Source organism: Strigops habroptila, chromosome 6 (genome assembly GCF_004027225.2).
Source record: "Strigops habroptila isolate Jane chromosome 6, bStrHab1.2.pri, whole genome shotgun sequence".
Lineage (NCBI taxonomy): Eukaryota > Metazoa > Chordata > Aves > Psittaciformes > Psittacidae > Strigops > Strigops habroptila.
In genome coordinates this window covers 11,774,808-11,835,755 of record NC_044282.2, presented here as the reverse complement: position 1 = coordinate 11,835,755, position 60,948 = coordinate 11,774,808, and the positions used below count along the sequence as shown (strand labels likewise).

At 39.1% G+C, this 60,948-nt stretch overlaps 4 protein-coding genes across 13 annotated transcripts; 1 reads left to right on the top strand and 3 right to left on the bottom strand.

Annotated features, from left to right (window-relative positions):
• Positions 1-1,366: 1,366 nt before the first annotated feature.
• On the bottom strand, positions 1,367-11,653 carry ZUP1 (zinc finger containing ubiquitin peptidase 1). 2 transcript variants are annotated; one of them, XM_030489092.1, is made up of 9 exons: positions 11,342-11,653; positions 10,225-10,335; positions 9,162-9,271; positions 8,230-8,398; positions 6,589-6,777; positions 6,080-6,248; positions 5,257-5,408; positions 4,691-4,911; positions 1,367-3,483 (listed from the first exon to the last, which is right to left on the bottom strand). In XM_030489092.1, exons 2-9 carry the CDS (start codon positions 10,304-10,306, stop codon positions 3,436-3,438), a joined length of 1,140 nt encoding a protein of 379 aa, XP_030344952.1. In that variant the 5' UTR covers positions 10,307-10,335; positions 11,342-11,653; the 3' UTR covers positions 1,367-3,435. The 2 variants fall into 2 exon arrangements, with proteins under 2 accessions (XP_030344952.1, XP_030344953.1); XM_030489093.1 differs by having other exon boundaries at positions 5,368-5,408.
• Positions 11,654-11,718: 65 nt separating this feature from the next.
• KPNA5 (karyopherin subunit alpha 5) lies at positions 11,719-32,874 on the top strand. Of its 9 annotated transcripts, XM_030489083.1 has the most exons (15): positions 11,737-11,857; positions 14,055-14,188; positions 16,554-16,655; positions 16,738-16,837; positions 17,644-17,738; positions 18,587-18,718; positions 19,334-19,422; positions 20,641-20,740; positions 22,044-22,207; positions 23,290-23,368; positions 24,943-25,068; positions 26,329-26,456; positions 28,075-28,253; positions 29,196-29,411; positions 31,426-32,874. In XM_030489083.1, exons 1-14 carry the CDS (start codon positions 11,854-11,856, stop codon positions 29,381-29,383), a joined length of 1,620 nt encoding a protein of 539 aa, XP_030344943.1. In that variant the 5' UTR covers positions 11,737-11,853; the 3' UTR covers positions 29,384-29,411; positions 31,426-32,874. The 9 variants fall into 9 exon arrangements, with proteins under 9 accessions (XP_030344942.1, XP_030344947.1, XP_030344949.1 ...); XM_030489082.2 differs by having other exon boundaries at positions 11,719-11,857; positions 29,196-32,874; XM_030489086.1 differs by having other exon boundaries at positions 20,641-20,735; positions 22,138-22,207; positions 29,196-32,874.
• A 93-nt stretch (positions 32,875-32,967) lies between these two features.
• FAM162B (family with sequence similarity 162 member B) lies at positions 32,968-38,173 on the bottom strand. Its single transcript, XM_030490343.1, has 4 exons — positions 37,903-38,173; positions 37,393-37,504; positions 33,689-33,797; positions 32,968-33,448 (listed from the first exon to the last, which is right to left on the bottom strand). Exons 1-4 carry the CDS (start codon positions 38,171-38,173, stop codon positions 33,350-33,352), a joined length of 591 nt encoding a protein of 196 aa, XP_030346203.1. The 3' UTR covers positions 32,968-33,349.
• A 5,667-nt stretch (positions 38,174-43,840) lies between these two features.
• On the bottom strand, positions 43,841-55,128 carry GPRC6A (G protein-coupled receptor class C group 6 member A). Its single transcript, XM_030489081.1, has 7 exons — positions 54,935-55,128; positions 52,922-53,225; positions 51,986-52,024; positions 50,297-51,124; positions 47,207-47,419; positions 46,307-46,430; positions 43,841-44,949 (listed from the first exon to the last, which is right to left on the bottom strand). Exons 1-7 carry the CDS (start codon positions 55,126-55,128, stop codon positions 43,841-43,843), a joined length of 2,811 nt encoding a protein of 936 aa, XP_030344941.1.
• Between the last annotated feature and the right edge of the window lie 5,820 nt (positions 55,129-60,948).

Below are 60,948 nucleotides of genomic sequence, written 5' to 3'. Positions count from 1 at the left end.
CATGTAGGAAGCAAGGATCAGGGTCTAAAACTCACCTTCCCCTCCACTAAAGTGCATTTGGTCACTTTCAGGGCTGGAGGGTGCAATAAAATCCACTGTCATATAGCCCAAGAGAACAATTAGCATGTGTTAAGACTGTTTCTGTGAAAAAAACCTAGGGGTCACCCAAATACACATTTTTCACTGGAACCTTCAATTAGAAACACTTATAAAGCAATGTGAATTAAACACTAGAATTACTAGAATATTACTAGCATACTAGAAGTAGATGGGTGACTTGAATAACATTCATCTTATAGTCTCTGTAAGTTAATATCATTGTATATAAAAAAAGTATTTGGACAAATTATATGTAAGGTAAATTGAATATAAATAGACAACAAAAAAAAAAAAAAGTGAAACGTTTTGTCCCCCAAATTTGAATTTACAGAGAGTTTTGACTTTGTTCCCAAGGAGAAATGAACACATTTTCAAAATCAGGGTAGAACAGTTACAGCTTCTGGCAAACTCAAGTGGCAATTATCACAATAATCACCAGAGGCTTTTCTGAGAGTTAGCAAAAGTTAGTAAAGAATAAACTGCATCAGCACTTGGTATGTAGCAGACTCAGAATGCCTTTCAGTCATCAGTTTGTGCCCTGTGCTTTGCACTGTTTTTGGAAAATGCAGCTTGCAGCTGAACACAGGCGGCTAGGAGCCCCAGCACTGACAAGTCTCTGTGATTTAACTCCCAATTACAAAAGCGTACTACTTTGCTTGCCCTGCCTGCTAGGAAGTCGATCAAAGTCCACCTTGGAATTTCAGGAACACACTGTCAGTTTCTTCACCCCTCAGTTAACCAAATATTCAGGGTCTCGGGAATAGATCCAACCAGGATCCTACTGTCTCTCTGAGGCAACTATTTGCAAAGAAAGATGATAAAAAGTTCAGCTTCTGTGAATCCAGTCTGACAATAAGAGGCAACAGTTAATGTAGTTAGCATCGAGCCAAAATGCACTCATTCTCTCTCAGTGCAAACTTTTGGTAGCAATGGAAGGTAAGTCCTGGGTCATCTTCAGGTTGTGTTGATGTTTTGTTACCCTACTGCTTTCTTTCCAGTGGTGCCCAGCTAATGTCTGAAAGTTACCTCACTACCGTGCCCCAACTGCAATGCCCTGAAAGGGCTATTACTTATACCATGATTACCTTGGGTGGTTGGACCTTTACATGGCATTCCTGGGGTCAAACTGAAACAAGTGAGACACCAGGAACTGGACCTTAATAAATGTGTAATTAGGCCTCTGTTGTCTGACACTCCCAAAGCACTTGTCAAAAAAACCAAAAACAAACCACCAAAACAAAAGAAACAAACAAAAAACACAACAAAAAAAAAAAACACAAACACAATAAAATTTATTAGGATCTTTGCATAAGGTCATGCTTACACAAGGAACCAAGTATCTCAAATACACATTGGTTGCAGTCCTGGGGGGTGCCAGGAATTGCCATTGCAATAGCCTTTGTAATGGCATCTTCAGCAGGATCAAATGAAACTCCCACTCTTATGCTCACTTACCATCTACCTGCCCTGTGATGATTACATAGGAATCAAACATAGGATTGTACAAGCCAGCACAAAGAGATTATTTCAAATTTGGCACATTACAGCATTTCATTGAAACACCAGCTTAGTCCCAATGGCAGGTTGAACACAGTGAAGAGCTGGGGCTGAGCTGCAATTCCTGCTTCTTAAGGCTTAAATATCTCGGCACAGTGTCAGATTAGTAAAGAACATGCTTGGTCTGGAATTAGCAGAGCCTTAACCAGGAACAGACTCAGCCCCAGTCACAGGGGAGGTGAAGGAACAGTGCAGAGAAGACTGAAGTTTATCATCTTCAAGATGTTAAATGATCACATGGCTGTTGAACTTCACATGGCGTAAGAACATATGCCACCCAGACCAGGGCTAATATGGCTGATGGTCCCCCAATTCCCAGAAACTCTGTTCCTAGTCTCAGCCCCTCCAGTGTCCTAAATATTTAACCCTTTCACAGGTTAAAGGCCACTTTCATATACCTACTGAAATTAATACATTTTCATAGTTTTAAATTCTTTACTTTCATGCGTGTTTCAGGATTGAGTTATGGGTTGTAATATCTTTACATGTTCGTGTGTTTCATACTTCCAAAAATGACTAGTTCTTACTGCCAGAGCATATTAAATATGAGAGAAGCAGGTTAATAGTAAGACTCCTACGCCTATATCTAGATGTCAACATGTAAGATTCTAAATGAAAAGGTAAGTATCTACAGTAAACGGATGCTATGGCATGATTCAGTTGCTTACACAAAGGCATCTTGTGCTATTTGCAACAGACTCGACCATCCCTCCCAGTCTCCAGCTGCCTTGCTGGAGTGGCATGATGCTTACATTCAGCCAAAGCAGCGTATCTTAGATACAGTAGGGTGCCTCGAATACCCAAGATACTTGTTTCAGCAGATAGACCCAGTCTCTTAAATGGCATTAACCCTACACAACAGAGACCCTACTCGCCAATTAGTTCACACATCCTTTTGAGATGCCTCTGAAACCTAAGGGATATACATTATAAAACATCAACAAAAATAGAAATTAAAAAAGGATGAAATAAAGATGAAATTAAGACTTTAAAAAGATTTTAAATTCTACGATTCTGTGACTGAAATTATATTCATTCATGGTCTGAAACCATTATTTTCTTTCCATACCCCAATGGATTGTCTCGTGCAGCCCCTAAAGCACACACACCCCAGTTTTTGAACACCGCTATCTTAGACCTCACAGCCAATGCTAACACTTATCCACCCCACAAGCATACGTTCATGTTTACATGTGATACATATATGTAGAGGAACCAGCAAACTGAAAAGAAGTTCAGTAGCAAACTAATCGCTGGTGGAACATACCATATTGTGAAATCTCTGAACTGTCTCTGTACTTGCAAATAGTTGCAGGAGAATTTGCTGAGGCATAACAGATATTTGTTGATCAAATTTGGTAAGAAATAGAGCACTGGCCACAGAGGCAGCATAAAAATATTTACAGAGGTAAACCATGACCTAGCACTACAAAAGTAGTTCCACAGTATCTATCCACTGCTTACTGGCAGTTACGTGTGGTGCATAGTTTGCTATGGAATGGTAGGTGTTGCTTGGTAATTTAAGCAACAAAGAAAATAAATAGCAAGTTTTCTTTTAAGACAAGGACTGTAATACTTCAGAGTTACAGAGTCATCAAGAAGGCAGAGTTTTGACTGAAGATCAAAACAACAGGTCTACTCCAGTGTTGTGCTTCTCCAGAGCCCCAAGCACTTATGGAGACATAGTTTAAGTCTAGAAATCAAGGAAATAGGGTCACAGTCCAGAAGTTTAATGTTTTGCATCCAGCAAATTGCAGAAAGAGGTAATAAAGGCATCCTTTAAGGAATCTTCTCTGATGTTAAGACCTGAGAAGCATGGCAGCAGGCCTAAAAAAAGGTGGGGAAAGTGGAAAGAGAATAGTTTAACGAACAGAAATACCACTTTAAAGAACATTTTCCAAATTAGTAGTTTTGTAAGCTTAACTAGTATAACAGGTTATATTTTATCATAATTAAATGGGAGCTTTCAAGACAAAATTCTAAACAACTGATATTTTAAAATATAAATCAAATCTCTGAAAAGAGGAAAAAACCAAAAACACACACACACAAATCCCATACAATACTCTTCTTTCTACTGTGTCCTGAATTTTAAAGCTTTTGCCAGTAGAAGGAAGAGAGGATGCCTGTGTTTAACTGTTATTTCTGACATGCTCAGGGCCAGAAAACACTTACTACGTCATTTCAATATACAAATGTTAAATACAGTTGAGCAGGTAACTCAGTCACCAGTTACTTCACAGTTTAAATAAAAATCCATCCTGAAGCTAGTGCTAGAACATGCTGAATAGTGCTGAGAAGATACTACAGAATTGGAACATGGGTCCTCAGTATCAATTTGTTAGTGTAAGAAAGAGAAAGCTTAAGAAACAACAATTATATCTGACATTCATCTGAAGACTTCCAAGGTCTTAAAAAACTACAATGCCCAAAGCAAAATGTGGATAAGATTTACCAAAATGCCAACAGCTTAACGTAAGTTGCTCAGAGCTGTGTTCTAAATATATAAAGATCTAAGTACTTTCAGAAAGAAGAATGCACTAGTTCTAGTGTCCAAGCTGAGGAGACATGGGATGGTTAGGCCTCAGTTTCTGTGTGCCTTGCTCTTCAACTATCAAAGGCTGACAGACACCCCATATCTTTACAAAGTCACAGTAAAAACCCCTGAACATAATTCTGGACTATGAGTACTCTGGAAGTACCTTATACATCCACAATAACTTATTTAGAAGAAAATGTGGTAAGAAAACTGAAAGAAAAAAAAGCCTAATTTACATCTGCAAACATATGCAAGCCTCATAAAAGACTTTGAAGTTGCCAGTTACATCAAGGTGGCATGCATTTACATGAAAAACAATTTTTGATTTTGATAGCCTGTGATTACTCAATTCACAAATAAGCAGAAAGTGGCAGAGAAGAACAAGTAAAGTGAAGAGATGAAAAAAATCACCATGCAACCATATACGCATATTAAAGAAGAGATGCAGATTCTTTTAAATTTTCTTAGACAGAAACTATTTTCTGAAATACTTACAGCCTTCTCTTCCAAGGAGAGTACACCATCTACAGCCACTATCTGGTATTGTTTTTCTTTTAAGCTACCCACGTATTTCCGAAGAAGTTTGAGACTAGTACCATCGCTGTTTTGTTCAAGCAGTTTCTGCATTTCTTGGGAAGGACATCCCGGGTCAAACAGTAGCAAACATAAGGTTTTATTCTTCTTCTGTTCTATTCCAACAACAGTACGACTATGACCTAATTTCAAAATATCAAGCTTCAGTATTTTGAAAACACATATTTCCCATTTATTTCTTCATAGCATACTACTTATTTTCAGATCAAAAAAGACATTACTTGAAATTTAATAAGATCATTACAAGTAAAAAGCAGATGTCAAAAAGTTGAGATCCCAATTCCATTCAGCTCTTTCACCCAATAAAAACACAAGCATTAATGTTGCTCTTACTAAATTAAAAAAAAATAGGAAATAAAGCCATGCCTTCAATTAAATGAAGAAGGAATATAAAATGCTGCTCTGAATTGCAGCACATATAAAGAAAGATAGAGAATAGGAAGAAACCAGTGTATTGTGATACTGACCTTCATGTTGCAAGTAGATGGGTGGCTTGGAAGTACACACTACCTTTGCACCACCTTCATTACCTTCAGAATAGTAATGCAAAACCCACTCAAATAAACGAGGGTGTGTACCTGTAGGGCCTGTCGGTTTGTGAAAGTCAATGATTTGACACCTACAGAACATTTAGAAGGAAAACATTTAGAAGGAAAGCAACAATAAGATTTCAAGTAGGTTGTTTGTTAAAACAATTTTTCACCTCTCAGTTCCTTCCTTCTGCACCAAGAATGTTTTCTAAACACAGCAATTCCAGGCATCGAGTGGTTGTTAACCCTTTTTTTCTTTTTAAATACAGAAGTAGGGGACACATAATTACAAAGCAATGCAATATATACTGTTCAAACCTGAAAAATTTATTCCATAACAAAGAAACACGGTTCAGTCCAACACGAACTTGTGGAGCTTGCAAAAACTAAAATGTTCAGGTTTTTTTGCATGTGATAGATGTACACTACAGAATCCAATTAACAGCTTTCAAAATTATGCATGTGAATAGCCGAAGTTCAGATTCTTCTAGAGAAATGAAGTTTTTAATCAACGTCTTATTTTATTTTATGCATGTGGCGTAAGTCTTCACCAAGTTTCAATGATCTAAGTAATTATTCAGTTTATGTACCTGCATAAGTAGTTACACAGCTTTATGCTGTGCTAAATCAGATCTGTTTATAGGTTGCTTAAATTTACAGCCATAAAGTTGGCTTTGTCATCACACAGTTGGCAATTCTGACCTTGGAGGTTATAGCACTTAAATCAGCACATAACGACGACAAAAAAAGCAATACTTACTTTATCCTCAGACTTGTTAACAGTGAATAAATTTCACATGCTCCTATCCATGCTTTGGAACCATGTAATCTATTATTGAAGTGAGATGCCCCATGAGGATCAAAACCTTCTCTCCAGGCATCTTCAATCATGGACTGAATCTTTGGTATACTAGGAATTGCTGCAGTATCTGGAACAGAAAAGGTTTTGAATGGTGGTTACAGTTACTGAAATAGTCTATTAAAAATCTTCAGCTTCTTTTATAAAAGGCAGCTGATGTTACAAAGATGCACCAAAAAAACCCCTAAAACTAAAACTTCAACCACATCATGCTTTGCCAGCATTCACCCCTCTGATTCTTTCCACAGGAAGCTGGTATAACAAGTATATAGTGGTACTGTGGTATAACAAGCATTTAATAGGTATCATTGACCTAGTAAGCCTTGCTGTGTAAATGAAACTGCAAAACATCAATCAGTAGGTTGTCATCCAGGGTAGGTGAAACAAATAGGCAGCATTTTGTTTAATACCTCTCAAGCAGTCATTATACAAGCTGTTCTGCAACAGTGAGGAAAGGAGCATTTGGAAATTCCTGTAACCGCAACCCCAGCCTCTGTCGCCCAAAGATGAGTGGAAGTGATCTACTCCCGCTGAAAGCCATACATGCCTCACATCTTTGTTTTCATTCTGATAGTACTTGCACAATGCTTCAATGATTCCTAAAAGAAGATGAAATATAAAGTGTATCTGTAAAACTAACTACAAAGTTTGCCATGAAACATTTTTCTCCAGCTTGGAACAGATACAGGTTAAGACAATTAATTTAAAAATTTCTAAGTGATCCTGCATTACATCTAGAACCCAAATCACAAAACCAGTGGACATTACACCTATTTAATTTTGATAGTCTTTATTCTGATGAATTTATGCACTATGAAGCTTTCAAAATTCAAGTTACTTTTTCACTGTTGCTACACAATGAATATTTTAAATTAAACAGCTTGGACTACATGATAAGCTGTGATATGCATAGGAACTATTACAATGAAATAGGAAAAATAATATCACCAATAAAGTATTCTTATGCCGCTGCCACCTCCAGGGCAAGCTCCCCTTAAAACCATAAAATACTTATGCATACTACGTAATCCTTATATTCCCTACAAATTATTTTTTCCTGAAGAAACTAAGGCAAGAAAATGAATGGTAGAGAATTTGAGAATTACTGCAAATATGGTTTTAAAAATCCACTTGCAGGATATTCCAAATCCTCTTGTGTCACATGAAAAAGCGCGCCTGGGAATGCTCTCTCCAATCTGTAAATGTAAATTCTCAAAGGCCCTTTATTGCCATGCTACTGTGAAGACAATCGTCCCACAGCCACGGGTTATTTTCTGAATTCCTCTCTGAAGTCTAAATCACTGCCAAGAATGAAAACTTTAAATGTATTATTTCCACTCAGTACATTTCATAGAAGGAATTTTATTTTACCTGTCAAGAACTAGATGGATATTTTGTAAGCTAGAACAACTAGCAGTATGCTAAAAGACCTTTGAAACGTGGTCTTGGCAAGTAAAGACAAGAAGGGCTTTTGAAAGGGACCAAGAAATCCATCGGCTCTGTATCTTTGTACCAATTACAAAACATTCCAAAGATGTATCAAGTAGATGTCTACTCCTCCCAGTGTTCTCTTGGACTTTGTAATCAGAGGAACACTGCGTTTACCTGGGAGTCGCTAACATGTTACTACAACTAACTGAAACAAGCTGAAAAGCTACTGTAAATTTAACAGCTACACTAAGTCAGGGACCAACGAGTACCAAGTAGAAAACAAGCATACACTCAAGGACAACCAACTTGAAATAACATTTGCATCTTTTGATACTTCTTGCATTTTGGTCCTTAACCAGATAACTTGGTTCCAAGGTTCCATAGGAAAAAGAAGAAGAAAAAAGTCTTCACGTTAGAATAAAGATTAGAAATATACTAAGCTTCAACTTCCTTATTAGTTTAGGACTAAAAGAGTATAGATTGATCTAGAAAATCAGGATTAGAACTAGGATGCAACTAATATTAAACATTCAATTATATGCTTTCTTAAACACAGGTTTGGCCGCTACAACCAAGGTCTAAAGAGTACAGTCTCAGTTGTATAATTCCAGCATTTTTACCTGAGGTCTTTGTTTTCCCATCATCTATACCAAAAGCCAAACTTTCCATCATGTCAGCTTTTCTTTTGTGATATTCAAAAGGCTGCATTCTTCCTCTATCAACTTCTCTTTCCATATTCTTTAGGAATTGCTGCTTGTAGCCTCCAGAATTATCCAACCCATACTGTCTCTGTTAGGGACAGAATGTGCATGATTAAATCACATTTTTTAAATGAGCCTTTACTGATTTAGAGAAGCTGCATGCACAATCAGTAACTTTGAAAAGTAGTGAACAGCAAGACATAAAAACTTCAGATTTATATTTTAGAGCTTAAGGCCAGGCTTTACTCCTGAATAGGAATGTGGTAATAGGAAAGAGGCACACACACCTCTCTTAGGCAGACAGCCACTGGGACAGAGGCAGTGAATGGCCAGGACGTAGCGAGAGTGGGAAATGAGCTATAAAGGCTGCCAGGTGGGAGGGAGAGGAAAGCAAGACCTAGCAGGGAGCGGTGACTGGAGCAGACGATGGTATCCAGGAAAAGGATAGCCAGTTTGCTGAGATCCTCGAGCATTCTGCCACGTAACATGCTCCAGGCTGCCCTGCAAGGCAGAGCTCAGTATGAGGCAGCCAGCATGCTGAGGCCCCCAGTGAGAGCAGTACAGCACGTCTTGTGAGCATCCAGCCCCATCCCAAGCCGGCACCACTCACAGCAGTAAAGCCAAGAAGCTCAAGGCAGGCTTGCACCCAGCACTTGTGCCAGGATCAGCATTGCTGAGAAGCTTGTATCTTCCTGTAGTCACCCCTGCACCACTACTTCAACACAGCCTGTCTGACTGCACAGGTCTGACCTGGCGTGACAATTCCTGGTCAATTCAAGCTCCAACATAGGCACATCAGCTTCTAACGGCACAACTGTTCACAAGTTTATCATTTAGAAACATGACTGTACCTGCAGCTTTTTAAATTCTTCCCTCTCTTGCTTCTCTTCTTCTGATCTCTGCTGTTTATCTTCTTCAGTTTGGAGCTGCTGAGCCAGTTCTAGATCTCTCATGTTTCCACCTAGCCAGGAATAACATTCCAAAGAGAGAGGACTTGACTGGGAGGTTAACAACGCTTTGGCGGATTTTCTTTCCTTTTTTTTTTTTTTTTTTTTTTTTTTTTTAAGATTCTTTTCTAAGCAGACATACATAAACACAAGCAGGCATTAAATCTAGATGTATCCCACATTAATTTGAGCTATTAGCAATGCACATTAAAAGCAGGACTGTCTGCATTCAGTTTACCAAGACTCAGAATCTTGACTTGGACACAGTTTATGCAGTTACAGGGGCAATTACTTGGCAAATAATGTGCGTATCTCTACTACTAAAAAAGCAGCTTTTGTTTGCTATGTTTCATTTCACTGTTAGCAAGAAGTCCCAGCTTCTTGAATATCACACCCTTATTAGCTTCTAGGATCAACCAGCAGTCTCGTAACAAAACCAAATTTAGGATCAGATAATCAGATAGGGAATCTCTAGGATTTTATCAGCTATGCTAATAAATAAAAATAATTTTGATTCCTTTATTACTACAGCTAATGAATCAGCACAAGCATTTAGAGAAAAGAATTGAGGAAAAAATACGAAGCTTTCATAAGCTACAGATTTGCAGCTCATCCCCCTGGAATGTGCCACTTTAAATTCCATGTATGTAAAACTTCTATAGAACTAGAAAAAGATATAAAATGGCTGTTTTTTAAACATTCTTCACTCTGAGTTTTAGGTTTTGCTAACATACAGTGACTTTACTTAACAAGCATGCACAGACAGGTGTTTCTTTTAGCATGTATAAGTAGGTAGGAACTTGGGCAAGTGATTTGCTATTAACTATGTTAACTTCATTACATGTGTGTCAGTTTCTTTTTAAATAAGAAAATATTTAGTTTAAATTTTGTCTGAGATTCTATACTACAACATGCAAATACTCGTAAATGCTTTCAAGTGTTACCAAGACTGCATCCTTTCACATACCTTCCAAAAAGCTGTTTTCCTCCAAGTGCAAATCCACATGTTCTTCAAGAATCTGAATGTTTGTACAGGTAAGACTGCACATCGGACATTCGTAAAGCTGTTCACCATTTCCTGCATCTCAGGAAGAAATGCAGTTTCTTGATTAATGCAATTCCTGGGGTGTTTCTGTTTGTTTGTTTTTTTCTTTTTTGAGAATCACTCCCTAATTGATATAGTCTAAGACAAATAAGCTTCTTAAATAGTTACGAGCAACTTTGGACAGTTAGAATAAGATTCTAATTACGCTTAGAATAAAACACAGTATTCAAATAACAGTTTTCCTTACTCCAACTTCATTGCCCAAAATATCCTTGTGGTCTCCAAACCAATGTTTAGTACTTCATAATACATCAGTGCTGGAGCTTTCCTAAGTCTCTACCTCAAACGAAAAGCTACCTTTCCCTAACACGTTCTGCAACCACTCTATGGGATCTACAGGAAAATTTTTCACAATGAGAACAGCCATCGGAATAATCTCCACAGAAAAGTGGTGGATTGCCCAACTCTGGACACTTTTAAGATTCAGCTGGACAGGGTGCTGGGACATCTAGTCTAGGTCATGCTTTGCCAAGAAAGGTTGGACCAAGTGATCCTTGACATCCCTTCCAAACTGGTATTCTATGATCCTGTCTCGATCCTGTCTAGAATGAGACTTCAACAGACAAGTCAAACTTTTGTGACCAAAAGTTATATGCCAAATAGGTAACAACCACCTCCCTATCACATGAAAGCATTACAGTTTACTTTAATTGATACAGATGGCGTATTTTAGGCATACAGAACACTGCAGGTTCGCCAGCATTACTGCTCTGGGGCAGATCTTTCAAGCAACGCCCGCACTGCCTTCACTCACTATCCCTTTCTAAGTGGCTTCTCTCGACGGCCCTCAGTCGGAGCCCCTAATCCGCACCCCCGAACACTCTCGGGATGCTCCAGCCACACCCTCCCGGGCGACAGCCCCGCTGCAGGAGCACTCAGGCAGCGCCCCAACACGGCGCAGCCACCCGGGCGGTCAGGCCCTGGCACAGCCCCAACCTCCGCGGGTCCCAGGCGCGACCCCCAACCCGCCGCCGCTCACCTGGGCCCAGGTCTCCCAGCAGGTGCCCGTGCCGCGCCCAGAGGTGCGCCTCCAGCTCCCGTCCCGCCGCCTCCCCGCAGAAGGGGCACTCGGGCAGCCCCTCGGGGGACGGCGGGCGGCGGGCGCCCGACGGCCCCAGCTCCGCCGTCTCGGTGTGCCGGCGGCGGCGCCGCAGAGCGGGCAGCGAGGCTGGCGGCCGGGCTGTGTCCGCCGGGGGTGGTGTTGGCGGTGGCGGGGCCGCGCCTGCCCGCCCGCTTCACACAGCAGCGCAGCGCCGCCCCGCCAACAACCACCGCGCCCCCGCCCAGCCTCGCTCCGTCACGTCCCTTCCTGCCCCGGGGCGGGTGCCCGCGCGCGCGGAGCATGCCGGGAGCGGACGGGCCCGCCCTCCCAACCAGTGCGGAGCGCGACGGGGTGGCGTCCGCCATCTTGAACTGCGATCGGGTGCCGGCGCCGAGCTGAGCGGGGTTTTGTCGCTTGGAGGGCGGTGGGTGCCGTGCGTCTCCGCTTCCATGGGTAAGAGCGCTGAGAGCCGGCGGGAAGCGGCGGGGGGGCTGTACTTCCTCCGGGGCGGGGCGCGGTGCACCCAGCGGTAAGCTCCCCGGCGCAGGACGGTCTCCCGTCGGCAGCAGCGGGGCGTTGCCGAGAGCGACAGCTCGGTCCCCGTCAGGCGGGGCTGTCGGTGCTGGGACGGGGTCTTCCCGCGCTGTTCGCCGCCGCTTTCTCAGGTAGAGAGCTGCCGCTTTCCCGCCGTGCTGCTGGCGGAGGGGGGGATGTTCACCCCCTCTTCGTGGGACGTGGGTGAAGAGCTTCGCGGGTCGCTCTTCGCGGCCGGGGTGGGTGTCCTCTCGGGTGAGCAGCCGGCGAGGGGGCTTGCGGTGTGACCCGGCCGGTGCGAAACCTGCGGGCAGTGCCCGGCCTCCCCCGGCGCTGCCAGGCGGGGAAGGGACGCTGGTACAGCGCAGCGCGGTATTTACGGAGCCTTGTGTAGGCAGGGAGGAAAGAAATGCTAGTAGGATAGGCCTTAGTCTAGGCACAACAAGTGGGCGAGATGCAGGATGTGGTGGGTGGAGGGATTTAGTGTTAAGACGAGCCTAGTTTTGCAGAGCAGAAGTGTGGACTTCCTTGGATCTAGATGCAGAAGGCGTGAAGCCTGAATACATCAGGGGCTGCTAGTCTTCTTGCCCTTGTGATGTCTGTACCGAAATCCTTGGCGGGGAATGAAGCTATAAAATCATGAGCTTTTCTTGTTGAATACAGTTCTGAAGAGAGCTTCCTCCCAGTTGAGCTTCTGTAACTTTTTATAGAGCTGGAGAACTAAACTGGGTGACTTTGAATGCATACTTATCCTATTTGTTTCATTGCTTGGCCGGACAGTTCTACTTCCACAAGTAAATTAGCAAGGTGTGAATGATTAAGGAAGTGACGATGTTCTAGGACTAGTTAAGCCAGTAGTGTTATTGGGAAAATGATCTTCTTAAATAGTACCTTAGAAGTTACACGACAAGTACCAGAAAATTGCTTTAGACAGTGGCACACTTATCTTCGTGGTCCAGAGATGGCAGTAGTTTACTAAGGTTCTTGCGAAGCAAATGTGTTTGGGTGAAACAGGCTGCCGAGTCCCCAGAGTGTCTTGTTGATATCAGCCTACATCTGCAGATTCTTTTCCTCTCACAGCTTATGTTTATTGCTCAGCAGTCCTTGGTACTGCTGATACATTAAAAAAGGGAAAAAAAAAAGTAGTCCCAGCATGGAAGTTCATAGAGAATTGTGTACATTTCAGGAGCTGTAGTTCAGATGCTTTCTTCTTGTGGAAGAATTCCAGACAAGTAAGAGTTCATGTAGAGTCTTAAATCATATTTTTGACAGTTATTTCTCAGATGAAGGTTACAATTTTAGCTTTAAAAGCTAGTACCATGCTATTAACAACCTTTTTCAGTCAGTTTGATCATTTCAGTGACAGAATCATGTTTTATCACTTTTATCTTTTCCCAGCTGATATGCGTGAAATGACAGTCAGCTTCTAATCCTCTAATCCATCAAAAGAGCTGTTAATTAGAATGAGTCAATCATTTCATTAGTTTAAAATGGGAAGGAGTATGCCTGTCTGGTGCTGCCGAGCCTTAGTTTGTTCTTCTGCATACAGTTTAGAAGGAAATTAAGCACAACCTTTAGGTTCTCTGTTATGTTTGCAAGATAGGCATAAAAAAAAAGGCAGCAATGCAGTAATATATTAAATTAAGCAGTAATTACTGCAGGTTTTCTTCTTTGATTTGTCCTTATTTTTTAATACATTTAAGGTCTCCTTTATGAGAGGAGGAAGCAAATTACTTGTGACAGAACCAAAATTAACAACATAATGTTTTTGATTTTAGTTTCTCAGTTTGCTTATAAGACCCCTAATTTCTTTTTGCAGGGGATTATGCCCTTTAATGAAAAATCTGATCTGTGAGATGAGCTGTCGTTTAATCTTCAGTTTAGAAATGCCTGTCTAGGCAAAGCTTTTTCTCTTGAGTTCTACCTTAGAGATTTTTATTGATGAACTGAGTATTGCAAGCAGCTACAGGAATATATAGCTGCTGCTGTAGATACTTTTGTATTAAAAGAGATGCCATGTTTGCCTTGCAAGGTTTGGCTTTTTGGAGTAATTTTTCTTTTTTTTTTCTTTTTTTTTTCTTTTTTTTTTTTGTTTTTTTTTTTTTGTTTTTAATAGATAACATGGCGAGCCCGGGTAAAGATAACTTCAGAATGAAGAGCTACAAGAATAATGCACTTAATCCCCAAGAAATGCGAAGACGAAGAGAGGAGGAGGGAATCCAGCTTCGGAAACAGAAAAGGGAAGAGCAGGTGAGTATCTTTGTGAGCTGTTAAATGCTTATGAAGCTGAATTCAGACACACGAAAGGACTTGAGCAGACTCCTCCTGTGGAGCAGAATCCAGAGCGCCAGATTGTCTGTTTTCTGTGCAGTCTTGAGGAGCACCAAGCACCTCTCAAAAAAGTAAACAGGAGCACTCTGAAGTCACTAGGGCACACAGAGGAGAGAGCTGTGTCTTAAGTTTAATCCTTAGTCTTGGTTTACACATGTAAGACTGGTCTGAAAAGATACTCTTTTTTTTTTTCCAGTAAGGAGTAGAAGCCTTGCATTCTCTTCCAGACTTTGGGCCAAAGTTGTATTGTTAGAAGGTTGAGGATTATTTTCATCTTTGAAGCCATACTTCAAATTGCCCAAGAGCTTTTCTACAGTAACTTAGTAAGGTGGCTACCAGTTAGTGATCTCTGAACATATATCCCTGAATATGTATAATCTGCAGTTCTCATTGAATTCTTAGTGATCGGAGCACGTGGAGCATTGTGTAATTTAACGGTTTCTCTTAATTCCTTTACCCCAAATGTTTAGTAGTTTCTTGCCAGGAAAGTAAGGAATATAGTTTGTTTTACTCTTTGGTCTAAAGTGGCTGAATTTGTCTCCCACAACCTAGAGAGTGTCCCAGGCACTGATCTACAGTCTTCTCTGTGGTGGGAATGCTTACCCTTCTCCTGGGAAAGTGGTGCTACTGCATGGAAAAGAATTTAAATTAGTTGGGCCAGAGAGGTAAGAGTAAGAAGTTGTATGATACTGGAGCATTTGCCCATGAATGGGTAACTGCGTTGCAGTTCCTGCTGAAAGTTTTGTTTGTTTATTTTGTAGTAAATACTCCTTACGTAAATTATGAAAATAATGGGTGTGTTCTCTCCCATGCTAACTGTCGTAACAATGAGAATGCTGTTATGTTCTCCTTGATCTTAATATGTTGGACTGGTGCTTTTCAACACTTCTTGAACTGGGGACAGCATGTTTATGCAGGGAGATGAGACGCTTTTGCTCCAGAAGAAATTATAACTGGTAGATAGACCACGATCCTAAACAATAACAGTTTATACATTTCAATCAAGAGTTTCTGTGTCCTTGTTGAGTGCTAGAAAGAACGACTGGAATGCTAGAAAGAATGGCTGCTCTTCCAGAAGAGGAATGTTGTTCCTTCTTCCTTTGTGGGTTTAAATGGAATTAAACCTTCAGCAGTTGTTTTGTGTCCAGGATTGTGCTCGGTCCAGAAGTGTGTTGAATAAGGGAGAGAATGCCTTGGTTTAGGTTCCTGTTTGAAATATGGATAGATGTAAACTGGAGTTGCTTCTGCAGTTTTGGGCATGTACAATAGTAGAAATCTAGGTGTCTATAGACACCTAGAGGACAAAACCTTCAGGATTTAGTAGGAGGTTTCTTTATTCTGCTTACAGTGAAAGCTTGGTAATGAGGACTGAGATTCTAACATTTATTTTTAAAGATATCAATGTAAATATAATAAAGATATAAATGTTAATACAGTAGTTGTAAGTGTAGTACTGGATTAAGCGTAAAAATGTAGCTTTGGTGTCTGGAAGAAAACAGGCTAGTGTGAATGCTTTGTTTGTATGCCAGAAAATGAAGAGGCATTCATAAAACATAGCTGCATAAATACTACAGTGCAGGTATGTATTTTGAGTGTAGGCAGTGCACGCAGCCAATGGATTTTCAGCTTCATGCACTGTAATTTTTGGACATAGGGAGTGTTTAATGTTACATAGCTTGAAAGTTCACCTTGAAGCTATGCTGTTTTTTCTCCAACTATATTAAAATAGTGTTTCTGTTTTAATCTTTCTGCAGTTGTACCTGAAATATAGGTGCTGTTTAATTGTCATGCAAAGAAAGTAATAGATCTTTGACCTTTTGTTGAAGGGAGGAATGCAGTGTGCTGAAATATAAACATTGGCTCTGTGTTGATGATTTTAACCTATAAACTAAAAAAGGAGAAAGTGGGTTGTAGGATACTGTTTCCTGCTTAAAAATAAATGCTAATTACGAGGGATAAAAGACTAAAAGCACAAATATCTGTATCTTCTTTTTCTTACGTGTGGAAAAAAATTATGGATCTTTGCTAATTAAAAAGAATCTCAGTTTTTAAGTGTCTCTCTGAAGTGTTGCGGTGTGGTTTATCAAGATACAGATATAGTAGTGTTTTTCTCTTTTATGTTCCTTAAACTTTCATGTAGAATTCCATTTGCGTGGATGAGTGGGAAGGTGAGTAGTCGAAATACTTTTGACTAGTATTGGTGAAAGCATTTCTTCAAGTGTATGTCATCAGTACCCACTCTATGGTAAGTTCTAATGACTCCCAAAATTTCTTCTTTGTTTAGCTGTTTAAACGCAGAAATGTTTCTCTACCGGGAAATGAAGAATCTATGGTAGAAAGTCCAATTCAGGATCCTGATGTCAGCTCCACTGTACCTATTCCAGAGGTAATACTTTAGAGTGTGTTTAAGAACGTTATCTGTTAATGTGCATAGTACTAGATGTAAGAAATCCTCCTTTAATTTTTAGGAAGAAGTTATTACAGTAGATATGGTGCAGATGATTTTCTCGGATGATCCTGATCAGCAACTCACAGCAACTCAGAAATTCAGAAAATTGCTATCTAAAGGTATGTAAACACTGCCCAATTTTTTTTTTTTTTTTTGTGCCTTTTGTGTTATTTTAGTCATAGTTAACCTTTAGTTTTGTTTTACTTTAAAATAGAGCTTGCTGAAGCTTCTAGTTCTGTTTGTAGAGAAACTCTGCCAAATCTCTTCCGACCTAATGGCTAAATACAGAAAGCTTCATTATTCTAATGTTAAGTCTTTCAGACAAAGTAACAAAAGCAAGGATATTTTGATTGAAGTGTCCAGGACAGTAACTAACTACAAACTAACATTACTTGCAGTACTTGTTGCAGTGATTCAGTTTCTGATTCTCATTCTGTAATTAAGGGGAGAAGAATTATATGGTGCCAAAGAACAGTTGCAACTTGTTTTTGTTGAGACTGTCAGACATGCAGTCTGAAATTAATGCTAGTATTTGTATAGCATGATGGGTAAAGGTATGCTTGGTCATTTAAAATAGTATCTAATCATAACTGCTCTTCCACTGACCTGAGGTGCTGATTGAAGGAACAGTGTTTTGTAATGTGTTACTAGTGTGCCAATGGATAATAGCATATGTTATTATTATACATAATAGGGTGTTTATGGAGATGATCCTGCAGTCTTCTGAAGTCAAAAGTTTAGCTCTTTCATTTGAGATTAAAATGATTAAATGCTAAAAATTATGATGAGAACTGAGAATTATATTCATGTTTTGTGTCATACTGAAAAAGTAATTTATTTGGTCTTTTTTTTGGGGGTGGGGGGTGGGGTGGGGGTTTTTTTTTTTGTTAGACTTAACACAAATATGTTTGTTTTTATTCCCTAGAGCCTAATCCACCTATAGATGAAGTTATACAAAAACCAGGAGTAGTACAGAGATTTGTGAAATTTCTAGAGAGGAATGAGAATTACACTCTGCAGGTGAGTTTGGCTCATACTCATTGGGGGTTTGGAATGGGATTAGAAAGCTCTCCAAGAGGACTTTGGAAAGCATGTGATTTTTTATTTTTTTAATGTTTTTCAATAGCCAAATTTAATTATTTTTAACCACTGAAGCTGTAAATTTTTAGTTGTCTGAAATGTCAGTTATTGCCACTGAAACTGTGATTGGACTCCTGTGAATTTCAAAGTAGTCTTTAGGCTTATGTATTCAGCTGGTCAAATACTTGGGTGTTGAAAGCAGAATGTGTTCAGGAGGGTTTCCAGAGTGGTATGTTAAGATCATCAACACTGATGTGTGAACAGAATCTGTTTTCTTTGTGTTGAGTATATTGTAGTACTTTTCAGTGGAAATTTTAGAAAAGAATTAAAAAAATACAGGAACAGAAAGGCTTGACAAAACCCTTTTAGAAAATCTTTGAAGAATATATAATTAAAATACAAGTAACTAGTTCTGTCTACTTGTGGTAGCCCATAGTATGGAATTTAGGCCATGTGTACATTCATACTAGAAGAATTACATTTACTGTAGAGTAAACAGAAGGGATTTATACTACTTAATAGAGATTTGTAATCTTCCTTAGAGATAGTGCTGCAAGCCAAAACCTAAAACTAACTTCACTACCGTTAGTTTTTATTAAGTAGAGATTTTGTCAATGCCAATTATTTTATTGTATAGAAAGTACAATAATAGTAATAACTGCATTTCAGGAGAAAGGGAAAAAAAGTTGGAAAATTGACCTCTGAGACTCTTGCATCAAACTGTTTTTCATGAATTGAAGTTTTACTGCTACGTGGTTTAACATGGTCTTCTTTATGCTCCTAAACAGTTTGAAGCAGCTTGGGCTTTGACAAACATAGCCTCTGGAACTTTTCTACACACCAAAGTTGTAATTGAAACTGGAGCTGTTCCAATTTTTATTAAGTTGCTTAGTTCAGAACATGAAGATGTACAGGAGCAGGTAACTGGTTTATAACTACTTAAAATTAATTTATGAATTTGGGGGGGGGTGTGGTTAGACAGGCTTGGAGCCCCATTTGCCTGGCTTCAGGAAGGGAAAAACTTACCTTTCGTGTTTCTTTGAACCTGTTTTTTATCTCGTGTTACTGAGTAAAGAAAACATCTAATTTCTCTTGTGTTTTGGTTTGGTTTTGGTGAGGAGGGGATTGTTATGTTTGAGAGGCTGTAATTTACTGGCTTTTATTCCGCATGTCTCAAAGTCTGTACAGTGAAAGTTTCAATGTAACTTTTTTTATTCCTTATATGTTGTTTGCAACTTTGAGTGAGTTTTATTCCATCTGTTACACATAGTAACTCATGTAACTGGAAAGAGTACATACATCCTTTTTATTTGAAAGCATGTGAATCAAACGTATTTTCATAACAAGACTTGAAAGGATGACTTCAGTGTAGGTAATTGACTTTGTGCAAGTTCACAAAAAATGCAATATAGAAATCAGCAGCCTTCTGAAATGCTGCATTTGGAATGATACTGCTTTTTTTTATTCTATAATGTTTGCTGTAAAAACTGTAGAGATAATCTGTATAAATTCACTTGAGTGCTTTGCTTTTTAAGGCAGTGTGGGCTCTTGGTAACATTGCTGGTGATAATGCAGAATGCAGAGACTTTGTTTTGAACTGTGGAATACTACCACCCCTCTTGGAGTAAGTATTGTAAATTAATACTATAACTATAGTGTACCAGTATAGATAACTGTAAACTTCAACTTAAAATTTATTTTAAAAAAATATAAACTTTTTGCTAAATTGGGAATGTTTCTCATTTATTATATTACTACTAATCTAATGTTTTTGTATTACCTGAGTTTCATGCATATCTTTAGTTAGTTAGTCCATGACTGGAAGCTTTCCAGTGTTTGCAAAAGGAGAGGAGTGTTACTTCACAGGTACGACATTTATGTATTGTGCAGAACTCTGTGTTGCCAGAATTCTGGATATGTAGGGTGGGGCAGATGAGTTAATTCACACTTGCACTTGTGTGATTCCAACTGACTGGACAGTAGGCTGGTTTCTCCACCTTTGTCCAGTAGCTCCAAGATCCGATGTTGCTATCTCTCCATTTGCTTGGTGAGGTGACCTGACAGAGCAGCTGTTACATGAGCTGTGTTCCACCAGAAAATTTCTCTTTGCTAGGAATATCATTCCAGCATTTACTGTACACTTTCAATAGGAGGTAAGTGTAGCTTTATCAGAAGAAATGCTTTAGAAATTTCTAAAATAGCTTAAAATATAGAGGAGACTGTGATTACCTTCCTCGAGGATTTCAAGGATTTAACAGCTTTAGACATTTTGGTATGTATCTGAAAATGAACTTCATTTTTCAGGTGCTGAATCTTTTACATTCTATTCAGCAAAAATAGTAAAGGTTGGGGTGTTGGTTTTTTTGTGTGGTTTTTTTTGGTTTTTGTTTTGTTTGTGTGCGTGGGGTTTGGTTTTTTGTTTTGGTTCTTTTTTAAGATCTTTTAAGTTTTAACTTTTTATGGAACTATTTTTATTATTAACTGCCTTCCCTGAATGAAAACATCAAAGTTAATTCAAGGAAGGGTTGCATCTCCTAGTCCCATCTGAAGACCCTCAAAAAAGATTAGTTGAATGGTTTTTCATATGAGCAGTGATTTACTTTATATACATACACCTGATTTGGGAATGAGATGTCCACACAAAATAATCTTATTTAGATTCAGTTGATTCTTAAAAAAAAATATTTGCAGCATGCGAGCTATGAAAAGAAATAAACTGAAATTAGGGCCCAATATTAGGATTTCTTCTCCAAATTTGAGGTGTATTGGTAATAATAGACATAAAAAGACTTACCTTTTCAATAAGAAATGATTATTTCTATTATTGTTGTCTCTTTGACAGACTGTTAACAAATTCGAATCGTCTTACAACAACTAGAAACGCAGTTTGGGCTCTCTCAAATCTCTGTAGAGGAAAGAACCCACCTCCAGACTTCAGTAAGGTATAATAAAGTAATTAATTTTTACAAATCAGAAAGCTGAAGAAGACCTATGCTTGTACCATGTTATAACACAATCTTTGAATCTGGAGATAGATTCAATTTTATCTTTTTAATGTAATCATACAGCGTTCTCCAGTACGTGGTTATAAAGACAGGAATACTTTAGAAGTTAGTAGGAATATTAGCTTCTTATTTGCATTTTAATTAATTTCTCATAAGGTTAATGGCGTTAAAAAGATTTAAAGAACTGAACACGGAATATTCTGGTAGAAGAGACTGATGATAAATGATCATTAAAGAGAATTTGGAGACAATTTACATGTCTTGACGCTTACCTCTTGAAGTAGTAATTTCTGTCATTGCAACTTAATAATTCTTGGAGAGATATTAACAAAAAGGGGGAATTTCTGATGTCAACTCATCAATCACCTCACAGTTGCTCTAAGTTATATCCTTCATTAGTGTTTTTTTCTGGTAGTCAAAAAAAAAAAACAAAACCCAAGACTTTTTGCTGCTTAAATGCTGAAAACTTCAGTGGAAAAGGATGCCCTGTAGGCAGCTACTAATAAGAACAGCTCCTTTGCTTTTTGCCCTTTGCAGTAGCACCAGCTGGACACCTAAAGGAGGCTGAATTGCATAACTGATGTAAGATAAAGCATTAAGCTCTAACAAAGAATATGAAATTCCCAAGCTGTACAGCTGAAACCTGTCAGGTTCCAGGTGGTGTTAAGATGGTCTAATTCATTTGGCTCTTGTCTATGTGGAACCTGTAGGAGATTAAGACCAGAGACCACAGTTGTAGCGAGAACCCAAGTCAGCTGTTATTTCTTTGATTTGGTTCAGTGAATGCTGAGTCCTCTCTGAATGACTCTTGAGTTTCTTTGTGGTAAAGCAATTGTATAATTGGTTATTACAAATAACATCCAGTACTCCTACAAAGTAATATTAAAAAATGTTATTACTTTGAAATTCTGTTCACTGGGTGATTCAAAAAAGCATCAGTAATTCATGATAATCTAGTTATCTGTAAAAGCAGATGTTTTTTTGATGAACAATTATATACCTAATATAGTATATCTAAATAAATAGGCTGTGAATCGGAATTTATCCAGTTTGCCTGTTTGAATTGGTTATCTAGTTTAATTGGGAAGTGTTCCACTTAGGTCGTGATTCATTAATGAGCTCATGTGCTTTGGCAGTAAGTAGTTTTTCACCTTTTCACCCTTATGCTTTTGCAGAATGTTCTCTGAAACCTGAAAAATACAAACCACCTAATTTTATGCAATATTTTTCTTTAATCTAGGTTGCTCCTTGCTTAAATGTTTTATCAAGACTGTTGTTTAGCAGTGACCCGGATGTATTGGCAGATGCTTGCTGGGCCCTCTCTTACCTTTCAGATGGTCCCAATGATAAAATTCAAGCTGTTATTGATTCTGGAGTGTGTCGAAGATTGGTAGAGTTGCTTATGTAAGTCTTCACCAAATAAATGTTTTTACAGTACTGTTAATATTAGATTTAGATTGAGTTGTCTTTTCTCACCTTAAGTCTGAATTTTTGTGTGGAGTGATGAATATGTATTTATCTGAAACCTTTTAAGTTGCTTGATAGGTTACTTGGCTCCTGGGTTTTTTTCCTGAGATTGACAGTGAAAAAAGTTTTCTCTAATGTATTCATTTATATTGCTTAAAATTTAATGTAGGATTTCATTTACATGGAGGAATAGAAAGGTGAAGACTGAAGACTGAGTTTGAATTGTAAATTAATTTCTCATCTCATCTTACTATTAACTTTTTAAGTTTCATTGTTGTATTTTATTTTCTTACCTTTCTAGGACATGTAGTTGCAATACAGACAGTTCTTGGACTTGGGAAGTCCATAAACAGGCTTATGCCACTTTTAAACTGTTCCTGTATATTTGGTTTATGGTTCATTATTTTCCTAGAAAGGGAGACTAAATCCCTGTGTTCGCATGAGGACTGCAGAATATGTCAGGAATAGTAGTTCTTAGCACTGACAGCTCAGCACAGTTCCCTGTGGAAAGCTCACTAGTATACCTGTCAGGACACAGCGAGGTTGCTTTCTGTAGAATCTTTAGAACAGGTTTCCCTCCCCCAAACCTCAGGTGGTTGAATATGGGCTTCATGTACTGGCTTATAGGGTTATTGACTTAGAATAAAAGGGGGGGCTCACTGAAAAAGGGGAGCTGCTGAGTTTTAGTATACCCCTAATAACGCCCCTTCTGTTGCTGTGGCTATTGAACGGTGCAAGTTCCAGTATTGTACTGAATAATACTTGAGCTGGGTGAAATGAATTTGCTGGACAGATAGATTGCTTTAAGTTGTGTTGTTCCATAGAGATGCCCTTTGCTTGAGCAATTCAATATTGGGCTTGCAGTTGTCAAATTTACCTAAGCAGGGGGCAAGTGTAAGAAGTAATACAGTGTTTTTTATAACTAAACATTTAGCACCTGAAGTGAACCTTGTTCACTGAAATTGCAAAACTATACTTTACCACTTAGTAATATCAAGCAATTTAATATTTGTCTCCAGGCATAATGATTACAAGGTGGTATCCCCTGCATTAAGAGCAGTTGGAAATATTGTTACTGGGGATGACATCCAAACACAGGTAAGACTACTTGATTTAACAAAAATTAATTGGCAGGACAGAATTTTGTAAAATTGTGACACAATACATGTCCAGTACAGGTATTTGCATATGTCAGTGAAAGAGGCTCTGTATAAATCTGTGTTAATTTGACAGGTTGGGCTGCTATTTTAAACATGAAGTAACTGCAAGAATGAACATTTTTTTACAGTATAAAATGTAGAAGATTGCTTCATTCCCGGATGGTACTTTGAGTGTTGCTTCCCCCCCACCACTTTTTGTTTTTCCTCCTTAGTGGAGCTTCACTTATTTATTATCATTCCTGGTTTTAAGTCTTCCAGTGCTTACAAGTGAAAACTTTGACTGCAACAGTCCTACTTGATTTGTCCATGAATTCGTATGTGATAGTCTTACTGATGCAATTTGTTCTAAAGATTTATTTTTTAATTTTAGGGAATGGAATTGAGTTTGAAGAAATGCAGGAAATACTAAGCCATTTTCTGCTTTAAAGAAAATGGTGTCTAAAAGGCTGAGAGACCTAGTCTAAAGGGAAAATAAGGAAATCAGTTAATTACATAATTCGTGAGCCTATAGGAGAGTGTTGTGGCTTAAGCCCATCTGGCAGCTAAGTACCATGAATCCATTTGCTCATGCCCCTTCACCCCCCTTCCCCCAGGTGAAATGGGGAGAAGAATTGAAAGAAGGTAAAACCCATGGATTGAGATAAGAACAGTTTAATAATTGAAATGAAGTAAAATATAATAGAAATAATAATAACAATGGTAATAATAATAGGGAACAAGAAAGACAGGAGAAATAAATTCGGAAAACACGAGTGATGCACAATGCAGTTGCTCACCACGTGCTGACTGATACCCAGCCCAACCCCAGCAGTGATCAGCCCTTCCCAGCCAACTCTCCCCCAGTTTATATACTGAGCGTGTTGTGCTGTGGTATGGAGTACCTGTTTGGCTAGTTTGGGTCAGGTGTCCTGTCTCTGCTTCCTCCTGGCTTCTTGTGCCCCTCCTCACTGCCAGACCATGAGAAACTAAAAAGTCCTTGATTTAGAATAAGCACTACTTAGCAATAACTAAAACATCAGTATGTTATCAGCATTGTTCTCAGACTGAAGCCAAAACACAGCACTGCACCAGCTATTGGGAAGAAAATTAACTCTATCCCAGCCAAAACCGGGACAGAGAGGATTTTGCTAAGGAATTAAACAGAAAACATCTGTCTCTGCAAAAAACCCAAATTAATAAATAACTATACAAATTAGATTTATACTCTCAGTTAATCTCAGTTATTCGTATTCTAACCTTAAGCAGCCTTATTTAGACTTGCTGTTGTCAGTCTTCTGGCCTGAACTTAATTGAGCGCAGATTCTTTTGAATTGCTGGATTGTCTGTTCACTGTACTACAGCATGAAACACTTTAATTTTGCAGGATGTTATCTGTGATACTTTGTATAATATAAATGTGTTGCAAAATATTCTTTTGAAAGTGTTTTTCTTATGTATGTGTATTGCATAAGCCTGTATGTGTATATGTATGTGTAGTCTACAACTCAATTTTAAATTCTCACATTTTTTTAGGTGATTCTAAACTGCTCTGCATTACCCTGTCTCTTGCACTTGCTTAGTAGTCCCAAGGAATCTATTCGAAAAGAAGCGTGCTGGACTGTTTCTAATATTACTGCAGGAAACAGAGCTCAGATTCAGGTAAAGCCTCTATATTTATTACTTGGGTTTGTTTTCATTTTACTAGTCCACTTGGTTCTCCTTTACAAGGAGAAATAAGTAGATACTATATTGACTCTGCATTATTTGTTTTAGTCCTAACTGTATTATTTTACCTAATGTAAATGTTTTCTTCTAAATTTTGAGTGGTTATTATAAATAACTTCATAAAGTAATACTTTAAAAATAGCTATTGTGATTTGTACTAGAGAAACCGATTCTCTCAAAGTTACGTGATTGATGCTTATAAATGAAATGAAAGGATACTTCTTTTATATCCGAGATCAACATTTGTTATTTTTCCCTGTGGGAAAAATACTATTGGTATATTCTCTCTAATTTTGTTCTGCATTGTAATACGTATGTTAAAGTAGTAAATATTTTTCCTTTTTAAAAAAGTTGAAACAAAACATCTTGCACAAAGTCCAGTGTAAAGTGGACAGTTCTACCAATTTGGTAATGTTGAACATTTTGCTTGGATAAAAAACCTGCGTGATGATTGATTTGTATTCTTGTGGAAACTACTAAATCCTGACTACTGCTCCAGGTGTCTGGAGTTACCTGAAAAAAGGTTTTGGTTGATAAAAATGAGAATTCTGAACCAAGAGTACATGTTTCAGTATGGGATGTTTTGGGGGGTTTGTTTTTGTTTTTTTGTTTGGTTTGGGATTGTTTTGTTGTTATTTTTTTGGTTTGGTTTGGTTTTTTTTTGTTTGTTTGTTTTGGGGGGGTTGTTTGGGTTTTTTTGTTGGGTTTTTTTTTTTTTTTTTCGTTTTTCCCCTACTTCAGTCAGAGATGAAAATGTTACATCTTGATGTCTCCAATTGTGGACATAGTCTTTCTGTGGATTCCACAAACCTGAATAAAATGGATAAAGTGAAGTTTTGTTCTGAGGCTTGATGTCCAGTTCAAAAATTCAGGTTTAGTGCTTACGTCATAGAACTTTTCAATGAGCAATATTCTGCTCATTGAGCAGTCTCTGCCTATTCAATGAGCAGTATTCTGTCCACCAGAGACAAAGAAATCAAAAAAAGATACTCTGATGGCTGCTGCAGTGCAATGTTGGAATAGTTCTGAATTTCAGTTTGATGTTTCTGGTTCACCAATCTAGTGGTGATTTCTAAGAAAACACTCTTTGATATCAACAGGCATCATTGACTCTTGTAATGAAGTGTATTAGTGTTCTTTGTGTATACTAGATCTTCATTAATAACAATAAAATATTACCATTTAATCTCTTAGGCTGTTATAGATGCAAATATTTTTCCAATATTGATTGAAATTCTTCAAAAAGCTGAATTTCGCACCAGAAAAGAAGCAGCATGGGCCATAACTAATGCAACATCAGGAGGAACCCCTGAACAGATTAGGTAGGTTTGTATATATTACTATTGTCTCTGCCTGAGTATCTTCTCTAAGGCATTTTTATTTCTGCATTTGAATCTTCACAAACAGCAACAAAATCCTAAACAAAACTATAATTCCTTGAAATGATCTGTACAGGGACTAAAAATGTAGGAATTCAGAAAAAATGAGTGACATACATGCAGTACTCTTAATAATAAATTGACTGATACTACTCTGTTTCTGTAGTGTTACACCTAAAACTTTCACAGCTAGAGTTGAGAACACACACAACTGGAACAGTTAATGAACAGCATGAGTGTTTGAAAATTGAAAACTCTGGGGAGTTGTTTAGAAAAATCTTGCAATGGGATTGTATCTTTGTGGAGAGACTTCAGGAATTTTAGTGGTTTCTTCATCTATTTTAAACTTATCAGTAGTATTTTAAAGCAGGTATCTAAACTCCTTTTTCAAAATTGAGTCTTTACTGTCAGCAGCTGTGTATGTGCTGCAAAAATTGGACTTCTTGAATGACTAGTATAAAATACTTTCTAGTTTCCCTGAATACTGTCAGCATAGCGATCAGTTTGAAGCAGTCGATAAATGGATTTATAAATGGTGGTGTATTATTTGGAAGCCAAAACTGAAAGTGATATGATAACTCTTCCCATGCATATGGGAAATCTGTTGCTATAAATGCATGCCTATTTGGTTTAAATTTAAACAATTCTGTTTTTCTTAAAACCACTAGTTGTTATCAGAGGTGAGGAAAGTTTCTTAGTGTTTTTTTGCTATTACTTTGCTTGCATAATGTAACATCTTAAAATTTAGCATATTTTAAATAAATTTTAATGTGTTCGTAACACCGTAAAAGTAAATTCTTGTCACAAAATACAGATACATTATCTGTATCATGAAGTTTTAGTCTTTTTTTGTGTCCTCAAGGTACTACTGTCTAACTGCAGGATGATTTAAAACTACTAAACAAACTGCATTAAAGCAACCTTTTGATGCAGGCAGACAGTGCTGTCTTCATTTTACTTACTAGTAACAAGGACACAGATTTTGACTTCCAAAAGTTCATACACAATTTTGTGCAAAGTTGGAAAAAGGAATAGAATAATCAGAATCCAAATATCTCCTTTTTATACTTAAAATTATGTCCTTCTCTTTATAATAGGCAATGCTAATATCTTAATGAACTGACATTGTGGACTGTGCTAGCACAGAGCAGCGTCCAGTGTTCTTACCAAGTACACACATTAGAGAGATATTTTTGCCACTACCAAATTTTGGATGTTTAAGAAAAGAACTTCCTATTAAAACTAACTTTTTCTCTTACATTCAGTTAGACCCATCTGAAGATCATAAGTGAAAAGGAGTTGAAAAGACTCCAAATTCGACATCTAGTTAGGAATATGCACATTACATTTTCTCATTGGGATAAATTAGAATATTCATTAAATTCCAGACTAAGCTTATTTTTTGTGTTGTTACATGGTTTAGATTTTTTTTTTTCTTTAGTCACTTTTTTAAAGCAAAATTAAGGACCAGTACTATAGAATAGCATGTCAATATAAATGTGCTGGATTATCAGTCCTTCTTTTTCCTCCCACACCCCTCTGTTTTTCTGCTGTTACAAAGGTATTTGGTAGCACTAGGTTGTACCAAGCCTCTGTGTGACCTCCTGACTGTGATGGATTCAAAAATAGTACAGGTGGCTTTAAATGGACTTGAAAATATTCTGCGCCTTGGAGAACAAGAGTCTAAGCAAAATGGAATGGGCGTTAATCCTTATTGTGCCCTTATAGAGGAAGCATATGGTAAGAAATTACTTCTTCTAAAACCACATATCTGAACTTTCTTATTTCAGGCTGTAAAAACAAAACCATTATGAACTGTTCTGAAATTTGTAGGTAAGCTTAATGTAAGAATTACTTCAAGCATAAGTGGACATTAAAGTATCATAAATCAAGTAATGTAATATGGTGGGAAAGTGGTTAAATGCAGAAAACCTGTGAATGTTTGTGGTTGGTTTATGAAATGTCCCTCAGGAGAAACATTTTCAGGAATATTTAACACATGGGTGTCCTAGTCTGTTGGAGCCTTGGTTTGCATGAGTTTATCAGCCAATCCTAAATACAGTTTTATTGCTTTAATACGTAGTACTGTGTGGTACTCACAACAGAGATGCGAGATCAGAGTTTGTTTTACTTATTTCCAAAGTCAGATCACTTTTTAGCATAGTAAATATCAGTAATAGCAAAATCAACTTCAGGTCAGGAAATTAAATAAGTTTGTATTTAATTTCTAAAAGTATTTTGTTCTGTTTACTCTTTAAAGAGTTGTTGAATTAAGCCATATTTTTATATATAGTATCTTCACATTTTTAAATTTCAAGATAGCAGACATAGTATAACTCCATAATAGGGGATAGGACCTAAAGTTGGGGAAGACTGAAAGAGTAAAAGAAAAGAAATAGGGATATTGGAAATTGCTATAGCAAACATTTTTGTGCTATCCTAATTCTATACAGATTTGATTTCCTTGTAGACATGGCATACTCCTTTGCAGGTACTAGAGCTGCCTTCTCGTCCTCCTTAGTTTAATTGATATTCTTTTAGCATAGTTTTAAAATTAGTTTGGACAGCAGAAATTGAAGACTAGAAATACATGGGTTCAGAAATTAATATAATTAATTTAACTTTGAATTCATTATTCATTTTAAGCAATTATATTTTGAAAATGTTTTGTTTTGAATTCAGGACTTGATAAAATTGAATTTCTCCAGAGGCATGAAAACCAGGAGATCTACCAAAAGGCTTTTGAACTCATAGAACATTATTTTGGTGTTGAAGAAGAGGACTCCAGTATTGCACCTCAGGTGGATGAAAGTCAGCAGCAGTTTGTGTTTCAACAGCAGGAGGCTCCAATGGAGGGGTTTCAGCTGTAAACTACTGAAGTGAAGACAAGCATAAAATGTAAATACTTGTAGGGTTTTGGGTTGGGTGTTGTTTTGGTTTTTTTCTTCCTCAGAGGTCTTTTCTTTATGGCCAAAGTTAGAGGAAAAGTTGAGTATGTTTTGCAGAAATAGATGAAGAAGCAGCTCATGCACTTTTATATATTGTGTTAGATACACCTGTTCTTTGTTTTGTATTTGTGTTTTTCATTATCTCTTATGTACAGAAAACAACTGTGAGTAATCATGTCTAAAGTAAAGCATTAAATGTGATTTAACAAGAACTGTTAAGCTAAGGCTTTGTAGGATTTTTAGGTAGTGGTTCTGAAATTTTCATGTAGTCTGAAACTGCATATCAGCAATACAGTTACTGACGGTTGCATTTTTGGCAGTAGGCTTGACTTGCCCAGTCTCTATCAAATCTACCTCTTGTATTGAAGCAGAAATGTTGCTTCAGAACTAAGGCATGAATTAAAGATGAGCTTGCAAGAAGCTGAATTGGAATGTGAAAAATATTTATTTAAATTGTGAAACTTTTATGCATTACTTACTTTACAGCACACTGTTGGAATTTATTTATAAGAAGTATTTAAAGACATAATAGATATACATATATAATGCTAATTACCTAATATAATACTGAGTATATGAAAAAGCTTTTTCTGAATTATGTGGAATGAGAACTATTTCAGAAGTTTTCCAATTGGAATCAGCAGAGAGCTTGCTGGTCATTTGATGTTGGCTCTGTAATTAAAGCTGCTAAATGGCATTAAAAGTCAGCCCCAAGTACAGTACTTTGCAGTGGAAGCAGTTGCTGTAGTTACCACAAGAATGCCGCAATTACGAGTGACAGAGATGCTGATTTGCACAAATCACCAAGTAGATGGCTTACAGCTGTCTCCTGTCAAAGTGTGGTAGCACCACTAGTTTGAGAAACATTGTAATGTTTGCCTTTCTAGTACAGTAGGTTCTTGAAAGTTTAGACAGTAGGTGTTGTTTTTTTTTAACCAAATTACGCTACCACCACTTGAATTGTTCTTTAAGTTGACTAATTCGGTTTTCTTTTGGTTAAGACAATAGAAATACTGCAGTGAAGAATGAATAGTGAATTACTCTTTTCCAGTTGAAGGAAAAGTTTGTTGTACTGTAAATAGCATTAAGTATGTGGACACCAAAACTAACTAGAAGTTATTGTCATCTAAGTATTTAGGCTCTACAATATACAGTATTTGCTGTTAAATACTAAAATAGAATTCTGGTATTTACCTTAACAATTTTGAATACAGAAAAATGTATGCTCTGCTTTGACTTGCATATAAGTAGTGTTTCTGGTGTATTAGTAGTATATCTCATTTGGAGAAATCAGTACTTTGGGTTAACTCTGAAGTATGATTATTTTTATTACCTGTATTAATGTATTAACATCAAACTCCTGGGTTAAGTGAAATCCTTGATATAAGAGAGCATTTCATGCTTCATGAAAAGCTGCAGTTTCAACTTAAATTACTTACCCCATGGCACTGTGCTTATCACTAAACTATGTTTTAATGCACTGAAAAATACAGGTTAAAGGTGGTATCGTTTGCAGTACCATTTTATAATTTTTTTACCATGCAAGTTAAGATTCTAAGATGTTTCACTTTGATGTTACAGCAATATATACTATATTGTAATTGAATGTGGGACTTGAAGTGGATTTTCTAAGATTAATGGTCAGTTTTGACTAAGATGTAACTAGGAGAGAAGAAACCTCTTTTCGAAGTCTTTTTAGTGAAAGATAAAAGTGTAAGAAGTGTAAATAGGAGTGCTGTTACTTTATGAACTCTGAATAATGAGATATTTTAGCAAATGACACTTTAAACCTAGATTTGTACAGCATACAACAGTTTTGAATAGTGTGATAATCTTGAGTACAGCTGCCAAATTTTCATATAATGCTAGATGATTGTATTTATGCCCTTTTTACTCTCATAGTTTTAGGTTTTCATATACTGACCTTCCCTTCTTTCCCGTGTGCCCCCCTCATCTGTTCAAAGTACAGGGTAACAATAATGGAAATCTACCAGGATGACTAGTAAATGCTGAATTTCAATGTTCTTCTAATGTAAGAAAAATATTCAGGTAACAGGGTATTTTGTTGTTTCTAACAACCTTGTTTTGATAACATAACCAGCTGTGCCTGCTTTTTATTTGGAGAACCCTGTAAAAACTGCATTTATAAGCCTCTCTAATGTAAACCAAATCTGAACTATAAGAATCTTTATGTAAAGACTTGAAGAAAAGAGGGGTCATTTAAAGTATTACATTTGTTTTGAAAGAATGTCTTCAGTTGTGTGGATATATTATTCTATATGTGTGAACAGTTAGTGACTGCACTTTACGCATTTAGATGAACTATATTTCATGCCTCTGATACATTTAAGTGTGATGGTTTAAAAGGGAACTAAAAATGATGACTTTGGCTAATAGAAATCATTATTTAAACTCAACATATGATTTACCCTAAAATTGTTAATGAAAGTTCTTTCAAGGATAAACGTACAGGATGGCCTCTCCTACATTATCACTGGGTTTACATCCCACTTTGTTAAAAAGCACCTAAATAAACAATAAAAAACCAGAGATAATGACTGAAGGTCAGCTCTGGTGTAGTCATTTGCAGACAGGGGTGTGAATATGATGATGAAACCAACGTGGAGGAAAAAAAACCTAAAAATAACTGTGAGAGGAAAATTTTTTACGTCTGGCATTTGATACGGCCTCTGAACTGCCCCATCAGTTACAAAGTGTTTAAAAATACAGGGGTTTGTGGTTCTGGCTTTAATTAAAAGGGTACCATTTGTTCTGCTTAAATGTGAATATTAACGAGCTAATCTATGCAACTATGCAGAGCATAAGATTATTTTTTTTAGTTCCCTACTCTTGATACACTGAATCATATCTAATTTTTTCATTGTTGCACTTTTGTCTGAGGACTGGTTCATACAGCTTTTTAATTTTCTAGTATTTGCTTTAAACACTGTTGCTAGCAGCAATCAGAAAATAGTAATAATGTTGACACAGAAATAAGCTAGCTGTAGAACACATTTTCAACTGGAAAATATTTATTGTTGGGTCTGTCTTTTTAAAAATAGAAAAGATGCACTATTGTCTTTCCTCCACAGTTAATTCTCAGTTGGTTTAAATTTACTAAATTGTACAACTGAGGATTTTTGTAATAGGTCTGCCTATTACATGAAGTTTTAACTGTGACCTCAAGAGTTCACTGAAATCTGGAATGAGAAATTTCATTTACTTATGGCACAATATGTTCATGTAACATGTGGGAACTAAATTTGCATATATACACTTCAGATAGTAATAGTGCATCTTTAAATCCAGGCCAAAGGCCCATTACTGTAACAGAACACATGAATAGTATGCAATATTACGGAATGTTAAATCTCCAAATACCGTACAGAAACCAATAAAACCTATTTTACAGATGTTTATTGTATTTATTTAGTAGTTGAAAAAGTGTGGCTGCTTAAACTAGAAAATGCATCTGCCTTTTTGAATACAGCTTTGAGGCAAATGAATTCAAACTGGCTGATTTGTGCACTGTAAAATGCACTGTAAAACTTCACATTGTCACCAGACAAATTTTGGGGGGGTTAAATAAGTTCTGTAAATATTTAACCAAACATACCTGTCATTCTTAAGAAACTACCTCATCACCTTTGAAATTAATTACTGCATTTAATCATATGCAAAACACTTTTAATCTTAATTATATGCAACAAGGACATTGAGCATCTCTAATAAAAGAGACCCTCCATTTCTTTTTGTGATCCTGTAACTACCTGTATTGGCTCCTGTGTGTACAATACTACAGTTGTCTGGTTATTGGGGACATTCACTAATCGCTCTCAGCAACCACTAATTTTGCTCCCACAAGGACATTTGGCATTGTGTATTAAGTTACTTGGTCTTTGCCTCCGCTGCTAGCGCAGCCTCCTTCCGCCACTTGGCCTTCTTTGCCAAGTTCCAGCTTGTTAAGGACTCGTGACGTGCAGCAGCCTGCAGAAGTAGAACATCCACTTCAGAGCAGCACAGCAGGAGTAACGGTGCACCCTAGGGAAAGCTACCCCGTCCCAAGAACAGCCAGCAGCTACTTACATGTGAGGGGCAGCAGGATCAAGGGTTAGCTATGATGAGGGTAGATGTAAGCTGCTGCTGTTTATTTAGGTTGTCTGCTTTCCACGGAATTCCATCATCTTTTAGCATGCTACATGGTAATTAGCTAGTGCTGTTACTCACCTTCTTAGCTGAGGCAATCACTGCAAAACAGGCAATGATGGAGAGTCCAATCATGATGTAACAAGCTTTAACTCGAGCTTTGTTTCTTGCCCTGTCTAGCATCTCTGGCCTGCAATTAAAATTATTGAATCATTACAAAACTGAAGTATCTCTTCTTCAAAGCATCACAGACTTAACAACACAATGGAAAAATAATAAGTTTCTAAAAGATGCATCTCCAGCTTGCTGTGACTGGTTATGTACCACCCAAGAACTATGCACTTTCTGACCCTAGTCCATTTCCAGTGGAAAAGCAGCATTTAATGGATTTAAAATTCTTCCTTTTTTAAGCTGAGGGGGGAAAAAAAAAAAAAATTGTTCCTGCAATAAATATTTATATTCAAATACTTGGGGTAAATTTAGCAGAAATCATTCCTTTAGCTCTGTTTAAACATAGTAAAAATTAATGGGGTTTATCTGCCTTAAAGTGCTGGAGGTGTATGTGGTGTCAACCAGATGTCGTGAAAGCAAGTTCCGTTTATTCAAAATTAACTTTAGAAATTAATTTCTGTCACATCTAAGCCGTTTAGATGGTGTCCCATATGGTATTGGTTAGGGACTTCATGTACTTGGGTAGGTGATTAAAACAGCTTGCACTGCTACTAATTAAGAGTTTTTAGTTCTTTAGAAAAACAGCAGCTTTATTCAAGGTGGGCAGCTGGTGTCAGCCGCCTCTCTGTTACAGGATCACACACCTAAACAGGAACAATCTACATGATTACTTTTGCTGGTCATCTGAGCAACCAGTAATGAAAACTGCCCTGGATCTGGCTGGAATTGCTGCAAGAGTACAACCCAGCGAGCTGCTTTGATACAGGCTCCCCTTTCCACCCTCCACCATCCCAGGCAGGCTGCATGCCCTTGTGAACTGGCAGTACAGGAAATGTCCACATCACTTAAATGGTCTCAAAACTTTCAGCAAGTCTGAGTCAAACATTGTACTTGGGAGTACAGGGTTTTCTTGATGTTCATTCGTCTCCTACAGGAAGACCTTACAGCAGCCTTCCAGTACCTAAAGGGGGCCTACAAGAACTCTAGAGAGGGACTTTTTACAAGGGCATGTAGTGACAGAACAAGGGGTAATGGCTTTAAACTGAGAGAGGGGAGATTTAGATTAGACATTAGGAAGAAGTTCTTTGCTGTGAGGGTGGTGAGGCCCTGGCACAGGGTGCCCAGAGAAGCTGTGGCTGCCCCATCCCTGGCAGTGTTCAAGGCCAGGCTGGACCAGGGGCTTTGAGCAACCTGCTCTAGTGGAAGCTGTCCCTGCCCATGGCAGGGGGGTTGGAACTAGATGGATTTCTAAGGTCCCTTCCAACCCAAACCATTCTATGATTCTAATGCTGGCTGTGCACTCTTTTCCTTTCATAAGTCACATGAGAATGGTTTATATATAAATACAAAGATAAAGGGTAATAAGAATATAAATATACATAATGTATGGTTACAGTTTTATATATAGGCAAAAGGATAGTTGCCTAAAGAATTGATTTTATATTGTGAGTAAAATCTTGTAATGATATTTTTCCCCAAAAATATCTTTAGCTTTACTTCAAAGAGGATGAGCAATGGGATGAGGCAGAGCTGGAGTTTCTACAGTGGAAGTTCTGCCCAGAGACTTGTACCTAGGCCGAGGGCTGCAGTGCTGCTCTTCAAAGCTTAATGCCACAAAAGAGGGCAAGCCTCACGAGCTGCCCTGCCACACTACCCTCTTCCCTGCCAACATACACAACACAAGCACATGTTGCACTTCCTGTGTTTCTTCCAGGTGGCTGACAAGACCTGAAGTTCTGAGTAACTGCTTTTGTTTTGTACAATGGTAAAAATCATCTTTAAAGCAAACCGCACATCAGACTGGCACATAAAATCATTAATCCACTAATCCATTTGTAGCAACAAAAGCCAAACCATAAATGTTATTAGGCTGGCTTTTTAACCTAATCATATTTCACAACACACTAATTGAAACTCTTCTGAAGCAGATTTTCACTTTCTCTCTGCTTTCTGCCTCTGCTTTAAGGAACACAGACCTGATTATGTTCTTCCCTAATTGCTCATTAGGGCCTTTGCTACTCAATCCTTAACCAAGACTGTGGGTAAACCCAGCTGCAGTCAGTAACAGCTCCTTTTGAAAACAAAACAAAACAAAAAAACCTCACAAACCCAAACCACAACAACCTTGAATAAGGACAGCAGATTTAACCCTTAGTACAAACTACCTTCAGCAGCTATGTTGCTTTTGCAGGTACCAATAGCTTGCAATTTATTTTTTTTTTAATAGTTAAAGCTGCAACACAGTTCAGCTTGTACGTCTCACAACAACTTCTTCTAGTATATCACTAGTTATGATCTTGCAGCTCTAAAAAGGCTTTGCCCAGCCAGCTACTGCACATTTGTGTGAGCAATATGTATGTGTGTATGGACTGGCAAATGCATGCCTCATTACAAACACTTCCTGATGACCTGAACAGCTTTAAGCGCTTCCAAGACCTGTCTGAACCTTTCTCTAAAGGAAGATGGTGAGACTAACACAGTGCAAGAAAGGTTGGACCGTTTAGAAAACCACTGTCCAGCTCAGCGACCATCAGTAAAACCATCAGGAGCCAACAGGAGAAGGCAGAGGATGTACTTGCTGCCTGACACAGCTCTGCACACTGCTTAATCATAGAATAGTTAGAGTTGGAAAGGACCTTAAGATCATCTAGTTCCAACCTCCCTGGCAGGGACACCTCACACCAGATCATGTTGCCCAAGGCTCTGTCCAACCTGGCCTTGAACATTGCCAGGGATAGGGCATTTACCATTTCTTTGGGCAACCCATTCCAGTGCCTCACCACCCTCACAGTAAAGAGCTTCTTCCTTATATCTAATCTAAATCTCCCCTGTTTAAGTCTAAACCCATTATCCCTTGTCCTATCACTGCAGTCCCTGATGAAGAAAACACACCACCCAAGACAAGGACCATGGACATCCTATGACGATAAAAAGTTGTGCCTTTTAGAGAGACCTCTAAGATGCTGCCTAACATCCAAAGAAAAAGGCAGCAGATGGCATTGGGGTGGTTTTATGTGTTCAGTGACTGACTCTCTTAGAGCATGCTGACTCCCAGCGAGTCAGAGAGCCACACAATCAGTGTGGTTTGAGTCTAAAGGGACCTTCAAAGATCATCTAGTCCAGTGGGTCAACAAGAACGAGATGCTAAGGCTACATTCAGTGCTTGGTTTTCCTTGGTGGGGTATGTTTCTCTCATAACTGCCTTCTCTATTTTTCCTCAAATTCTATAATAAATCATAACTTAATAGATGTAAACCATTCAGTGACAATCATCTCCCTTAGACTGGGAGCTACATTGGTTTACCAATAACATCCTTCTCCAACTGCATGTTAGGAATAAGCAAATAAACAAGCCAGTACGTAAGTGTAACCAAGGCTATCTAGTCAGATGGATCCAGTTCTTAACCCCAGGCTCTGGGGACTCCAGTAAGGAACATTTTTTCATCTTAACCTCTAACCAGGACAGGAAACTCTTTTGCCCTCTCATTTGTTTCCAAGTTTTCAGTGTTGAAAAACTGACTGGTTCAAACTCTGTGGAAACGCTTGAGATGAGGATCACGCCACCACTTTCCCTTCAGCTCCATGTTCCCCTTGAACAAGAGCAGCACACTTACGGGATCCTCTGAGGAATCTCTTCTTCTGTCTTGAAACGTCCAGTCCAGATGAGGATTTTTTTGTCAAACTTCGAGGGTTTGTAACTTGCAACCACCCTGTGAGCCTGCTCGGCTTGAAAATGAAGAAAAAAAACACTCCGTCAAACTTTGCACTAGGAGAGAATGATGGGTGATCGGAAGGGTGGAATGGGAAAACCCTGCCCGCACTGCTCTCCGCAAGAGGAGCTCAGGGATTAAACTTCGAGGTGTCCGCTTCACACAGTTATCGCCACGCGGTTTGTCGAATCGCCCCGCACGCCACGAGTGGCTCTGCGGGTCTGGTCGGACCTTTCCGCAGCCTGCGGGTGCCCAAGCCAGCAGGAGAATGCCCGGGACCACCCGAGCAGTGGTAGCCCCGGCCCTAGCCCGCTCCCGCCCGCCCGCCGCCAAACCTCCCCGACAGTCCCGAGGCGCTGCCGGCGCCGCAAAGCCGTGTCCGTGTGTCCGTCCCTCGGCCGCCAGCGCCCTTACCGCGCGTGGTGCCCGGGCGCCGGGCAGGCTCCCCGCCGGCGGCGGCTCCCCGCGGCGCGGGCAGGCGGAACGGCGCGGCGGACAGGAGCCGCCCTGGGCGGAGGCGCGCCGGCAGCATGGCGAGGAGCTGCGGGACCGTCTGCAGCGGCCGGAAAGGTCCCACTCTTGGTTCTGGTCCCGCCCCGCGAGCCCCTCCAGCCGCGCCCGGAGGCGAGGCGGGGAGAGGAAGGGCGACCGCCGGCAAGGGGGGCCGGTCCAGTTGGGAAGCCATCCTGCTCACCTAGGGCCCTACCGGGCTGCAGCTCTGACACTAGCTCCTCACTGTCCCAGGCAAAACTCGGTTAAAGGAATCGCCACGGTGCTTCAGAGGCATGATTTAGAGCAAGGCAGGCTCAAAGTAACCAACACAGACCTGCCCATGTCGATGCTTCTGTTGTTTTACCACTGATTCTCATCACATGTTTTTCTGTTTATTTCAATTACATGCAATTGCGTCTGCTTAAGTTCAACAAGGACAAGTGTAAGATCTTGCACCTGGGAAAACACAATCCAAGAGTGCAGCACAGGCTGGGATCTGCCTGGCTGGGGAGCATCTCTGTGGAGAGGGTGCTGGGTATCCTGGTGGACAACAAGCTCAGTATGAGTGGAGAGTGTGCAGCTGCAGCAAAGAAAGCCAGCAGGATGTTGGGTTACAACAGCATGGGCATCACCAGCAGAGATAAAGATGTCATTATCTCACTTTACTCAGCACTTGCCAGGCCACTCCTGGAATACTGTGTTCAGTTTTGGTCCCTGTTATACAAAAAAGATGTGGAGAAAGTCCAAAGAAGGGCCACAAAGATGACCAAAGGACTGGGAAACCTGCCATGTAAGGGAAGGCTGAGAGAACTGGTTTTGTCCTGCCTTGAGAATAGGCAGCTCAGGGGACACCTCATCACCATGTTCTAGTATTTAAAAGGTGGCTACGAAGAACATGGAGACTCTGTTTTTACAAGGAGTCATATGGAAAAAGGCAAGGGGTAATGGGCACAAATTGCACTGGGGCACATTCCAACTGGGCACAAGAGGCAAATTTTTGACAATGAGAACCATCAGCCATTGGAATAATGTCCCCAGGGAAGTGGTGGACATGCCAGCATTGGACAGTTTTAAGATCCAGCTGGACAGGGTGCTGGGATACCTAGTCTAGGTCATGCTTTGCCAAGAAAGGTTGGACCAGGTGATCCTTGACGTCCCTTTGAACCTGGTATTCTATGATTCAACTGAAAAAGTTCTGGTTTTGTTTTTTCGTTTCATATCCTGGACATATTAAACCTTTATTAATACATAAATAAATCAGAAAACGCATCACAGAATACATATTTAGTAAGCAACAGCCCATGTCAGCATGATACCAGTGATAGTGTAACTCAGTGTCTTAACAGAATTGGGTCTGATGCATCGAACAGTGGAAGATTTTACATTTCTCAACCAAGTCAGAAGGCCTGCAAATGGACAGAGGAAGTCCCACTCCCCAGGGATGGATCACTGCCCGGCAGCAGCTAAAGTCTGGTGCTCAGCGTGACGGCACAAATGAGGAGTCTTGAACTGTTTGCACCCAAACCCTCCAGTTTCCTATTTTCAGGAGCAGAGCCAGAGGTAAGCAGCTTTCTCTGAAAGCAAACTGTTGAGAAGAGAAAATGAAAAATTTGTCACCAAAGTGAGTTCTATTGTCTTTGTTTTTTTTTTTTAAATTAAAGTGCCATTTGGATAACATTTCATTCTGGAAAGATATTGAAAAAAGCACTTTCTTTTCAGTCATGTTGATGTTTTCTTATTCACACACATATGATTTCCAGTCCAAAAATCATTACGGTAACGAAATTGCCTTATTATCAGTAAAACATCAAAGCCATTTCAATTCATGTAACTCATACCAAATAAAAAGTAACAATCACAGAACCGCAGAATGGTTTGGGTTGGAAGGGACCTTAAAGATCATCTAGTTCCAACCCCTCTGCCATAGGCAGGGACACCTTCCTCTAGACCAGGTTACTCCAAGCCCCATCCAACCTGGCTTTGAACACTGCCAGGGATGAGGCAGCCACAGCTTCTCTGGGCAACCTGTTCCAGTGTCTCACCAGTCTCACAGTAAAGAATTTCTTGCTAATATTTAACCTATATCTCCCCTCTGTCAGTTTAAAATCATCCCCCTCTTGTCCTAGCACTAGATGTTCTTGTAAAAAGTCACAAATAATAATAATTTAATAATAATAATTAAAAAAACCCCAATCTTCCCACATTCTGTTTCAGAGCAAAATTTCTGTTTGCAAATGAGCCATTCTCTGAACAGAAGAATCCAGCTCCTTGAATCACTGCTCCACACCGGCTTTCTCATGTCCTTCTAAAAATAACAAAGAGTATGCATCTCTTTGTGAAACACCCACACACACCAAGCAGCTCTGTTCTATTTCAGAATATTATCAGGGAGATGAAGACAGATCAGTTGAAATGACCTAGAGGGTGATAGTGGGATTATAGTCTGCCTGTAGCCCCTTTGCCTTCTTCCTGCTCAAAGAGAGCAGCATGGTGCCAAGCAGTGCTCCTTGTCCCTGGAGACACAGCTGGGAGGGGTAAGAAGAGTCAGCACACCCAGGCCAGGCTACTCAGCATAGTATGTTATAAACAGCATCCCAATCATTGCTATTAGTTGCTAGTCATGCTGGTAACCCACACATTTAGAGTCATAGTTCCAACTGCTGTCAGCAGAGCTAGTGAGGGGAAGCCTGCAGCTCACATGGATAGTTCCCAGCATCCACCAAAGAACTGCTCTAAAGATTACAGGCAGCTGAAAGGCATCTGCACAGCTGCTAGAGCTACTGAAATCTTGAGCGAATTATCCCCTGGATGAGAGGACTTGAAAAAACTTGGTAGCCTGCATAGTCTTCATTCTCCCTACCGATACTGTACACTATGACTTCAGAATACATCATTTGGCATTATTAGCAATGAATGACATAAAACCCAAAAAGGTTAAATAGTGGTTACAGTTAGAGCAGCCTCCTGCTGACCTCAACAAATGGCATTTTCTCACTTCACTTCTCTATGAACAGCACTGTAACTGGGGACATTTGCCCTCCCTTATTGTTCTTGGAGATGGAAAACATGCAGGTGGGCACACATCGATGCTAGCACTTTCAGAAATGGTGTTGGGACCTTTAGAAAGTAAGCAATCAGAGCATGCTCTGAGCCAGAAAGAAGAGCTGATCTCTTTGGCCCTGCAGCCTAAACCACAAGCCGTGACTCTGGGAAGGCCATGCCAAAGCTCCGCTATGGCTCGGGAAGGTGATTCATGTTCTGTGCTCTGAGGATGAAAATCTGTTTCAGGCTTATTCAATGTCCCCGTGTCTGGTAACAAGAATAGATTACTGGAATACTTACTGTTGTGGGAAGGGGAATGCTTGCAAATGCTGCCCTTAGCATCATGAACCCTGATTTTCAGCTTTTGCATATTTTCTGTATGGGGTAGAAAAAGCCCCTTATGTTCTACCTACATATGATCACTTGCTGCTTGCAGACAAAGCATTTAAAAACATGTGTAACACAGCTTGGTATAGCACCTCCTTTTTTTCTGCCAAATCTAGCTAGCATATCTGTTACATCCTCTCAACACCAGCATGACTATGCTTTACACTGAAGACCTGAGTCACTGGAGAGGCAGAAGTAGAATGTAGGACTCCTTTGAAATTCTGACATACGTGATGTATTCTTAAAGATACCTCCATAGAGATGTTCACACTGCTGTCACCACACCCTGTTCCTCAAGACCCTTTCCGTGTTGTAGAGGGAATGCCCTATTTAACCTGATACACGTTTCTAAGGTGCAGTCTGAGATCTGCAGTGGAAACACGCTACAGCTGCATGTGTTGCTGCTGTTCAAGGCCAAAACACAGTCCAGGGGGAAAAGTAAGAAAATTCAGTAAGCAAACTCAATTTTAAATAACAATGATTAAAGGCTTTAATCATCCCCTTTCATATATCTTCAATACATGATACACTCAGCACTTTTGAAAACAATAAATACAAGGGAAATGTTCAAGCCAAATGAACTTTTCTAACCAGCTGAGTGCTGACAGTCATTGTGCAAAGTAAGCTTCATGTCTCTCTTCTAGGGAGAGACTTCTTGCTGCATTGGCAGCCAAACTGCAGGAATTTTAACCTTATTGTGCATAACTTCACATTCAGAACAGTGTTTGCAACAACTGATGTATGATGCGCAGCATTCATCATAGAAATATATGTGCATAAACCTTCTTCTAATCATCTACAGGACTTACAGAATTACTCAAGTATGTAAGTTGCACCCTAGCCATTCAAATGACTTAAAAAATGGCTTCACGGATACATAGTGTGTATATATATATATAGTCTACACATCACAATGATTTAATTGCCTGTGTTCATTGTTGAAATGTGTTTATAGCTATTTTAACAAAACATGAGTAGAAAAATCATACGGATAAGGGTTACAATATATGAATAGAGAGGTACATAACAATAATACAATATGCCTGTGTAACGCCAAATCTACTGAACCTTATTTTGGCCTGCACAACATCCAGTTATTCCAGATCAAAACAGAAGCATGAACAAAACTCAAGGACTTTAGTATTATTTCCCAGTAACATGGCATGGAGGTTAAAATAGCAAAGTTTCTATGGTCCAGCTTTATAAACATGGAAAAGTATTTTTCATGGTCCTGGACTGGCAACATAGCTCTGCTGTTTAGGGCTAGAAAAAGCTCTGAGTTGCTTTTGTCCTGACAGAAAAATTCCTCCTCTTCAGAACGTTCCTTTTGCCTCTTGCACAGAAGGCACAGCATAGCTGCACTAATGGAGCTACAAAGCAGATGCTCATCCAGCACAGCTCATGTTAGTTCATTCTTGTGCTATTTCTGCATACTGGAATGGTGCATTGTCATTTTGTTGTTGAAAATCAGATTTTTAAAATATGTATGGGAAAAGCTAGAATTCCCAACATGTGCTCATGCTGATCCTGGTCATTACATTCTTTATGCTAGTGAGAAGAAACAATTAATGTTTGTAACTTTTGACATTACACATTGACATTAGATCCTCAGCTAAGAGGACATCTGGGGACAAACATAGTGGGTTGTCTCTCCTCATGATCAGAGGAGGTGCATGAGGTGAATCAGTGTTTTTCCTCTGAGGAAGAAAAGTACATGAACATACAGATAACTACAGAACTTCAGAGAAATTCTTAGATTTTTAGATAGGCCTGTCTCTAATTGGTTATCATCCTGGTAAATACAAGGAACTTTGAAAGTTGCTGCAGCACTCATTTGGAATAAGATGTGCAATTTTGGGGAGAAAAGAAAGGATTCACTGATACCAGGTGAAAAGGGTTACTTTGGGATGTTCAGGAGAATGGAAAGCCTATCTTAAAAGTGGAGACTAAAGGACTGGGCTTGTTTATCCTAGCAAACAAAGGCTGGGAGAGGGTTCTGTTTGATCTGTAAAACAGAGCCAGGTGAGAATAAGAGCTCCTTAAACAATTGGGCATCAGAGATGCAAAAAAAGTGGAGTAAACCCATATAGTCCCACCTACCCGCCTGTGAGAAATCATAATTTCCTGAGGCTTCTGCCTCACTCAGGGAAGTGAGGTTGCAGAATAGGTTCCTTCAGGTCTACATGAGCAGCCAGGAAAAGAAGGGAGCTGCTGAAGAGGACTGCACCTCATGGTGCCTGCAAGGCCAGGGGCCGGACTCTGTGAGCCAGGAAAGCCTTTCAAACCTGGTAATGGATAACTGCTTAAGTACCAGGGGAGGAGGCATTTTGTGTGGCCTGCTGTCCTTGGGGATGGCAAAAGGAAAGAGACCTGAAAGAGAAACGGCTCCTTAAGATGGCTTTTCATCTTCAAGTACTTTAGCACTGGCCAGTCATATGCTGGAGAGTCTTTTCCTTGCAGCATTTTTAGGAAGAACTTTCGCTTTTATTAGTGTCTGCCCAGGCACTTGGAAATGGCAGTTTCCATTCACAGAGTTTTTCTGAGATTTGCATGATTCTGAGACAGTAGCTCGGGAGCTGGAAGACTTTGAATCCAAAGAAATCTGACTAATAGCAACGCTGCTTGCACTCTTGGAGGAATATGTGTAAATCATTTTGAGAAAGGCAGATTTTGTGTTTGTTTCTTGCTTGTAAATGATGATATAGCACTTTGGAAGAAAAGTACAGCAGAGGATTCCATAATTGGATATTAAAACAACGATGATTTCCACTGCCGGCAGGTATTTGCCAAATGTAGTTGCATAGACAGGGATAAATACAATCCACGCTATAAAGTAAATGAGCATGCCAAAGGTGATGAATTTAGCTTCATTGTAGTTCTCTGGCAACTTCCTACCTTTAAAGGCAAATATGAAGCAAATGAAGGCTAGGGCAGCAATGTAGCCCAACATAATCCCAAAAGCCAAAATAGAGCCCTCATTGCACTCCAGAATTATTGCTCTTGAGATTGAGAAATTTTGCTTTACAAAAGGTGTCCTAAATATCAGCCAGAAGGTGCAAATGATAACTTGAATTCCAGTGCAGGTGACCACAATGGGAATAGGTTTATACATACATTTCAGGAAATTCTGCAGCTTGGGATCAAAGCTGAAGGCTAGTAAAATTTTTAGTGACTTTATTAAAATACATGAAATGCAGAGTGCAAAACTTATGCCAAAGAGAGCTTGCCTAGTTTTACACTTGAATTCTGTGGGTTCATCTATGAAGAAGGTGGTACTTAAAAAAATTAGGAAGTGGCTGAAGAGAATAATGTAGCAGACAGTTAGACCTCCAGATGCCTTTACAACTGGCGTGTTCAAGTTTTTAGTGAATATGACACTAATTGACAAAATCAGCACAACCCCAAAAGCGGAGAGGAGGAGGAGGAAAATAGCAAACCAGTCAGTCCAGGCGAGGAAATGGATTGTCTTGCTGTAGCATGTGGTACTATTGACGGGAGCCCAGTAGGTTTTGTTGTCACATTGGTAGCAGTAATCCATATCTGAAAGCAGAAAAAAGGAAGGCAACTTAGGAACCCAAAGTAAATAAACCGCACAGTGAATTATCTAGGCTCGAGATAGATGAAATACAGGAGCAATGTGGGAAGGGATGCTAAGAGGAATACACAAGGCTGATTGCTTCTGACTATTGATGTCGCTGTCCAGGTGGCGGAGCTGCAGGACTGCAGTGGCAGCAGTGGCAGAGGTGGCAGCAGCAGCAGGAGCAAAGGACGAATGCCTGCCAGCTGGGAGCAGGGGCTGCCTGCAGCCAGGGACAAGGAGAGGACAGGGAGAATGACCAGGGACCTGAAACTGCCTTGGACATCTCTGACAGGCGATACGTGACCTGGCCAGAGCTCAGGACAGGCAAACTTTAACTAATACCTGAATAATGACTTGAGAGTAAATCAATTCTCTTGCAGAAATTTGAACTATGCTTCTTTCATTTACCTATTCTGACAAGAAAAACCCCTGCTTTCTCTTTACAGGCAGCTTTTGAAATACAACAGCAAGAATAAACATTGCTTTAGATTATGCTTTGACAGGTTAGGTTTGCTTTAAAATTCCTATCCTCTAATATGGAGAAATTTCACAATTGTTTGAATTAAAAATTTCCTTCTGCTCTCAGGATATTAAAGGTACATTGCACCACAATTTTCTTAATTCTGTCCTTTGTTTCATATTTAATTTTCCTCTTCAAAAATTTTTCTGAAACTTATAAATGAACTAGTGGTAAAATACACTTAAGTTTTGATAATAAAAAGTATTGCTGTACAGTTATATCAAACTTTGCAGTGCTCTCTGGTAAGACAAAAAACCCCCCAACTGGTAAGCAAAGTACATAACCCTTGAACTTTGTAGGCTTATAGAATGGTTTGGGTTGGAAGGAACCTTAAAGATCATCCAGTTCCAATTCCTCTGTCATGGGCAGGGACACCTTCCACTAGACAAGGTTGCTCAAAGCCCCGTCCAGCCTGGCCTTGAACACTGCCAGGGATGGGGCAGCCACAACTTAATGTCTCACTTTTGTAGTAAAAAAATTCTTCCTTATTGGACTCGGTGTACTGTGGAAAAACAGGGAAGCAAGAGTCAGTCTCACTGATGAATCAGCCAGACTTTTCATTCTAGCAAAGGATAATGCTAGTCAGCTGGACAATCTAATTGCTTTTAGTTTAGTCTTGTAAAAAGCATTTAAACAGAGTTTTATAGACTGAGCACTCATGTTTGGGAAATTGAGCATAAACAAATATTTTAATCCCACTCAAAAATTACACCCAACATTGCCAAGGCACATTATACTCAAACAAAACCATTTTATTGATGTCTAAATAAGCTTTTATTTGGAGCACCATTCCTTACCTGTTTGATTGCTGTAATGGTTTTCTGGGCAGTAAACACACTCATAGCAGCACGTGTGTGGACTTCCTGTAACCTTTTTCATCTGTCCTGGTGTGCAGTGCTGGGAACATGTTGGCTGAACCTTCTGCAGTGTGCAGAGAACAACAACAAAAAAATCAGCTCACGCTTAACTAACTACTAAGAAATGTCAGCAAGTGACAGGATGGGGCATTCTCTACCTGGCAATTTTATTTTTTGGCCCTAAATGTCAATCAGTGGAATTGTCTGTACCTTTAAAATCCAGATCAAGGTGTCTCATCCTCTTTGAACCTGGAATTCAGTCTGCTAAATTAGTCAGCTCCAAAGAAATCCCATCTGATGAGGGATTTGAGTGGAACCCTTCACAAGTGAGATCCTGAAACTCTGCTCAGCTGCTCTGAGCCATACGAGACACCTGGGCTCAGGAGAAACACCTCGGTGGGTGCTCTGTACTGCAGCTCTGCTGTTCCTGAACCTCAGCGGCTCAACCACGAGCCATGAAGGGTGTGTGAATCACTCTAGGGCATGTGATCAGGGCCTTCTCTCAAGGTCTGAGTTGAGGTCCTGCTTCTAAAGACCATTTTTTTGTAAAATGGAGAAACAGTCCTGAGGAACAAGGGAACAGCCTCCTCAGGACAGACATAAGTTCTCCTCTTAGGAAACTTCCTACAAACATTCTGGAGAAATAACTCTGTTTCAAATAACTGAGCCTGCTTACAGGCTAACATGCTTCTCAGTGTGCATGAAAGTGGTCGAATATAGAGGGCTCTTTGCTCTAAAAGGAGAACATGAAAGATTTCTAGCTGACACATACTTCAGTTGGAAGGAGAAGAAAACATATGAAACAAATTTCCTATGTCTTGTCAAGAAATTAAAAGTTACCTTTAAATCCAGAAATTCTTTTTTTTTCTCTTCATCCTCAAAGATAAAGTCATCTTTCCCCGGGTCATATTCTGCCATAGTGATGATTTTCATGTGGCCATCAATTTCTTTCCAAAGAAGTACATCATAACTGGTGCTCATGTCTCCATTGGAGTCAAACTTGATTTCTTTATCGTCATAAATGACTGTAACATTTTTAAGTTCTTCAAGGAGCTGAATAGAAGTGTAAGGAATGATAACATACATCAATATCATGTCAGCGGGATAAACTCAGTAATTTAACACCTTTATGATAATATCAAGTTGAAAAGAAATGTTGCTTCTTAGAAGTAAAAGAAATCTTAAAATTAAAAATAATTCTTATAAGTGTTTAATTTGATGTCAGACATGGAATTACTTTATTTAGACAATCCTGTTGACCTCAAAAATTTATAAATTAAAAAATCATCATTTCTTAACTCTGTGCAATGTGTACAAGTATTCATGTTAGTATTTTTTTCCAGCCTTGGAAATTTTGGTGTGACAACGGGAAAGAAAAGATTTTTGTTTGCAAGTACTAATGGCCCTTTGGAATTCCCCTCTTGTAAGGAATGATTGTGAGCAATGATCCTGCTGTTACTTTACTGTCACTGGAGTTGATATGGGTAACCTTTGCTTCCAGGGTAAGCTCCCCCAATGTGTCTAGAAATATCTAACATTGTTTTCAGCTGTGGCTCTGACTGATAATGTGTATTGCAAGATAAGACTCAGAACTGTTAAATGAACAATACCTGCCAGCTTGCTCAGATGAAGCGATCAATGGCACAATAAGAATAAACAGCAAAGGCATATTTGGTAGATTATACAAAATAGCAAAACAAGCATGCTTTGATAAGTCAATTGTTCAGCTTTATATTGCAACCGATTCTGTTCAACAGGGGAAATTTCTATGTATCATCTCCCTTATCACAAATAACCAGATCATAAATTTCTGTGTGAAACTAGAAAAGGACAGGTTGAGGCTCATATAACCCACTCCCAATTCATGGCGAGACCACAGAATGGCTTTCATTAGCTACTGTGGTTCTTAATTGAAGCAAAGACTTTATCCTTTTGCAGACCTGATGATTTTTGGCAACAAGGATTAATTGACAAGAAAAAACCAGAAGATTTTGGTGAAAGGGTGAATTTAACCATCCTTTGAAAAGCAAGCTCTTACATGGATCCATTTGTGATATCTGTATCTTTTAATGAACATGCTGACAAGTGTATTACTTCAATATGCTGTGGCAAATATATGTATATAACACATCTGGTGTATATAACATACCGTTTTTTCATGTATAACATCATTTTTTTTTAAGAGTTCATGTACTCTCACTGCATTTATACCAATTTATGAAGAACCACAGTGTGCTTCTAGCTAATATTGTATTTGAGCTGGATGTTGCATAGTTGTGTGGGACTGAATAGGAAATTTTTTATTGTATATACTCAGGCTAGTCATTTAGTCTTTCTCTTCATCACTTTTCTACTTTCTATGGCAATATGGGAACAACAGAGCTTTTTCAATACTTCTTGAGCTTCAGACAGAAGGGGCTAATTAATTACCAACATTTTGATGTAACTGCTGGTTATTTTTGCAAAGTCTGTAGCACCAATGAATTTCATTTTTCTGTATGTGATGTGTGATATGAATTAGTTCTATCTTAAGTTTTATGTATATATATCCATTTCTAGAGGGTTTAGATTTAGTGTAGAGGAAATGTATTATGAAAACAACACTGGGAGAATAACTACCTCAGTGTTCTTCATGAGTTCTTAGACTCTTAACAGGAATCTTAATTTGGGTGGTTTGGGATTTAATTCAGCAATGATGTACATGCAGCTCTGTAGAGCTGCATCCACTGCAGAGCAGTCCTGAATTTGTCCCATTTGCATTTACAAATTCATGTAAAAGTCTGATTTTTTTTTTTTTTAAATTATTATTTCAAATCCCCTATCTTGGTTTGACCTGCCCTGACCTGGGATAAAAGGTCAGAGCAAATCAGAGAGTTTCAGCGGTTGTTTGACTTTTAAATGAACTTTTGTTTAATCCTCGGAGTAAAAGTGTGTAAAAGTGAATACTCCTGAGCAGGTTCTTGGGTAAAAGGTCATGTCAGGTTTACTTGTCTGATTTTTCCTCTTCTTTTCCCTCCCAATAGAGTTTGATAACAAATACCTCACCCATCTTAAAGATCTTGTCTAATTTTCTTACCAGTCACTTCAATATAAATCAAGATCAGGCAGAGAAAGAGTCTGTTTCATTTTCACTTAGAAGTAAAGATTCATCATGAAGGAAATAGCCTGAATTCAGGAGAGGGAGACAGACAAAGAAACAGAGAGAAACGTGGTGGAGAGAGAGAGAAGGGAAAATTGAAACTCTTTGGTGAATGCTCGTATCCTGCAGCATCCTCATCTCTCAAGAGCACTCATTGCTGTGTATTACAGTGGTTTGCAGCAACAGGGCCAACCACTAGTTGCTGAATACCTGATACATCAGCTGTAGATTGACTATACATTTTAATCTATCCCACATGAGTGGCTAGGAAGACATTCCAGCAAGCATCCTACAGACTAGAACCTTCATCCAAGCTGGTGCCTACTCTGTGTGCTCTTTGAAGGTGACAGGGAAAATGTTAGGGTAGCTAATGAAGTCCAGCAGGTAAAAATCCCTTCTAACATTTGTGGAGTCACACGTTTACAGCCACTGCTGTGGTACCCATGAAGGAGGAGATGGCGGGCATGCAGTTACTCACTGTCAGTTAGCTGTATGAAGTAATTGTTCTCTGCCTACAGCAGAACACAGCCATGGCTTAGCACCAGGGGCTTCTGCATCTACATGGGCCAAAAAAGAGGGAGGCAAATCTGGAGTCTAGTTCTCGTCACTGCAGCAGTTAGATACTGCTGCTTTAGCACGTAGTCTGCGATTTCAGTTCCTGAAGGAAAGCAGGAACAGGAATAAAAAGTCATTTAGTAAGAGGACCAAGCTAGTAAATCCAGGAACGTGGGAGCAAAACCGAGACAGAAGTTATGCAAAGAGAAAGAGACCTGAAAGAATTAACGTTGTACCTCCCAGGGAGTGAAGGCAGAAGGATCCTTGCAGTTTCGGTTTTTGCACAGCCCTCTAATGGCGTAAGCAATGGTATAGACTGCAAGTACAGTACTATGGATAAATCCTGGTTCAATGTTCGCATTCAGAAAATCATCTTTCCAGATCTGATGTTTATTCTCAATATTTTGCAGTAGATCATCCTGGGACTGGTTTGAAATGCATGCTTGAAAATCATGATATTCCAGGTGTGCACAGACTGACAAAAGCATAATATATTCATGTAAAAACTTGTTGTTGTCAGTGGGCATTTCATGAAGGTTTCTCAGAAAGTCTTGGAAAGTGGAGCTGTCTCTGCTTTTAAATCCAAATCCCACAATGGTTCCCAGCTGTCTGATATTGGGAATTGTACTGATTTTGACCGCAGAAGACCAGTTATCACTTGCAATCCAGATTTTATTTACGTTCCTCTCAATTGCCTTCTGAAATAGTTTGAGCACATGGAACTGTCTCATAAAGACAACAATAACATTTACTCTGGTTTCCTTGACAATCTTCTCAACTGCATCATCAACTTTGGTGTGAAAGGTGTTGTCAGAAAGATAGGCAGGCAGCATTTCTTTAAAAGCTATGCAAACGTTGTTTGCCATGGCCTGGACCCCAAAGCTCTCCACAGCTAACCGCCCGTTGTCATCATCAGTGGCTATTACTCCAATCCAATCCCACCCCGACTCACAGATCAAGTGGGCCATTGCTCTTGTCTGATGAAAATCACTGGGGATAGTCCTGAAGAAAGAAGGAAACCGGATTTTGTCACTGAGGATTTCAGCTGATGATGCAGGACTGACCTAGGAAAAGTGAACAATTCAGTTATGGAGGTGGTCTCCTCCAATGGACACCAAGAGATCCGAAGCTGCCACAATTCCTCTTTCATCCAGCCTGACCCAGGCTCCCTCCTCCTGTGAGTGAGCATCAGTCAGGTGCATCCAAATGGGGGAGGTTCCCTCCCCCTGCTCTTGCTCTTAGGATGCAGACTCCTGCCCAGTACCACTTCCACTGTTTTTATTTTCATCCACATAATTCAGTGAAGGCAGAGAATAAAACTTATCAAAATGGGTATGACAATTATGCTGGTATAATGGTTTTTTTCTACTCTGTTCAGATACCATCGACCTGCTATTCAAAACAATATTTAAAACATTGGAAGCATTAACTATTGTTTGAGCACTCACACACACACACACATATATATATTCTGCCTCCAAGGTTTAATTATAAAATTTTAAAAGGATCATTAAGTCTGTTAGAACCTCCCAGAAAAACAAACAGTAACCAATACTACGGAATACTAGAACACTTTTAGATAAACAGTTTGCTACCTTTTTTCTGTGAATGTAGCTAGGAAAATGCAAATGGCACATTGTTATTTAAATCTTTCTAGTTTTAATCCTTTTTTATTTGTTTGCAGGACTTTTTTTTCTTACACTTATTTCCTACATTGCTTGACAGTTCTTTAAATATATGCTTTCCAAAATGAGTCACTCATCTGGAGAGGTGTACTAAACCTTACTGGTGTCAGAAGATTACAGATGACCTTGATGAGAAAAATCTGCTGGGTCACCTTTTTCATCTCTGCATCCCAACACAGATTTGTTTCATCATTTGCCTTTTATGATGTTCAAATGTGGCATTTTAATTTTCCTACTTACTATAGCTCCTTTAGTGGAGCTGAAGGTCATAATTACTTCCTACCACCACAGAGGAGAAGATTCAGTTAGAAGTTATGCTTGGTTCAGATTTTATGTCTTTCCGTGTGTTTGGTTACCATGTACTTTGCAGTGAGGTAATTTATCTCAAATTGCCCAACCTAATGTGCAACAGAGGAACGTGTCGAAGTTGATTTCTGTTTAACTTGTTCATTCTGGCCTGGGCTGCAACTCTTTTACAGTGGTGAAAGTAGAAATGTAAGCATCAGCCTAAGTTCAAGTGTGGGACTACTAGAGAGGTCAGAAATAGAGAAGGATGTTTTGTGAAGAACCAGTGTGGACTTGTAGGGTTGTGTTCTCTTCTACAACTGTTTGAAGAGTAACAGGAGTAAAACTGTTTTGGAGCAATATTCCTCACTTCCCTGCCTGTACTTATGACAGACTCCAACATCTAATCTCTCTAAGGCAGGAGAGAATTTCCAACTTACTGGCCAAATTTGATTTGATTCTTCCACCCCTGACTTGAGATTGGATATTGTCATATTCACCACCAGCCAGTCTTGGCACGTTTGGTGTAACTTTGTTGCCTGAACAAAGTCCTTGAGTGTCACCCAAGGCACACTGGAGTAACTGGCATAGTCATTCAGGACTGATTAATGGCACTGCCAGGCTAGCATGAGCTCAGCATCATCCTGAAACAGCAATCAGAGGCATGTGCCTTGGGCATATAAAATAGCCCTTACTGCCTTTGTTTGGTCAAGTGAACCAAGCCCTTCATTTGGAGCTGAATCCCACCCCTCCTGATGTCCTTAGGTTGAGCCAAATCCTGCTCTATAGCAAGAGTGGCATTTGCAATCCCTCTAATCAGAGCCACACCTTTATTCTAAACCTGGTAAATGTGGCCCTCTGACCAAACCAAATTAATTGCCTCAAACCTACCTGTGGGATCAGTTGCAAAGCCAACAGCCTTGAAACTGCCATCGACACCTCTGAGTAGGTGGCTCCAGTGACAGCCTTAATTCTCGGGATGTAGTCTGAGTAGTTACACTTGAACTCCACAACATCCTCAGAAGAATTGAATTTAGACAGAAACCTCAGAGCAGATGCCATGGCTTTTGTAACTTCTGCACATGTGTCATAGATTTCATAGCCCAGCGTAACTCCAGGTAGCAGCGTTGAATTGTTGATCATCTCAATAGCATGTATCATTGCAAGTGTCTGAAGAAAAATTTGAATTTCAAAGCTGTCAGGAAACACAGAAGTTTCATTTTAGAAAAACATTGCTGGGAACAAGGCTGAAGCAATGTCCATTTTGAATATATCCCTTAGAATTTGACAACTATTGAAAAGAAGTGATAGAATGTTTTGTGTGATTTGCATGGGTTTTAGTGTAACAAAGATTAGAAACAGTGTATTTTTGCCTCACCTAAATGGGAAATTGAGCAAAATAAACACAAAACTTAACCTGAACAAAAGTGATTTTTTGAAGGAAAAACAAACAACAAACAAACAAAAAACCCCCCCAAAACCCCCTAACAAACCCACAAAAAACCCCTCAAAACAAAATAGCAAACCCCCCCCCCCCAAAAAAAAAAAAAAAAAAAACCACCAAAAAAACCAATCAGAAACCAGGTACTAAAAATTAAATTTCATGTTACATGAAAATTTGCAAGTGATATATTCAGCAAGCATCTGTCAAAGTCAGTGGAGCTATTACAATTTACTTCCTCTGCCCAGTAAGCTTTTTTAAAAATTTACTTTGTTATTTACTTTAAACTAAAGCATGAAATAAAGAAAGGACTAAATATGTCAGAAGAGAAAAAAATATTTCAGAGGTTGAGGTCTTCTAGTGCTTGAATTGATTTTCCAAAAAATCCTCTCTAAACCTCACGAAGTTAGTATAGCTATTCCCCTTATCTCCAGGAGATATTATGAGATGCTTAATCAGAACTGTGCTAGCACAGAATATCCGCAGTACAAGCTACCCTCCTCTCAGGCAAGCTTCTCTGAAGTTTACAAATCTTGCCAACTAAATTAAATTTCAAATGGACCTAAGGCAATTTATAATTCCATAGAAAAATAATGGAAGACTGACAAAATTTTGAACTTTGTCATCATTTTGAAATAAATCCACATGGATACCTGCATATTCAGCTGATAATTAGATTCAGATGTGGGATTAAGTTGCATGTAAAATTCAAATAAAATTTGATGATTTGCACCTGTATCAAAGTTAAAAAAAATGCATTTTTGGAATTCCTGGGCTTAGGAAAGCTTTGTTATATACTTAAAATGAAATTTTTCCAGCAGATTTTCTTTACATTGTTTCCAGAAAAAATTATGTTTCAAGCACAGTAGGATTTGGAGACAATAAAATAAATATTCTGATGCACAGTCTGAACATGAATGCATACGTGACAGGGTGTTTTATATAGTGTAACATAATGCCACAATTATAATACAAAGTGTAATAATTACAGTAATTATAACAATAATTACAATCTAATCAGCAAGGTACCATCATAGATTACAGCTGAGCTGCCCTGTGAAGTGGGGGAATACTTTAATATGTGCTTAGGTAAAACGGAACAGTCTGCCTGTGTCCAAATCATGCAGGTACAACTTCATAACACATAATGAACAACTGCACAGTAGAGTACTTCAGACATGATTCACAAACCTCCAGGGCTATTTGGTTTTATATGAAGATTGAAATAGGATCCAGTGCTTATTTCCTTCCCGAGGCAGCCATGGTATTTTTCATTGTAACTTTGTCATTTTTTATTATCCTGTGTTAATTTACACACAATGTATGTGATGTCCAAGGTCTTCTTAAAGACTAAGAAATGCAAGAGAACCAGATTTTTCTGATAGAAATCTTAATAGAATAGGTACGTGCCTGCTATCAGTGATCGCTTCTTTGATATATATGTAATTTCCAGTATTACTCACCCAGCGCAATTCTGAATGACTGGCTTGATGGGATATTCTTCTGGATGCAGCATTTCGCTATGAACTGCAAACAAGCCTCCAATAACAATGTCCCCGGGAGAACTGGCACCCACGATGTCATCAGTATTCTGGCAAGAGAAAGCAACATCAGTGCTGATCACAAAGCAGGGGATCAAAAATCTAACAAATGCCATGTTCCTGTTTCACTTGCTCACTACCAGCTTTAAGTCAATTAAGTGAGCTGCAGAGCCAACAAGGGCTCCTATGTCATCTGTAAAACAACAGCAAAGGAAAAAGGCTGCACTCGAAAGTTAGCCACACCTTGTGAGCTTCACTGGCTTTTTTCACTGGAGTATTTGCTTCACTGGCTGAGGCTATTTTGCTGAAGGTACTAAAGCAATGCTGTCACATAGAATATGAGGTTGCAGGAAATGTTGGACATAAAATCTCTTCTGCTGTGTTCAGAGTTTATTATACCTGAAACACATGGCAAATATTTTGGTATAAATTTGGGCTTGTCTCGAATTCCTTCCAACTGAGCTTAGGTGTGAAGAAGCAATCATGTAATTTGGTAGTGGTATTGCTGTGACTATATTTTAAGGGTCTGGTCCAAAGAGTACTGAAAAAAGTCCACCCTGCCACACAGTGCTTTAGATCAGACTCTGGTCCAAAAAAAAAAAACCCAAAAAACCAAGCCTGAACAATCAAGAGACTGCTTTTTTTCTCAACCATTTTCTTGTAAGTTTCAAAATCTTTTTATAAAAATGGCTTGGATAAGATAATATTCATAGTTCTGATGTACACATAGCTCCTACGGACTTCAGTGGGCTTTGGATCAGGTCCTGTGTTTACAAGCTAGGCCATGTCTGCTGTTGGTTAATTTGATAAACACAGAACAGTGGGAAAACGTAATATTAACCCTAGGTTTTTTACTGTCTTCCCCCTTTGACTGAGGAAAGGAGCACATGTGTAGCAGCTCCTTGGCTGTAGGAGGACCAGGACACAGCTTTTCTTGGTGCCATCATTCCGCTCAAATTTGCAGTAATTGAATGCTGCATTAGAAGTGAACTGGGAGAAAAAAGAAACAGAGGCTGGACTCTCAGCTTTCATAAGTTCCAACCATAAACACCAGAGTGAACTTTTGTAGGACAGAAACATGACGATGCTACTGAACAATTCAATGCAAGAGACACAGATTTGACAATAATCCTTTTCTGTTCTTGACATTGGCTTATTTCTCCATTTTCTTATAATGGCTTCTTCAGATTTTGTGTCTTTTGGTAGTAAGCCAAAACACTCTCCAAATAATGGGATCAGTCATAGCGTTTATTGTCTATGATTGTATTATAAAAAGGCTGGGGCTTACACTGGAATAAAAATTTGTTTCCTGACAAGAAAAAAGAGAAATGGGATGTCTGTTACGTATTCTTTCTAATAAGCATAATACATTCCATATAAATTATTTGAATTATATTTTGCTTTTTTCTTTCTCACTAGTCTCTTTGTTGTTAGAGTATCCATTTACAACATTTTTTGCAAAGGCAAGTGTAACAGACATATTACTTGCAAATGCAAATGTTAATCCCTAGTTAAGTTACCATTCAGCCTCTTCTTTGTTATACCAGATTGTGGTTTTTTCATCTGCCTTCTTTCTTTCCATGCAGCATTTTCACTCCTGGGTCAGGGCATATAGGAAACAGCTACCTGCATTCTCTTTAAGGTATTTGATCCCATGCACTTATGGGCAGATGATGACACTAATTTATTCTGTTTCTGCAGTGACTTGCAAAAATTCCAGTTATTCCGAAGGTTTTCTTTTTGATTTACAGCATCGTATCTGCAGTCAGACTCTGGCCCTCAGTTGTGAGACATTCACTTGCCAATATTAATGTACTCACTCCTTATCACCCATGTAATACACCCTAAAGCCTAGTTCCACATACTCTGGTGTTTCCTTTACCCTGACTCTGCCTATAACTTTATGTATAAAACTCGTGTATAGTTAGATGTAGTTAAAGCATAAGACTGGAGCTAGTAATTTCCTTAAGCAAGTTACAAAAAATATTCAACCATGTGCCTTTAATATAATATGTAACTTGTAACACTAAATGTTGCATTAAGGACTTGATGGAAATACAGTACTGATAAACTGAAACTTCAAATTTGTTATAATTTATTATTCGAGGCAGAAAAGAAACTTTACTCCAGCCAGTCTCTAAAAAGCTATTAATTTCTATAGAAGAGGATTTTACCTACAAAACCCCAAATCCTTACTTGGTCACTTTGGAAAGTGGAAGTTGGCAAAATAAACATCACATGTAATTGGTGCATAATTTAATGTTATTTATAGAAACACCACAAAATAAGGTGTGCTTCACATTCAACTACATAGAGTTTATGCCACAGTGTAGAGTATTTTCACAGGGAAGGCTTTTATTGCTGTTGTTTGTTTTCAAGACCTATATCTCACAATTGCTGCTAGTGATAAGAAGTACTTAGACGCCTTACCGAGATAGCTCAGCATAAGCTAGTACTGCAGAATTAACTGGAAGTGTTTGCAAATATCCTTTTTCACTGACGTTTAAATACCAGTAGATACACGCATACGAAATGTTCTTTGCTTAAAATTTAGAGATGTATTATTATAACATCGCTGGACTTCCTCAGTTGTCTGCATAGGAGTCCTTCCTGGCAGGTAGAATCAAGCAAAACATTCAGGGGAATTCTAGGAAATTAATGGACTGTGCAAAGGCAGAAAAAAGGACCTACCAAACCTGGAACTACTCTGAGAGCCAAGATGAATTCTAAGAGGCTTTGGAGGATCTGGGGGTAGACAAAGATACTCTGTTAGTATCTCTGTATGCTCCAAAGTTACCTGCTGCTGTGCCAAAAAGGCTACTTCTTCCACATAGACTTCAGCTTCCCTTTGAGAAGGACCAGAACAGGTGGGATCTGGGAGACAGCCATGCCAAGCTAAACCTGCAGGTGACTTCTTGTAAATTTACAGTTTGTAATTTTTTTGTAACAGTGTCATACCTATTGAAAGGATCCACAATCCAAAATGTGTAAGAGAAGCCAGGAGGACTTGAGTAGGCAACTAGCTGAGTGTACTCTCAGAGCAGTGGGTACCAGTGAATGGACCACCTGCCTCTCCCATTCCTACAGCCTTTAGACCTGGACAGTCTATGGCTTTTGTGAAGAAGGAAGTTTTGCAACTGCCAGTAACTTGGTCAAGCAAAGAAAGACTATACCGTGCAGGAAGCAAATGTGAAGATTTTGGCTGAACTTCTTTGTTTTAGCAGTTGTTTTTCCTGGAGAAGGTCATGGCTTAGATTCCAAGAGGAACACCTTTTCTCTGAAGCCCATCCAGACAGATAACTGTTAAAGGAGAGGGACTTTTTTAATTACTTTCTATTTTATACTGCTTTTAATTGTGCTGTTACAGCACAATTACATACAGCAAAGATGAGAATTAAGGAGAGAAAAAAGAAAGGTGGATATTCTCACCATTATTCAAAAGAATGGGATAACTCCTCACTCAGACAAGACCTACCCAGGCACAAGGGAGATTGTCCTATTTGGAGAAACCAGCAGCATTCAAATAACTTCCGTCATTTGCAGGGAAGCTGATGCTTGTGTGAGTTTAGAGTGACTATCCCTTTTCTGATTATTCCTGCTGAAGACATGAGCCCAAAGAAAGGAAGATGAGCCACAATTTTGAACTAAGTGGTTTGCTCCCACTTCTACCACTGATTTCTTGCACCTGATATGCACATGACTGCCCAACTCTAGTCAGGTGTTTGCAGCCAGGTTTCTGAAGGGCTCAATCTTTCAAATTAAGTAGTTTCAAAATGCCTTGAAACTCTAGACTTAATCTTCTTCTGGTTCATGCCATATCTGTGAGACAGAACAGTAATGCCTTTCCATTCAGATCATAAACTCTTTAGAATAACTACTGTCCTTCGCTTATGATGATCCCCCAGATTATATAGGGTATTTTGATACAAGTAATAAATAACATAAGAACCAGGCAAGAGAAAGCAAGTTAGACTAAGCCAAGTCCAAGCAAAAATCAGTGCTGTAATAAAGGAACATACCTTGTATGAAGTGTCTATTTAAAAAATTATTTTTCACATAACTGTAATTGAGCCCAGCAATACTGTAAGTGCTGCAGTTGCAGAAGCTCAGTAGAAATGCTTATGTCTGCTGCCACGTCCCTTCAACTCCAGAGCCAATATGGTATCACATTGCTTTGGCCAGCAAGCTACCTCTTGGTTTGCCTTTGTTTTGGGACAGTAAACACCATGCTTGAAAGGCTCTCAGGTAGCTCAGCTGCACTCTCATGGTCTTACTGAAGTCCATGGGAGCTGCTGGACCTTACAACCAAGGCTGAAAGGCCAGTTGAAGGCTAATCTATTGAAAAGAAAACCAGAGAGTTTGTGAAGTGCTGTAGATATTGACCATGAGCGGAACTGGGAACACTTTAAAAACCAGAAATACCAAGGAAAACATGTGTGGAACTGCTCTCTAAAATCACCACTAAACCCCTCTGTGCAATTGGAAGCAACCATTGTTTCCATCAGGGAAGCCATTACAAATGACAATGTTAACACCTTCTAGGCCAGGAAGAAGGAATTGTCCTGTGTGAAATCATCTGCATTTCCATGTAATCAGTTTATGGAACCATTTCCTTTCAGTATGATAGACTACATCTATACTAATAAAAACAATAGAGAGTGCTGAGGTCAAAACATCAAGAAGTGTAAATACTGGTTAGTATTACCATCTTTCTAGACCAACAGAACCATTGTATTTAACTCAACAATTTTGGATTACTGAGTTTCTTATAATGAATTTTAAACAATGGACAAAAAAAAAAAAAAAAAAGAAGACAGTATTTCATTACTTCATTTTAATTATCTTTAAAAAAAAAAAATATTCTATTTCCTGGGACCCTATGTTGCCTATTATTAAAATTAAAGAATGGGTAGAGGAATAGCATTATTTTGATTTGTGGTCTGTTATAAAAGAACTTAAAAATTAAAAACACATCAACAGTGGAATGGAATTTGGGTGGAAGCCAAGCAGTCACATTTATTCCTGAGAAATGAACTACTCAGTTTTCAAGTTCACTGGGTTTGTCCTCTAGAGGGTGTCAGCTGAGCTGCATGACAGGGAAGACGACCCCTGTTTTTCTTTATCAGGTCACAATACTATGATGTGCTGCTGATGTACTCTGAAAGTTGAATTTCCCCTGATGCAAATGGCCTTGTTGGAGTACTTCTGGTGGAAAACTGAGGTGCTGGAACATCTGCCTAGAGGAGGGCTGTGACAATGCCTTCATTGTCATTGGCAATGGCATTGACAATGCCATTCCTGGACTGTCAGGGCAGTATAAAGCCGTCTTGGTGACCTTGTGCTTACTGTTATTACGTCACTTTTGCAAATAGTACCTAGTGATATTTTTAACTCTTACAGTACTTGCACACCTAAATTCCTTTAAAAAGATTCTATATGAAAATATTTAAAATGTTCAATTATTTTGGAACTGAAACAGAACTGGTGATATTAAGCAGTAAGTGGAATAAGAGAAATGAAAAAAGCTTCAGTTTTGGTAGCAGGGACTGAAAGTTAGGCAGACTCTACTTTTAAGGGAATGGCTTCATCACTCAGTGTTATGGCAGAAACACTCGCTTTCTCTCTAGCCTAAGCCCTCAATTACTCTTCGCAAATATCAGCATAGGGAAGAATAAGAATTTATTTGCTTCCCTCCCTCAGCATACTTTATCAAGAATGCTTTTGGAAAACATAGGCGTGAACCTCTCCAGATAGAAGAGCAAATCAAGTCCATCTCTCCCAGATGCGCTGGCTGGCAGGATCAAGAATAGAACACCAGAGAAAGGGCTGTTTTTCACTTGTCCTGATTTCATACAAGTCCCCATCTTGCCAGTGTCTTGAAACCACATGTCTGAGCAAGTACGTATCTGCTTACCTTCTCCCTGAACACTGAGTTA

Excerpts from the sequence above, each read along its gene's own strand:
- KPNA5 (XM_030489082.2), top strand. Across the intron at positions 16,656-16,737 it reads CCACTGTACCTATTCCAGAG|GAAGAAGTTATTACAGTAGA; the intron begins GTAATACTTTAG and ends TTTAATTTTTAG. Across the intron at positions 23,369-24,942 it reads GGGATGACATCCAAACACAG|GTGATTCTAAACTGCTCTGC; the intron begins GTAAGACTACTT and ends ACATTTTTTTAG.
- ZUP1 (XM_030489092.1), bottom strand. The coding sequence starts at position 10,306 with ATGTGCAGTCTTACCTGTACAAACATTCAGATTCTTGAAGAACATGTG. Across the intron at positions 6,249-6,588 it reads GTATAATGACTGCTTGAGAG|ATACTGCAGCAATTCCTAGT; the intron begins GTATTAAACAAA and ends TTTCTGTTCCAG. Across the intron at positions 4,912-5,256 it reads CATCTACTTGCAACATGAAG|GTCATAGTCGTACTGTTGTT; the intron begins GTCAGTATCACA and ends TTTTGAAATTAG.
- FAM162B (XM_030490343.1), bottom strand. The coding sequence starts at position 38,173 with ATGGCTTCCCAACTGGACCGGCCCCCCTTGCCGGCGGTCGCCCTTCCT. Across the intron at positions 37,505-37,902 it reads GCGCCCGGGCACCACGCGCG|CCGAGCAGGCTCACAGGGTG; the intron begins GTAAGGGCGCTG and ends TTCATTTTCAAG. Across the intron at positions 33,449-33,688 it reads TGATTGCCTCAGCTAAGAAG|GCTGCTGCACGTCACGAGTC; the intron begins GTGAGTAACAGC and ends CTACTTCTGCAG.
- GPRC6A (XM_030489081.1), bottom strand. The coding sequence starts at position 55,128 with ATGGCATTTGTTAGATTTTTGATCCCCTGCTTTGTGATCAGCACTGAT. Across the intron at positions 52,025-52,921 it reads CTTTGCAACTGATCCCACAG|GAAGTAATTATGACCTTCAG; the intron begins GTAGGTTTGAGG and ends CTGTGGTGGTAG. Across the intron at positions 44,950-46,306 it reads CCATTACAGCAATCAAACAG|ATATGGATTACTGCTACCAA; the intron begins GTAAGGAATGGT and ends TTCTGCTTTCAG.